The sequence below is a fragment of the Strix uralensis genome, chromosome 19, assembly GCF_047716275.1.
Source record: "Strix uralensis isolate ZFMK-TIS-50842 chromosome 19, bStrUra1, whole genome shotgun sequence".
NCBI lineage: Eukaryota > Metazoa > Chordata > Aves > Strigiformes > Strigidae > Strix > Strix uralensis.
Window position 1 is genome coordinate 15,930,746 of NC_133990.1, and position 67,561 is coordinate 15,998,306.

The 67,561-nt window shown below is 62.4% G+C and overlaps 2 protein-coding genes across 6 annotated transcripts in view; one reads left to right on the forward strand and one right to left on the reverse strand.

Annotated features, from left to right (window-relative positions):
* Positions 1-1,062: 1,062 nt before the first annotated feature.
* Positions 1,063-27,578, reverse strand: BAHCC1 (BAH domain and coiled-coil containing 1). 3 transcript variants are annotated; one of them, XM_074889033.1, is made up of 28 exons: positions 27,456-27,578; positions 25,450-25,772; positions 17,760-17,939; positions 16,587-16,709; positions 14,398-16,116; positions 14,203-14,308; positions 13,870-14,078; positions 13,623-13,781; positions 13,144-13,337; positions 12,377-12,734; positions 11,567-12,295; positions 10,522-10,706; positions 10,241-10,377; positions 9,910-10,011; positions 9,377-9,457; positions 8,968-9,082; positions 8,640-8,883; positions 7,982-8,146; positions 7,544-7,869; positions 6,860-6,967; positions 6,492-6,766; positions 6,287-6,362; positions 6,086-6,194; positions 5,867-5,989; positions 5,598-5,771; positions 3,963-5,107; positions 2,799-3,035; positions 1,063-2,225 (listed from the first exon to the last, which is right to left on the reverse strand). In XM_074889033.1, exons 2-28 carry the CDS (start codon positions 25,622-25,624, stop codon positions 2,019-2,021), a joined length of 7,761 nt encoding a protein of 2,586 aa, XP_074745134.1. In that variant the 5' UTR covers positions 25,625-25,772; positions 27,456-27,578; the 3' UTR covers positions 1,063-2,018. The 3 variants fall into 3 exon arrangements, with proteins under 3 accessions (XP_074745134.1, XP_074745135.1, XP_074745136.1); XM_074889034.1 differs by lacking the exon at positions 9,377-9,457; XM_074889035.1 differs by lacking the exons at positions 9,377-9,457; positions 9,910-10,011.
* An 11,120-nt stretch (positions 27,579-38,698) lies between these two features.
* SLC38A10 (solute carrier family 38 member 10) overlaps positions 38,699-67,561 on the forward strand; it is a 37,330-nt gene continuing 8,467 nt past the window's right edge. For 2 of the 3 annotated variants that reach the window (XM_074889665.1, XM_074889666.1), the window contains exons 1-11: positions 38,699-38,945; positions 40,149-40,266; positions 43,764-43,809; positions 45,610-45,703; positions 46,882-47,025; positions 48,751-48,875; positions 52,117-52,219; positions 53,028-53,210; positions 55,133-55,244; positions 55,441-55,547; positions 61,653-61,806. In XM_074889665.1, the coding sequence (XP_074745766.1) occupies positions 38,847-38,945; positions 40,149-40,266; positions 43,764-43,809; positions 45,610-45,703; positions 46,882-47,025; positions 48,751-48,875; positions 52,117-52,219; positions 53,028-53,210; positions 55,133-55,244; positions 55,441-55,547; positions 61,653-61,806 (1,285 nt within the window). In that variant the 5' untranslated portion in view covers positions 38,699-38,846. Of the gene's footprint in view, positions 38,946-40,148; positions 40,267-43,763; positions 43,810-45,609; positions 45,704-46,881; positions 47,026-48,750; positions 48,876-49,064; positions 49,460-52,116; positions 52,220-53,027; positions 53,211-55,132; positions 55,245-55,440; positions 55,548-61,652; positions 61,807-67,561 lie in introns of those variants that run through there. The other variant, XM_074889667.1, reaches the window with a different exon arrangement.

Genomic DNA, 67,561 nt, shown 5'->3' on the forward strand with positions numbered 1-67,561 from the left:
CTCCGGCCATCCCGCCATCCCCCCCCGCCCGTCCCGTCCGTCCATCGCCCCCCCCGGGGCCCGTCAGTCGCGCCCTGGCCCGGACCGGCCGCCAGGGGGCAGCAGGGCCCCGCCGCTCCGCCGCGACACGAGTGGGGGGGCTCAGGTCGGTGGGGGGGGGGGAGTGTGCGTGTGTGTGTGTGTGTGTGTGTGTGTGTGCGTGTGCGCGTGTGTGTGCGCGTGTGTGTGTGTGTGTGTGTGTGTGTGTGTGACCCCCCCCCCCCCCCGCACGCCGCAGCTGCCGCCGGCAGGGAAGGGGTTAACGGCACCCGGGGGCTGAGAACAAAAGGGCTCCCCGCCAGCCAATGGGCGCCGGCCTCTGCAACTCCGCACTCTCTGGTTGGCTGCGACCTGGCCAATGGCGTGCGAGCTCTGCCTGTCCGTCCGGCCCCACGTGGGGAGGGAACGCAATGGGCCCCCCACCAGCTGCTGGGGATCGGCCCGGAGAGCTGCCTGCACCCTGCCTGCAGCTCACCTGCCCGCACCCTGCCCGCACCCTCCTGCCTGCACCCTGCCTGCACCCTCCTGCCTGCACCCTGCCTGCACCCTGCCTGCACCTCACCTGCCCGCACCCTGCCCGCACCCTCCTGCCTGCACCCTGCCTGCAGCTCACCTGCCCGCACCCTGCCTGCACCCTCCTGCCTGCACCCTGCCCGCACCCTCCTGCCCGCACCCTCCTGCCTGCACCCGTTCTGCCTGCACCCTCCTGCCTGCACCCTCCTGCCTGCACCCTCCTCCTGCCTGCACCCTGCCTACCTCTTGCCTACATTCTTCCTGCCTGCATCCTCCTGCCTGATTCTGCCTGCCTGCATCCCTCCAGCCCTGCCTGCATCCTCCTGCTTGCATCCCTCTTGCCTGCATCCCCCCCCAGCCCTGCCTGCATCCCTGCCCACATCTCCCCAGCCCTGCCCACATCCCCCCAGCCCTGGCAGGGTGCCCATAACGGGGGTGCAGGGTCTGGCGGGGGGGGTGGGGGGTGTCACCGCGCCGGGAGGGGGGGACTGAGGCAGAGGCAGCGCCAGGAACGGTTCATATATTTATTCATAAGCCAAGTTATCAATAAAAAAGTTCCATACTAAAAGGCCTTTACATAGAGTTTGCTGTTCATAAAACCTTTGTGTTTTTAATCCTTTTTTTTTCCTTTTTTTCTTTTTTATTGTTTTTTTTGTTATGTTTTTTTGTGTGTGTGTGTGTGTCTCCTTTTGTGTTTTTTTTTTTTTTTTTTGTCCTTTTTTTTTTTTTTTTTTTTTTAGTGTTTACACTGGAAAAGCCCCCGCCGCCGCGCGGCCTGTACACATTTACAGCGCGGGGCAGCGGGCAGGGCTCGGCGGGACGGGCCAGCGTCCGCCGGCACCGCGGCCACCCCGCTATTGCACTGGGGCCGGGCGGCGGCAGCGGGACCCCCCAACACCCCCCCCCCGCCCCCCCGCCCCGCTCGCCGCTGCGCCGGGGGCCGAGCCCCCGCCCTGCCGCCGCGTCCCCCCTATATACAGAGCTCCCCCGCTGTCCTCGTCCCAGCCAGGCTGGGGGAAACAGTGCACTGAAACGGAAACGCGACCCCCCCACCCCGCTTCCCGCCCCATATTATTATTATTTTTTTTTTTTTGTGTGTGGTTTTTTTTTGTGTGTTTTTGTTGGTTTTTTTTTTTTTTTTTATCGGTTTGCCTGTTTTCCATAAAACTTCCCGGAAGAAATACAATATTTACACGCAAAATAAATAGAACAACACACCTGATTTCTGCTTTACCTGCTGGCAAACAGTCAGAGGTACTAGGGAAAGTATGGCTTGTAGGGGAGCCCCCTCCCCCTGCGCCCCCCGTGACGATGCTGCTGCAGCCCCCCCCAAACCCCCCCCACCCCCCCCCCACCTTCACACCGGCCACCCCAGGCTTTTGCATAATCGCCGGGAAGGACCCGGCGGTGGGGACGCGGGGTGCGGGGGTGCCTGTCCCCCTCGCCGGGGTGGGCCCGGGGGGGGGTCAGCAGAGGATGGGCACCCCGTCAGCGGTCACCAGCCGCCCCGTGGTGGGGTCGTAGGTACCCGCCAGGTAATAAAGGTCCTGTCGGTCCTGGTACTTCTTGCTGCGCGTCATCTGCTCGTAGTGTTCCCGTCCCACCACCTGGCACTTGTGGGAGATGGTTTGAACGTCGTTCTCGTCCTCGTGGCACGACTGGTACAGGGCGTTCTGTGGAGTGGGGGGGACACACATATAACGTGGTGTCACCGTCACCCCCCATTCCCCAATCCCACCCCTGGGTCTCACAGAATCATCTCGGCTGGAAAAGCCCTTGAAGCTCCTCCAGTCCCACCATGAACCTCACCCTGACCGTTCCCAACTCCACCAGATCCCTCAGCGCTGGCTCAACCCGACTCTTCAACCCCTCCAGGGATGGGGACTCCCCCCCTGCCCTGGGCAGCCCATTCCAACGCCCAACAGCCCCTTCTGCAAAGAAATCCTTCCTAAGAGCCAGTCTGACCCTGCCCTGGCGCAGCTTGAGGCCATTCCCTCTTGTCCTGGCGCTGGGTCCTTGGCTCAAGAGACTCATCCCCCCTCTCTGCACCCTCCTTTCAGGGAGTTGCAGAGGGCCAGGAGGTCTCCCCTCAGCCTCCTCTTCTCCAGACTAAACCCCCCCAGTTCCCTCAGCCGCTCCCCATCAGACCTGTGCTCCAGACCCTGCACCAGCTCCGTTGCCCTTCTCTGGCCACGCTCGAGTCATTCAATGGCCTTTTTGGAGTCTCACCCTGCCCACCCCCTCACCTTGCCGTCGCTCTGCCGCTTGCCCAGTTTGGTTTCCTCGGGGTGGTAGAACCACTTGACCTTGACCACCATGTTGCTGCCCCACGACTCCCACATGCTCTCGATGCGCCCGATGTAGGGCAGGTTGGGGCGCCCGGCCGAGAGGAAGACGGCGCAGTCCCCGATGCGCAGCGTCTCCTTGCCCCGCACGATGGCCTTGTAGAACAGCTTCCGCGCTTTGCCCTTCATGCCCCGACGCTGCCGGGGGAGGTTTTGGGGGGGGGGGACACACAGGGCGGGGGGGGCGGTCAGGGACGGTGCATGAACCCCCGACACCACCCGTGAGGCTCCAGGCACCCGGGGAAAGCAGCGCCAAGCCACGTTGCTCCCACAGCACCCACCCAGCCCTGGGCACTCCCGCGGGCACCCTGCCCCCCCCGCACCCAAGTGCTGCAGGAGCACCCTGCCCTGGGCACCCAGGCCCTGTGCTCCGGGCACTTGAGCACCCTGCCCGGCACCCACAGGTACCCACGCACCTGCACCCACGTAGCTGCACCTACACCCCCTGCACCCACACACCCCGCACTCTTGCACCCGTGTACCTGCACCCATGCACCCTGCTGCGCGCACACGGGCACCCCGCCATGCACCCACCACCCTGCTCGGTATCCCCAGGCACTCTGCTGTGCCCGTGCACCCTGCACAGCACACCTGCACCCATGCACCCTGCCCCGTGCACACAGGCACCCGTGCACCCCGCACCCATGCAGCTGCACCCATGCACCCTGCCCTGCGCACACGGGCACCCATACACCCCACCCCATGCACCCTGCACCCATGCACCGTGCCAGGCACCCACGCACCCCGCAGCCATGCCCCCATACCCATGCACCTTACCCCGTGCACACAGGCACCCTGCCCTGTGCCCCCACGCACCCCTGCACCCTGCCCCAAGCACCCTGCACCCACGCACCCTGCCAGGCACCCACACACCCCTGCACCCTACCCCAAGCACCCTGCACCCACGCACCCTGCCAGGCACCCATGCACCCTGCACCCACGCACCCTTCCCTGTGCCCCCAGGTGCCTTGCTGTGCCCCCAACGCCCCCCACACCTCTGCACCTCTACCCCAAGCACCCTGCACCCACACCCCTGCCCCACGCACCCCTCCACCCAGGCTGTACCTGCGTGGGGTTTCCCGACCACCTCCAGAGCTGGCGCGCGGGCAGGAAGGCGGAGATCTTTGGCCGGTTTTCCACCGAGGGCAGGCGCTGCCTCCGGGAGAACTCTTTGGCTTTGGAGAAGCTGAGGGCCTCCTTGCGCTTGAGCTTGGCCTTGGGGCCGGCGGCGGCGGCCTTGGTGAGGAAGCAGCGCTGCGGCGCGCCGCTCTTGGAGCGCAGGGCCTCCGGCTGCGCCAGCAGCGCCGGCACCGGGTGCGAGAGGCAGGTCTGGAGCAGCAGCGTGGAGTCCTCGTCCTCGGAGCTGTAGGAGGAATCCTCGTTGTCGGAGGAGCAGAGGCTGGAGGTGGAGATGGAGCCGGAGCTGGAGGAGGTGGAAGAGCCCGAGGAAGAGGAGGAAACCGAGAGGCGGGTCATAAAGCGCGAGGGCACGTCGGCGCCCAGCCCGCCCGCCTCCTCGTCCTCGTCCATGTCCGAGTAGGAGCTGTGGCAGTCGCTGTCGCAGTTCAGGGTGAACTCGGCCTGGCCCGAGTATTTCCGCAGCGCCAGCCCCACGGGCAGCTGGTGCACGGGCGCCCGCCCCTTCCTATCCTTGCCGGCCAGGGCCGCGTGGGCATAGCCGTGGCTGGCCAGCGGCCGCTCCAGCTTGGCCCCAAAGTCCTTCTCAGCCAGCAGCAGGGCCTTGCAGTTCTTGTTCTTGGGGGACGTCACCCCTTCGTGGTCCAGCTTGACCAGGTACTCACTGCCTGCCTTTCTCCGGCCGCTTTTGCCCATTTCTGCCTCCAGCCGCTCGGCCTTCTTGGAGCGCAGGAGTTTCTGGGCGGCCGGCAGCACCAGCCCAGCCCCGGCCCCGAAAGAGGCGTAGGAGCTGGCGATGCGGCTGAAGGAGTCGGCCCCGAAGCCGTTGCCGAAGACGGGGGCGGCGAGGTGGTGGTGGTGGTGCACGGGGAAGATGGTCTCCTTGGCCCGCAGCTTCTTGGCGCTGCCGTTGACTTGGAAGAGGTTCTGCAGCATGGCCGTGCCCTTCCCCGCCGCCTTCCGCTTCGTCTGCGCCACCGCCGACCAGCTCAGCAGCGGCCCCCCGCGCCGCCCCACGAAAGGGTCGCCCAGCACCGGTGCTTTGCTGCCCGACAGCACCTCCGCGGCTTTGCCTGGTGGGAGACGGGTGTCGGGAGGGGCCGGAGGCCGCGAGGGAGGACGGACGGACGGACAGACGGAGGCTCTGGGACTGTCCCCGGCCCTGCACGTCCTTCCCTGCGGCCCCGTCTCTGTTCCCCCGGCGCTGCAGCCACCCCCTTCCTGCATGGCCGGCCCCGCAGCCTTCCCTGTGTCCTGGTGTACCCCACCCCGTCTTTCCCTGCATCCCCTCTCCCTGCCTGCACCCCTGCCTGCATCCCTGCCTGCATTCCTGCCTATCCTCTATGCTTGTATCCCAGCACCCTTCCCACATCCCAGCACCTTTCTCACATCCCAGCACCCTTCCCCTCACCCCAGCACCCTTCCCTACATCCCAGCACCCTTCCCACATCCCAGCACCCTTCCCCTCACCCCAGCACCCCTCACACCGGCACTTGCTGGTGCCACCTCCCTTGGCCCCGCCACGGGCAGATGGTCTGGGGGTGGCAGCCCCCCTCCCCGTACCGCTTTTCTCCTTGCCAGCCGCCTTCTTGCCCGAGTTCTTGGGGGGCTCGGGGCCGTTGTGGCGATCCGGGCAGAGGCTGGGGGGCAGCTCCCCGGGGGGGGGCACGTCACCACACGACCGCTTCGTCCTCCGGCAGGAGCTGGAGACCAGCAGCGCGGGGGACGGCTCGGTGCCTGCGGGCAGAGCGTGGGGTCAGGGCTGGCCCGGCTGCCCCCCTGCCTGTCCCCTGCCTGTCCCCTGCCTGCAGCCCCCGCCCCGGCCCACTCACACTGGATCTTGAAGTCGGGGGGCAGCAGGCGGATGTTGGAGACAGCGATGTGCCCCGTGTCCCCGTCGTCAAACTCCACCATCACCGCCTCGGGGTCATCCTCCTCCTCGTCACTGGAGGAGCCTGCGGCACGGGGAGGGCTGTCGGGATGGGCCAGGGGTCCCCGACACCCCCCCTGCCCCTTGCCCCACCGGCTGCCCCCCCAACCCCTCTCCTCACCTCGCACCACGTTCCCTGGGTAGAGGCACCGGGATTTTTGGCTCCAGTACGCGCAGACGCGGGTGCCTGGGGGGAGGCTGCGTCGCGACTGGGGCCGGACGTCGAGGACCTGCGAGGAAATGACGTGCTGGGTTCTGTGGGGTGTGTTGGGCTCCGTGGGGTGCAGCCCCCCGTCCTGGCCCCCCCCCCCGCCCCACTCACCGCCTCCTGCAGCAGCTGCTCCTGCGAGTAAATGCGCTGCCGGTTCCCCCGCTCGCCCTCGATGATGATGCTGTAGCTGGGGAGGGGGCACGGAGAAGGTAGGGAGAGGGGGTGGGGGGAAAGCGGGGGGGGCTCAGCACCCACCCAGCTAACCCCGGCAGCCCCAGCGGCAGGGCAGGGACCCCCACCCCGGCCCCCCACTCACATGTCGGGGGGCTGGATGGTGCGGACGCTGCCGGCGTAGAGCAGGCTGTCCTCCTTGGGGATGAGGATGTGCAGCCCGTCCCGCAGATCCTCCTTCTGGATGGCGCAGGCGTGGGGTAGGGGAGAGTGGCGACCCCCCCGTGCCCCCCCGCCGGCCAGGCAGCCCCCCCCCGCCGCCTCCTCCTCCTCCTCGGAGAAGCTGCTGTTGTCATCAAAGTCAAAGTCGTCCTCCACGGTGAAGCTCTCCAGCAGTTTGCTGACCGCCCGGCCCTTGCACTGCGGGACAGGGAGCTCAGGGTTGTGGGGACACACACACGGGGGGCTTGGGGGGGTCCGTGTCAGGGCAGGGGGTCGGCTCCTGCCCCTCACCTGCTTGGTGGCCACTTTGCTCTTCACCTTGGCCAGCTTCTTGCCCTTGCTCAGGATGGTCTTGGCGCTTCGGGGGGAGAGGGCCAGCGAGAGCGCCCCGTTCTTCCGCTGCGGGAGAGGGGTCAGAGCCGGCCGACGGGCCCCCCCGTGGCGACCCCAGCTCTCTGGGGCCCAGCGCTGCCCCCCAACCACTCCAGCCCCTGCACCCCAGGGGCCTCTCGGTGCTCCCAACCATCTCAGCACCCCCAGACTGTGCAGTGGTGCCCCCCCTGCACCCGTCTGCACCCCCTGGTCTCATTGGAGCCCTCCCCCAAAGACCCCAGTACCCCCAGCCCTGCACCCATCCCTCTGCACCTCACGGTCTCATCAGTGCCCCCCCCAAACACCCCCAGCCCTGCACCCATCCCTCTGCACCTCACGGTCTCACTGGATCCCCCCTCAGCCCCACCAGCACATGCAAACCCCACACCCAGCCCCTGCACCCCACGGTCCCACTGGTGCCCACCGACCACCCCGGCAACCCCACGGTCTCATTAGAAGCCCCCCCTGACCTCCCCCAGCCTCTGGCACCCACCTCTCTGCACCCCACAGTCCCATCGGTGCCCCCCCAACAACCCCAGCACCCCCCAGCCCCTGCACCCCTCCCTCCCCACCGCACAGTCCATGGGTGCCCCCCACGCTCACCCTCAGGGCCGACTGCAGCACCTTGCTCTTGCGCGTGGCCTTTTTCAGCCTCTCACTCGCCAAACGAGCCCCCTCGTCCCGTGGCCCAAAGTGCCGGGGGTCGGTGCCGGCAAAGAGGCTGCCGGGGGGGGCCGGGGCGCTGGGGCCGCTGGGGGCCGGGGGCCGGAAGCTCTCCTTGGGCTTGGCCTTCAACTTTTTCTTGCCGCCCTCCTCGCAGCCGCCAGCTTTCCGCCGCGCCGGCACCTTCTCCAGCTTGCCAGCCCCCGGCTTCACCGGCCGCCGCTTGATCTTCACCTCGCCCTCGGGGCTACTGAGGCGGCAGGGCCCTGCAGTGGGGGGGGGGGGGACGCGGCTCAGGACACCCCATGGGTGCCCATCCAGCCCAGGAAAGGGGGTTCCTCGTCCCCCGCGTGCCCCCCCGTGGGGGGATGCCGTTACCTAGCAGCCCCTGCCTTTCCTTCTTCTTCTTCGCCTTCTCGTTGGCCTCCATCTTCACCACGGAGGACGGGGAGGGGCCGAGCACGGCCACGGGCACCGAGGGCGGCAGGGACAAGCCCGGCTCGTCGTCACCGTCCTCGCTGTCTGTGTCCCCGTCGGGCTCGTCTGCAAGAGGAGGGGGGGTGGTGATGAAGGACCCCCTGCACCCAGGGGTGGCCCCTGCACCCCCCCCACCACGCCCAGGGAGATGCTGGGGCCCTGACTGACCCCCTGGCACAAGCCACCCCCCCTCCACGCCTGTGGCTGGATGCACCCCCCTGTCCTGGCTCCCCAGCACCCGCTCAGCACCCCCAGCCCTGTAGCAGATCCCGCACCCCCATACCTTTGCCAGATCCTGCACCCCCAGCCCCGTGCCAGACCCCACACCCCCATCCCCATACCACACCCTGTACCCCCATTCCCATCCCAGATCCTGCACCCCCATACCCATGCCGGACCCTGCACCCCCATCCCTGTACCAGATCCTGCACCCCAATCCCCGTGCCAGACCCCGGACACTCACCCCCGTACCAGACCCCGTACCCCCAATCCCTGTGCCAAATCCTGCACCCCCATCCCCATCCCAGACCCTGCACCCCCATCCCCGCGCCGGCCTTGCCTTTGAAGCCCGCTGGCTGGCAGGGGTCGGGGTCCTGCGGCTGGTACTTGGTGGCCTTGGAGCTCTTGGGACGGGACAGTTTCTTCTGGATGCGGCCGCTGGGGTTGGGCTCTTTCCGGCGGAAGGGGCTGATGCCAGCGGGCAACCCTTTGCTCTTCACCTTCTGCTTCAGCTGCGACACCTTGTGAGCCACCTTGCAGGCCAGCTTGCCCTGCGAGCCGCTCTTCTTGCACCGCACCTTCTCCTGGGGGGCACAGGGGGGCTCGGGAGGGCGCCGGCACCCCCCCAGCCCCACGACGGTGTTTGCCAGCAGCGGGTCTGGACTCACCGGGGAGCCTTTGAGGCCACCGAACGCCGCCTCGGCCAGTTTGCTCCTCTTCTTCTTGGGCTCGGGGTCCCCCCGTAACTCGGCGCACAGCAGGGACAGGCTGGTCTTCACCGCCCTGGCAAGGGAGCGCGGCGTGGGCACGGCGCCCACCGGCCCCCCCGGATGGACCCTGCACCCCCCCGATACATCCTGCACCCCCCAGACGGACCCTACACCCCCCGATGGATCCTACACCCGCCAGCTCCCGCCGCTTCATCTTCCCCCCACCCCGTCACCTTCACTCACTCGCTAATGTTTTGTGACATAAAACCTAGAGATTAATTTTTTTTTCTCTTTTTTTTTTTTCCCTCTCTCCTTCCCCTCCGTCTTAATTGAAGGAACCATTTAGCGCAGATTTAACTGTTATTACCGAACGGGGGGGCCGGGGGCCGCGCGCGCACACACGCTCCAAGCGTGTTTGGACTCGCTCGGAGGATTTATGCAAATGGGCCTGTCGGGAGAGGCAATTTGTAGCGGAGAAGGACAATTATACAGGGCCCGGGAGTGGGGAAACGGCTGCGCCGGGCGGCTAATGGGTAATAATAAAGCGCCGGCAGCGATGAACGCCGCTGCAGCGTGACCAATGGCTTTATACGGCGCAGATAAAGAGGCTTTTATGCAACGCTGCTCCCGCCGCCGGCGGGGGGGGGAACACGGTGCTGCCGCCCAGCCGAGCCCCCCGCCCCGCCCGCCGCAAGCGGGTTGAGAGCGGGAACGCGGCCGGACCCCCCCTCCCCGAAACGCGGCGGCTGGCGATGGGGGGATGCGGCGGGGCGGCCCCTGAGCACTGTCACCCCCCGCGGCGGGATGGCCAGACCCCCCCCCGCAACTCCACGGCCCCAGCAGCAGGGCTGGTGGCTCGGCCCCCCGGGACAAGGAGGGCACGCGGCAACGGTCACTCACTTGACCTTGCGGCTCTCGGCCCGGCCCAGCGTGCTGGAGTGTTTGCGCTTCCTCGGCCGCCCCGGCCCGCGCCGCGCCGGGCTCCGGGAGCTCTCGTCACGCCTGCAGCCGCGGCAAGACCGGGGGCACCCTGAGCCGCGCGGCCGCCGCAGGCGGTGCCCCTCCGCCGAGCCAGGCTGAGGACGGGCCCAAACTCATCGCACCGGTGACCGCCACTGCCATCCCGCTCGGCGGAGGGCGCTCCCTCCCTGGCCTCCCTGCAGGCTGCCTCCCCACCTCGTGTCGTCCCCCCCACCCCCAACCTCGCGACCCAACCGGGACGGGGACGTACTCGTGGTCGTGTCGCCTCTGCAGCTTCACCAGCTCCCGCTGCTTCTCCTTGTAGCGGCGCTGGAGCTCGGCCAGACGCATCCGCACCTCCACCTCCTGCGTGTTGAGCTGCTCGATGGCTGCCTTCAGGGGACAAACCTGGGGGCCGGGAGACGCGGGGGAGTTGGGGGTGGTGGGGGGGCAGCTGGCAGCACCCGGCAGCCTCAGCTCTGTGGGCTGAGACCGGGCACAACTCATGGCACCTCCCGCCCCGCCCGCTAACAGGTGAACAGACACACTCACGGCCTTGGTTTTGGGCGTCCAGGTGTACTTGCGTCGGGGGATGCGGGCGCGGGGCGGCGGGGAGGCGGGCAGGGGGCTGAGCGCGGGGGGGCTGCCCTCCCGGCTGGCCGCCTCCACCAGCGACCAGGCGGCCGCCACCGTGGCCAAATTCTGCAGGTTGAAGGCCAGCAGGTCCTCGTCCTCCCCTGCCGGGACGGGAGGTCAGCGGGACCCTCACCGGGGCCGTGCAGGGTGAGAAAGGGCCGGGGGGGGGTGTCTGTGGGGCAGGGGGTGCCGGGGGGGTGTCTGGGGAGAACTTGGGGTCATGCAGAGGGACAACCCCGGGGGGGCCGCGCCGCAGCGGCCAGCGATGAACTCACGGGCGAGCGGAGGCTGGGAGGGACGCGGTGACGCGCCCCATCTGTGCCAGGGAGTGGGGGGGGCCCCACGGCCACCTCCCCCCAAACCCCCCACAGCGTCACGGCCACGGGCAGCACCGAGCACACGGGGCCCCGCCGCCACACGCCCGCGGCAGCGCTGGGGACGCGCCAGGCCGGCGGCCGGACCTTCCCTGTGGGGCCCCCGGGATTCCCTGGGGAAGCCGAGCCGGGAGGGAGGGGGGGGGAATCCCGGCGCCTGCCTGGAGCCAGCGCTTGGAGCCGAGCCCCGGAGGTGGCCCCGGGCTGCGAGCGGGGCCTGGCCATGGGGCACGGCACCACACGGCACCACCCGCAGCCACGCAGCCCCCGCGCTCCTCTGCTGCCAGTGTGTGCACCCCCCTGCACCCCAAATCCACATGCACCCCCCATCCAAACGCAGCCCCCCGCACCCCACACCCGCACGCACCCCGCTTCGCCACCGCCCCACGCACGCGCTGCCCAGCCCTGCTTGTGCCAACGCTCGTGCAAGAGCAGCCCCGCTCTCGCACGCCCTGCGCGGCTCCTCCGTCGCACCCGCGCTGCACGACACCCCCCCCCATCCCCACACGCACCCTCCGTGGGACAGGAGGCGACAGGGGCGCACTGGGAGGACTGGGAGCCGGGGGGGCACTGGGGGGGCCGCTCACCTTCCAGGGCCAGGTCGCAGCGGCGCCGGCGCAGCTCCAGGTCGGCGAGTTCGCTGAGCAGGGCGATGCCGGGGATCCCTGAGGCGTGGGGGGCGGGCGAGGGGGGGGCCGGGGGGGGCTCCCCGGGCGAACCCAGCGCCGGCAGCTCCCCCAGGTCGATGCCAGCGGCGATCAGCGCCTCCAGCCCGCCCGGGCAGCCCTGACGCCCGCTGGGACCGTCGCCATCCTCCTCGTCACAGCTGCCCCCCGGCTCTGTGCCATCGCTGTCGCCATCCTCTTCCTCCTCCTCCTCCTCCTCTTCCTCCACGGTGGGGGGCAGCGGGGAGGCCCCTACCACAGGCACCGGGCGCTGCTGCTCCGGTGGGCTCTGCTCCGGGGCACCCTGAGCCGCCTCCCGGCGCACCCCAAAAGCCACCGGCGCCCGTTCCTCGGTGACCCCCGCGGCCGGAGCCGGCCCCCGCTCCCCGCAGAGGGGTCCCGGGGCGAGGAGGAGGTGATGCCGGTGCAGCAGCACCCCGGGACCCTCAGCCATCACCCCCCCCGGGGGTGGTGGCTCCCGTGGGGGGCCCGGCTCCCGCAGCACCTCCCCGGCGGGGCTGAAGGTCCGCGACTGCTCGGGCTCGGCCGGCGGCGAGCCGGCGTGCATAGTGTCGGGGTCGGCCGGCTCGGCGGAGTGCGCCTCGGAGAAGCCCATGCCGGCGGCGGGGTAGCTGTAGCCGGGGGGCAAGTCTGCGGGAAAGCGGGTGACGCTCAGCGGGGACCCCCCCATAAAGCACCGTGGTACCCTCCTCCTCCTCAGCCCGGTCCTACCTGGCTCCAGGGACTTGGGGTAGTCGCGGGGCGGTTGCCCCTCGCTGCGCTTGTCCTCGCCGTCGCTGCCCTTGCTCTGGACGGGCAGGGGGCTGTCGGCCGGGGAGCGGGGGGCCACGGCGGAGCTGGCGGCGGGGCAGACGGGTAAAGTGCAGGGGGCCGCGGGAAGGGCCACGGGGCACTTGGCCGGGTGCCGCAGGGCCGGGGAGTGGCAGCAAGGGGAGAGTTTGGGGGGCCCGGGGGCCGCCGAGGACAGGCCCTTGGCCGGGGGGTTTAAGGCAACTGCTTTGTGGGAGGGTTTGAGGGGCTTCTCGGGACCCCCGTCCTCCAGCTCCAGGGGCGGCTCCTCCGGCTTCCGCTGTGGGGGACACCGAGGTCGGCACACGCCAGCCCCCCCCAGCCCAGTCTCTGCCCCCCGCCCCCCTGCCCGGCACCCTACAACCTGCCCCATACCCCAGCCCTGCAGCTCCCCCAGCCCAGCCCCATGGCTCAGCCCCTGTCTCACCGCCTGAGTCCAGCCCCCCTGCCCTGCCCCACATCTCGTGTGGCAGCACGTCACACCCCCAGCCCCACATCCAGCCCCACATCTCATACCCCAGCCCCACATCTCACACCCCCAACCCTGCACCTCACACCCCCAGCCCCACATCTCACACCCCCAGCACCATACCCCCACCCTCCACCCCAACCTCAAGCCAGCCCTACATCCCGTCCCACCCCCAGCCCCCCTCGTCATCCCCCCACGCCGCCCCCAGCCCCACAGGCACCTGGACATGCGCCTGGCGCTGGATCTCGAGGGCCTGGGCCGCCCGCTGCTGCTGCTGCAGGGCGTAGAGCTCCTGCTGCCGCAGGAACTGCGAGCGCGAGTACACGGGCAGCTGCCCCGTGTGCTGCAGGTGGGCGCCAGGGCCCCGGCCCGGGTACATGGGGGGCCACAGCGACGCCTGGTCCATCACGTCGGCTGCCAGAGGTGTGGGGGGGTGGTCAAACAGGGACCCGCCTCAGGGTCACCCCGCAGACCCCAGCAGTGCCCTCCCCAGGCCTGTACCCCCAGCAGCACCCGCAGGGACCCATCTCCCACCCCTGCACCCCCAAAAGCACCCAGAGACCCACCTCCCACCCTTGCACCCCCAGGGACCCCATCTCCCACCTTACATCCCCAGGGACCCCAGTTCCTCCCCAGCAGCACCCCCAGCCCCGAACAAACCCCCCAGCAGTGCCCCCCAGGGACCCCTCCCAGCCTCACCCAGCGTGTGGGGGGTGCCGTGGGCGGGGGGCTCGGTGGGCAGGATGACGAGCTGGGCAGGGGGGTCCTGGGAGAGGGGGAACACGGGCTGCATGGTGCTGGGCATGGAGGCGGGGAAGGCGGGCGGCAAGTTCTGGTGCAGCGCGGGGTGGCCGATGCCTGTGGGGCCGGGGGCTGTCAGTGCCGGGGTGGGAGTGGGGGGGTCAGCAACAGCCCCCCAACTTCCCCCTTTGCCGGCAGCACTGACCGTAGGAGTGTCCCCCCATCCAGATGGAGGGGCTGCGGGTGCGGGGCAGCCAGTGTGTGTGCGCCGGGTGGGCGTGCGCAGCGGGGTCCCCCCCGAGCTGCCCCGCCGGCAGCGAGGAGCCCCCCGCGATCATCAGGTGGGGGGTCAGCTCCCCGGGACACCCCCCCGACGGGTGCATCCGGGCAAACTCCACCAGGTCCTTGTTGTCCCTGCGGGAAGAGAAGTTGGGGGGGGACGACACACGGGGTGTGGGGCAACGTGTCAGCACCACGTGCCGCAGGGGACAGCCCCGGCAGGCAGGGACCCCCCCGACCCCCCCAACGTGGCACTTACTGGAGAAGGAGCTCTCGCCCCGGTAGCCCCAGGCGCTCCTCGCAGAGCCGGCCCCGCTCCTCCTCTGCCTCCAAGTCGATGAGGTGCATGGGCCGCGCGGTGCCAGCTGTGCCGGGGACAGGACAGTGGCATCAGTGTGGCACCGCCAGCCCCCCACCACCCCCCAGACCCCCCCACAAACACCCCGAGTCCTACCTTTGATGCCAGCAGCCGCTCGGCTTTGCCGCCCGGAGCTGCCGCCGCCGTAAGAGGGCTCGGGCCGTCCCAGCGTGTCCTTCTGCCGCGCCACGGCCACCGCGATGCCGACGGGCGGTTGCCGCACCTCGCCCTCGCCGGGGGCCAGCCCGTCGTGGTCCCGGCCGCGGGCACAGTCCGGCCGCTCTAACTCTGGTTGCCCCTTCCCAGGGGGGAACTTGGCGTCTTGGTGGGCGCAGCTGCCCTTGACGCCCCCCAACCCCACGAAGGGGGGGCCCTTCTGCCCCCCCAGCAGCGCCTGGTTGCTGTATTTCAGCAGGTTTTTCATGGCTGAAACCTCGTCCGGGGCAGCCGGCACCTCCTGGCCCAGCACCGGGCCCTGAGTCATCAACGCAGCCTGCTGCAGACTCGTGCCGAAGGGGTCCAGGTAGGGCCCCTTCCGCTCCTCCGCCACGGTCAGGGGGGGCCCCTGGCCCTGCACGCCCCAGGGGGGCAGGGGGGGGCCACCGTAGCCCAGGGCGCTCAGCTCCAGCGGCTTGCGCTTGCCCTCGGGGCCAGCACCGGCCGCCTCCGCCTCGGGGTGCTGCTGGTGCCGGATCCGTGCCACCTTCTGGGGAGCCGGCCCGGGGGGGGGGTCCTTGGGGGGGCCCTTCTCTAAAGTGCAGCAGGAGGGTCCGACCCGGACGCCCAGCGGGTCGGGGCGGGCGGCGCGGGAGCAGTCGGGTGCCGGCGGCACCTCGAAGTAACCCTTCTCCAGAGCACCCTTGGGTGCCGGAACCCGGCTGCTGAAAGGGGGTCCCTCAGCCGCCGCCCCCCCTAAGTACTCCAGCCCTTTCAGCCGGGTGCCGGGACCCCCCCACTCCAACCGCCGCTCCGCCGGACCCTCCGCCTTCAGCGGGTGGTGGAAGGGGCCACCGTAAGCGGCCGGGGGCTCGGCCCCCGCCTCGGCGTGCCGCTCCTTGGCCTCGGCGCGCTCCAGGCCGGCGGCTTCCGCCGTCACCTGGAAAGAGCGGCTTTTGTCCGTCAGGTGCCCCACCGAGGGCACCAGCGTGGCCCCGCTCAGCTTCAGCTCCCTCCCGGCCGGCTCCGGCAGCGGGCACAGCACCTCGGGCCCGGCGTGGAGCTGCAGGCAGGGGAACGAGCCGGCGGTGGGGCCGAGCGGAGCCGGCCCGGCGGGCACCGCGTAGGAAACGGCGTGGTGCAGCATCTGCCGCCGCTCCACGCATTCGCCGTAAGGTTGGGCCACCTCGGGGGCTACCGGCTCCCGTTCGCCCCGACACGGTTCCTTGGCACCGCAGCGGCCGGCGCGGGGCAAGGCGCTGCCGGCGCAACTGGGCAGCACGGCGCGGCCGGCGTCGCCCTCCAGCCCCTTGGCACCCAGCAGGCAGGAAGCGAGGTGCTTGGGGCGCCCGTCGCCGGCCCCCCGGGGGGGCAACCCCTCTTTGCAGTGTCCCTCCGGCGGCACCGGCAGCACCGCTTTGTGCCGCTCTTTGGGGTCCTCCTCGGGCGGCCGCTCCTTGGGGTCCCCCTTGCCCGCTTTCTCCTTGCCTGGCAGGAAGCGGTCGTAGTCCTTGGGGGTCTTGGGCAGGGGTCCGGCCTCCCGCTCCCGGCTGCAGGAGCCGGCGGGGGGGCCGGGGGCGGCGCGGGCGATGCCGGGGAAGCCGTGGCCGGTGGGGAGCAGGGCGGGCTGGGCGGGCAGGTTGCGCAGGTAGAAGTTATCTGGGAGGGGAAGGCGACGGGTGAACCCCCCACCCCGCCGTGGACCCCCCCTTTCCCGCGCCGAACAACAGCACATGGTCCGGGCACCCGCGGCCGTGCCAGCACCGGCTCCCCGCTAACGAGGGGAGGAGCGCGGGGGAAGGCACGGCCTAATTAGCTCCATTTCCCACCCAAACAATGTTCCCTATTAAGCGCCCGCCACAATATTGTGAAAAGTGAGAGCGGCGGCGGCGGCTGGGCCGGGTGCCCACCGCCCCGTGCCCGCCGGCCCCGCTCCTCCCAGGGGACACGGTGCCTCCTCCGCCACCGGCCCCCCACCCCGACGCCGGGCATGGGCGCCAGGGATGGGTGCTGAGCCCCCCACCCCTCCCTGGCTGGGGCCACGGGCCCCGACTGGGGACCCCAACCAGCCCCGGAGGCTGTGGGGTTGAGGTGGCACCGCGGAGCCATGCCGGGACCCCGGTACCTGCCTTTCTGGCTCTCGTAGAAGCGGTGCTGGCTGTAGAGGACGTTGCTGTTGCCGTGGTGGTCCAGGTGGCTCATGGGCAGGAAGGTGGAGGCCAGGCTCCCGGAGAAGCGGGGGTACCCCGGAGCTGGGGGCACAGCGGCGGTCAGGGGGGCCGGGGTGCGCTCGCAGGCACCCGGACCCCCCGCGGTGTCTCCATAGCCACGCAGCCGAGCACCGCTCCGGCTAGAAACGCTTTGCCGGAGCCCGGCATCATCTCTAGGGGCCGGCAACACCCCCCCATGGCGAGCTGCTGCTGCTGGGCTGAGACACTACAAACTCACAGCAGCGATGGCCCCATCCCGGCGGCTCGGCACGGCTCGTTAGCCGGCGCGCTCGGGCGGGCTGTCCCTCAGCGGTGGGCGCTGCGCTGCCGGAGCCGCGTGCGCTGCCCGAACAACACCCCCCCCGCCCCCTGCCGCCGCTTCCCGCGCGTCCCCGTCCCCCCCGCCGCCCCCCCGGCACGCCGCGCAGGCCCCGGCACGCCGGGAGCCAACTGGCAGCCGGTCAAACTACCAGCTGGGCCGGCTGCCAGGGCCCCGCGCCAATACCACCTCCCCGCTCCTTAACTCTGTCGGCCCTCGCTCCGGCCGCTCAGGTGGGGATGGGGACGCCGGGGGGCTGCGGGGACCCCCCGCTCCCCCCTCCTTGGCACGGGGTGTCTGTTTAACTGGGCTACACACGCTGCCCCCCTCTCGAGGGTCCCCACGCTGCAGCTTGCCCCCGCCGCCACAGGAGGGGAGCGCAGCCCTCGGTTCATCACCAGTGACACGAGCTGGCCTGGCCTCAGCCCGGCTCCTGCGGCCTGGCACGTGCCTCACCCCGACTGCGGGGGGCTGCGCCTGCTCCCCCCGTGGTTGCCCAGGAAATTGGGGGGGGGCTGGGGGGTCTGTGGGTCACACCGCCGGCTGCGCCCTCCCCGTTGCCACCCCGAAGCTCGCTGCGTGCCAACCGCGTGCCCGTGCCGGCCGGCTGCCACGGCCACCCCGTGTGCCAGCGCCTGGGAGGTCTGAACCCCACCCCGCGCGGGCAACGGCTGGACGGCACCCGGCAGAGCCCCGGCCGCATCCCGGACACCCCGTGGGGACACCCCCCCCACCCCACACCCCCCCTCAACCCCGCCTTGGCGCCCGCTCACCTTCGTGGGAGTGCGAGAACCAGATCTGGGAGGTGCCGGAGTGGGGCCCGCGGAAAGCCGGCTCCGGGGGGGAGGCGGTGGGGCCGGTGGGGTGGCTGGGGGCTCCCGAGCCCAGGCTGCTGCTCAGGAAGCCCCCCATGAAGGAGGAGGGGGGCGCGTTCCCCATCAGGCCGCTGCCGGCTGCGGGGGGAGAGGAGAGAGTCATGGGGGGGCTGCCCGTGGCCCCGCTCACGCGCCCGCGGCCCTCGTGCACCGCCGTGCCCTCGTGTGATCGCATCCCTCGTGCACACACCCCCCCCCCCACCCCCCCCCAGCCCCACGGGGTTTGCACACGCGCCGGGGCACGCGAGGGACAGTGGAACCGTGCGAGGGGCACCGCTGCCCCGAGCCGGGCACATGCATGTGGCAGCACATGACGAGGCTTCACACACACGCGTGTGACTCCCCACGCTGCCGCTCTCCCCCCCCTTCCCCGGCTCCAGCGGCACGTTCGGGACACCGGCTGCCCCCGGTGCTGCCACGGGCCCGATCCTGGGGACACCGGGATGGCTGCTCCCTGGGGCCGGGACACGGCGGAGGGGGACAGAGCCACGTGTGTGTGTGCACACACGTGTGCAGGGAGGGGCAGGCGTGCGGGGAAGCCACGGCAGCCCCCACCCTGACCCCGGCGGCCTCCCTCGGGGGGAGGCTCAGCCCAGCGCTCCCCATCCCGATCCCCACCCCGGCCGAGCCGTGAGATCACGGTGGAAACATCGGGAAAGGGGGGGGCGGGAGCATCGTCCGGCCCCTCGCCGCGTGGCCCCGCTCCCCGTGGCCATGTGTGCGCCGACGTGGGGCTGGCGGGGCCGCGGCCACCCGTTTCCCTCCCCGGCACGGCTCGGCACGGCCGCGGTGCGGAGGAGCCCGGGCTGGCCGGCCGCCCGGCCGGGGCAGGAAGCGATGCTTTGCTCTCTAAGCCGGCCCACGCTCCCCGGCTAATCCCTCCGGGATGCCTCTGGGATGAGTGTCGGGGATGTGGTTTCAGGCAGCCTCGCTCCTTCCTGCGCCGGCCGGCCGGGGGCCGACACCGGGCAGGGACCGCGTGGGCCCCGGGGTGGGGGGGGCACGGCCACACCCTGTGCCCTCGGGCCTGGGAACCGGCACCGCGCGCCCCCGGTGCCGGACGCGACCCCCTGACCGCACCGGCGCACACCGGGCACGGCCGCAGCGCGCCAACGCGGCCCGGAGGATTCTGTGCGTGATGTCCAACGCCCCCCCCCCGACCCCCCCCCAAGCCCCGGTTGTGCCGGGGGGACCCCGCTGCGGGGCGTGGAGCCGGCAGCGTGCCGGGCGGCTGCGCCGGGCAGGAAGCCGAGGTTTCCAGAACGAGCCTTTTCTGGAAGCTGTGAAACAGGCTGTAAAAAAATAAAACACACACACCCCCCCCAAAACTCCGATGGCGGCGAGGCCGGGTTGGCGTGGGGTGTCCCGATGGGGCCGCGGCTCCCCACACCCCCCCACCCGCTGACTCACACCCACTGGCACGGCCGGATCCCCCGGCACACACCGGCCACGCCGCTCCCACCCGCCTCGCACACCGCGGGCCCCTCGCACGCTCTGCCACGGCTCGTGGCACGGCACGGCGCACAGACAAGGGAGCAGCCCCCCCCTCGCCCGCCCGCCTCTCAGCTTCCCCCCCTCCAGCCGCGGTGCCGGCAAGGACAAGGAAAGATCGCTGAGACCGTGCACAACTCATCACACCCATGAGCAAGCAGCGCCAGAGCAGCCCCGCGCCGGGGCCCGGCTGCCAGCACGGGGCAGATGGGCAGCGGGGTGCCACCGCGGCTCCCCCCACCCCACCAGCCCCCCCCCCCCCCTCCACCGCCCCCGTCAGCCTGGGAACTCCCTGGCCGGGCTCCCCGTTGGTGCCGTGAGTCAGCCCCGCCGGCACCGCTCCCGGCTCTGGCACCAGTGAGAAAATCCCCCACGCCGGGTGCCAGCGGGGAGGGAAGGGTGGCCCCGGCCGTGGCCACCAGCCTCCGGCGGCTTTTTGGGGGCCGTGGGGGGCTTCACACCTCGCGCCCACACCGGGAACGCCGGCGGCTCCGGCACAGCCCACAACTGCCCCGGCACGGCCACGCCACATGCTGCCCCACACCGAGCCCGACGCTGCGGCCGGGCAGGGACGCTGAGGCGGGGAGGGGGGGGTCGTGCCGGTGGGTTTTGGGGCTGTCGGCTCCCAGGACCCCCCAAACGGGGCTGGGGGGAGGCGGCAATCGGAGGAAAGGGTTAAAAGGGAAGCGAAGGCACTTCCCCCTCATCCCTGCCAAACCGCAGCCGCGGGGGGGGGGGGGGGGGGGGGGGGGGGTGGGCGCTAAGGGGGGGCTTTTCACCTTGGCCCTGAATCCACAGAGGGTCACACATGTGACAAGCGTGCCAGGTCTCAGCATGACCGCACCAACAGCGCCGGGGAGGGGGGCTGCGGGGGTGGGATGGGTGGGACAGGGGGGGCACAGCAAAGGGCGCTCCCCCCCCCCCCCTTTCCCTGAGCCACTCTTCGCCCCCGCGCGCACAGATGGGAATGTGCCGGGAAGACGGAAAGTTTCCCCCGCCAGCAAGTGGGGCCAGGGCGGGCGTGGGGGGGCCACGGCCCCGGGGGGGGGGGGTCACTCCGGCCACGGCTGCTCTGGCCCCGCAGGTTTCTGGGTCGGGGGCCGGCGGCGGCGCTGCCAGGAAAGGGAGGGGGTCCCCAGCCCCCCTCTCCGGGAAGGTGGGGGCTGCACCCCCCCACCATGCCCGGTGCAGGCGCACGGCTGCCCCCCGCTATTCAGAGGCTCCGTTTTGAGGATGGGGGCAGAAGGGGCTGCAGCCTCCCGGGGCGAGGTGACGGTCCCCGGGGTGGCGGGGACGTGCGCGGGGCGCGGGGTTGGGTTACTCCCTCGGCTATTTCGGGGCTGGAACATTCCTCGCGGGGCCGGGGCCGCACGCGGAGCCGCTGGGAGCTGGCAGGGACCCTCCCGCACCGCCGGGCACCCCGGGGAGGTGCCACCCCCAGGTCCCCAGAGCCGGGCGTGGGGCAGGATGAGGCCCACGACCCCCTCCCCGCACTTTGCGAGCCACGCGGCCTCTTTAAATATTTGGCAAATAAGAAATAAGTGTAATATAATTTCCTCGGTGTTATAATTTAAGATTAATCCATATTGTTATGGCACTAAATAAATGCCGTAATATTGAAATGCAGTTCAAATTAGCTTGACAGAGTGCCAGAAGTACAATTAAAACGTTATCCGATGGGTAATCACGCGGCAGTCGCTCCGTGCTAAGTGCCACTCGCAAGCTGTCGGCGCTCGATGGAGGGAAGGGGAGGCTGGAGCCGCCGCGAGGCCGCACGCTGCCGCACGCTTGCACGCTCAGCCGGGGCCGCACGCTTGCACGCTCGCCGGGGCTGCGCGGGCACAGGCCACTCGGCACGCGTGGCTCACACGGGGCTCGCACGGATGGCACACGCTCCTCGCACGACTGGCACACGCCGCTCGGCGCACGCGGCCCGCAGGGTGGGCACACTCGCCTTGCACGCTCGCCTTGCACGACGCGCACACGCGGCTTTGCAAAGCCCAGAGGCCATTTTGGGTGCAGCCGTAGGTCTGGTCCACGGGCTGCGACCGCGGGGAAGCCAGGGAGGGCCTGGGGGGGTCCTGGTGTCCCACCCCACATGGCCCCATGGGGGCCTGGTGTCTCACAGAGGCCAAGCACGTGGATCCCCCAGGGAACCCCCCAAAACTTGGGGCTCACGGTGACCCCGTGCAACCTCCTGCAAAGCGTCGCACCCGCGGGGTCCCGGGCTGCCCGTGTACGGAGCGGGAGGGAGTGACCCCGAGGGGCTCCGAGGACTCATCCCCTCCCTCCCTCTCCCCAGGGGGACCCCAGCACCCAGCGGGGTTGGATCCTGCCCCGGGGTGGTGCTGGGGGGCGGGCAGGGCGGCAGGCAGGGCCGCGCTGTGCCCATCTGTTTCGCTTTATGGAGCGGATAAAGAAGAACTCCAAGAATGAGATTATTGGGTGAGTGTTTATTTACCACGGGGGGAGCTGGGGGGGGCAGGGGGGGCGCAGCCCGTGTGAATCTCTGCAGAGTCACTGAATCGCCAAATCCTGCTATTTTTATTTTCCACTATAATTCCCCGCTCGGCTGTCACCTATCGCTGCCATCAGCGCCGGGAGAGGAACCGGCTGCGGGGGGGGACGGGGACATTCTGAGCTGGGGGGGTCCCGAAGAGCCTGGGGTGCCCTGAGGGGCACCCAAATGCTCCGTGGAGCCTGGCCGCACCCCCAATCCCCCCTCGGGGATCAGCCCACCGTGCTCACGGCGCTCGGCCCACGGCACCCGGTGCTGGCGCTGCCCCCAGCCCCCCCAGCACAAGACACACACACACACACACCCCCCCCCCCAGACAGGCAGCCCCAGGGGTGCAGGAACAAGAGGCAATACTGAAACCCACCCCCCAACCTCCAGTCTGGGGCAATCACCCCCTTTACCGGCGGTGACCGGGGCTCGGTGCTGCGTGGCTGCTGGGGCTGCCCGTCCCCCCCCGGCCTCTCCGCGCGGATCCAGCTCATCCCTAACAACCAGATGAAACCACTCCGGGGTAATTCCATGGGATCTGGGGTTCTCCGCATCCCGCTCTTCCCGCCGGACACGCGCGTGTCGTGTCCCCCCCCCGCCGCCCCACCCCGGCCACCCCGGCGCGAGTGTGGCTAACGAGGAGCAGACGAGTTAATCTCAAAATCTGTTTTAACTTTGACACCTACTTTTTAAAATGCAGCGCATGCGGCGGCGCGGCCGGGCTGGCACGCGGTGACGAAAGGGGGGGAGCGGGGAGCCCCTGTGCCACGGCCGTGCCGGTGCCACGCCACAGCCTCCCAACCCCTCGTTAGACCCCGTCTTCGGTTCTTAATGAGGAAGCTGCGATGGGGAGCGGCTGCAGCGCTGGCACCCAGCCCCGTGTCGCCACCCCGGTTGGGGGCCACCGTCCCCACCTGCCCCCCTCCATCCCCCCGCGCCCCTCCAGCCACGCCGAGGAACCGCGTAAAGCCCGGCCTGAGCCCGGCCTGCAACTTAATCCAGGGAGGGGGACAGCTGCGAGAGCCCAGCCGGCCACCAGCGCCAGGCCGCCGGCTCGCCGCCCTGGCTACCCCCGCCGGCACGCAGACCCGCGCCGCCACGGCCGGGCTGTCCGTCCACACCGGGCCGCAAACCGGCAGCGCCGGGGTCAAGCTCATGCACCGACACCGCCACGGCAAAGCCCGTGCGAGCCCCCGCCCGGCGCCGTTAGACGCTGCGATGCGCCGAGGGCTCCGCCGCGGTGACAAATAGCCCGGCGCGATCTCAACTATGTATTAGTCCATAAAAACGTCACAAGGGCAAATATTAAGGCCCCGGTGTAAAGCACGAGCTCAGCCGAAGCCTCTGCTGAAGTTTCCCATCCCCTTGCCCGTGGCGGGGGTGTTGGGACCCCCGGCCCTGCTCGGCACAGACGTGCTGGGGCGGCGGGACCGCAGCCCCCAGCGCTGTGACTGGGGAGCGGGGGCTGCACCCCAGCTCGGGCTGGGGGTCCCCGTCCCCGCAGCACCAGGCAAGGCCGCGGCTCCCCGCGCTCCGGCCCCCAGCGCCGTCTCGTGCCATCATTTGCATGGTCCCGGTGCCAAAACCAGACGCAAACCGAAGCGCATTTGTTTGCAATAACTGCGCAGCCCTGAATTATGGCTTTAATAAAATCAAGCTAAACAGTTTTTATCTCCCCTTCCCAGGGCAGCCTCCAGCCCCCGGCGCTCGGCAAAGGCTCCTGGGAGGTGTAGTCCGGCCCGCTGCCGGGAGCCATTTGGGGGAGCGTGGCCGGAGCCCCCCCTCCCCGACCCGCACGGTACCCCGGGGCTGCCGCGTGCCGCGCCGGCCCCGCCACGGCCGCCCGGCAAACCGCGGGCTGGCTTTATTTGCTGGGTGGGGTAATTATCAATCATCGGCGTTAATTACCGCTCCGCGCGCTGCCACGACTCCCGGCCCCGTGGCACGGCCGCACCAGGGGGATGCCGGGGTGCCAGGCCTGGGGACCCCCCCTCCCGCCAGCCCCAGCACGACACCGGGCACTGAATTATCGTTTTTATTCGCTCAAGCGACGTTCCCGTACGCGCGGGAGCCTCCGAGCGCGGCTCGCCGGGATCGGCTCCGGCTGTGCCGGCCTTGCCAAAGCCAGGAATATTTTTAGCTCTTTCTGTTGTTGGGTTTGGCTTCTCTCTTTTTTTTTTTTTTTTTTTTTTTTTTAAGGCGAGTTTCTGCCGGGGTATTTTTAGCCTGATCCATGTTATTTTAACAACCTCCGTTGCATTCGGGCTCCCATGTGTCGCCCAGGCCCCGGCGGGCGCGAGGGTCCGGCCGCCGCCGCAGCGGGGACACCGCCACGCTGAGAAGCCAGAGGGAAGCCAGCGGCACCCCAGCGCCGGCATCCCCCGGGGATCCCCCCCCGGCCACCGCAAGCCAGAGAAGGGCTGAGCTCCCACCCACCATCCCCCACCTCGAGGATGGGCACCAAGCCCCCATCCAGGCCCCCCTTGCACCCCAAAGCTGGAGGGAGGCCGGGGTAGCCCCCCCCAGCCCCGTGGTGGTCCCGGGGGGGGGGGGGCCGGCTGCAGCGTGGGGGCCGCCGGCACAAAGCGAAACCGCCCCGGCCGTGGGCCCGATCCGGCGCCGCCTCCCTGGCACCCCCCCCAGTGCTCCCCACTTTTGCCTCCTTCCAGGAGCCACCAACACCCCCGCGCGCGGCCCGGCCATGCCCCCCGCCCTAATCCACGCACTAATTGTAATCCCATTAAAGCAGATATAATTTTATTAGTATTCACAGCTCATCAAGGCGGCGACAATAACCGGCGCTGCCGCTGTGCCGCGGCGAGAAAACCGCCTGCGCCGGCGGGAAGCGGGGGGCCCCCGGCAGCACCCTGCGCCGAGCCGGCACACTGCGCCCCGGATCCGGCCCCGCTCGCGCCTCGGCTCCATCCCAGAGCTCGGCGGCACCAGAGCGGCTCCCCGCTCCCTCAAACTGCGCCCCCTCCCTCACCGTGCCGCGCACCCCGCTTTCGGCAGCCTGCGCCCCGCTTTAACCCTGCGCGGCCGCAGCCGAGCGCCCGCCCCGCAGACAAAGCCGAGCGGGCAGCGGCCGTCGCGGATGCCGGCGTAGCGGCCGGAGCCGGGAGCCCCACGCCCGGTGCCGTTGGCCGTGCCGCGGCCGGCCGTGTGCCGCGCTTTGTCTGTCGGCCGCTGAGGCGAACGTACGCGCCGCGAACCCCTCCTCGCCCTGACGTTCCGGGGGTTTGTGCCGAGCCGGGGCTGGCTGGCCTTTCCCCGCCGCTGCCGCCGCACCACGGCCCCGCCGCGCCGGCCCCGCGCATAACGGCCTCCTTGTTCGCCCAGAAAACGCTTCCTTGTTCAGGCACCGGGGTCTCGCCGGGCCGGCCCGCGGGTCACACTCCTCCCGCGTCAGCAGAGCGGAGAAACGTGTGTGTGTGTGTCCCCCACCCCGCTCCGTGTGAACCCCTCGCACCCCCCAGAACCACCGGGCGCGGTGACAGCGCGATCGGCACAAAGGGGAGGCCGAATCACCGGTGCCGTGCCGGCCCCCCGCGTCCCTCCCCGGCCCCCCGCGGCCGCCCCGACCCCTCTGACCTGTGTGCGTGGCCATGGAGATGGGCGCAGGGAAGTACTTGGTGGGCTGGAAATGTCCGGGGGGTTGTACGGCCCCGTGAGCCGAACCCGCCACGCGCCCCGTGCCGTGTCGGTGGCCCAGGCTGCCCCGCTCCGACAGCAGCCGCGGCGGGGGCGCGAAGTCACGGCCGTCCATGCCGGGGACACCCACCCGCCCGCTCGTCGCCCACGACGGGGCACGGCGGGAGGCCGACGCGGCTCCTCGGCGCGGCCGGTGATCCTCAGCGCCGCGGCGGGCCGGCGTGCCGCGCTCCGGGCCGGGGCTCCCGGTTCATCCTCCGCTCCTGGCGCAAGGGAGAGAAAGGAGAGAAAGTGAGAGCGCGGCCAGGCCGGGGGCGGGGGTTACGGCCCCCCCCAGCTCCCCCAGTGCACAGGTCCCCAGTTCCCCCCGTTCCCAGCCCCCTTTTACGCCGGTATCCCCCGCGCACTGGCCCCCGATTTCCCCGGTACCGCTCGCGCACGGTCCCCGCCATCCCTGGCGCCCCCCCCCATCCTCTCCGTTTCCCCAGTCCCTCCCAGTTCGCGGTCCCCAATTTCCCCAGTTCCCCCCCACACGCACCCCGCGCACGAGCCCCAGTTTCCCCCAGTACCCGGCTCCCCTCCCCCGCCGTTCTCCCGGTGCTCCCGGAGCGCGGCCCCGGCCTCCCCGCCCGCCCCGCCCCGGGCACGGCCCCGCTCCCCCGGAGCTCGGGCCCGGCCGCCCCCCGCTCCAACGCTCGTTATTCCCGCGCCGCTCGGGCCCCGGTTCTCCCGGTTCTCGCCTCTTTTATTTCCCCCTTCCCCCCCCCACCCCCTCCCCGCGCCCCGGTGCACCGACCGTACCGCCCCGGTGCTCGCACCCCGGTTGCCCTCCCCGGTGACGGGCCCCGGTTCCCGGTGTCTCCCCGGTGCACGGCGCTTCCCCCTTCTCCCCCCCACCCTCTCCCCTCCCCGCCGCCTTGCCCGGCCCCGGTTTCCCCGGTGCACGGACCCTCCTCTCCCCGCTGCGCGGCCGCCGCTCCCCGGTATTTCCCCGGTGCTCGGTTCCCCCCCACACCCCCCCGCAACCCTTCCCCGCTCCCCGGTGCCGGCTCCCGCCCGCCGGAGCCCCCCCCGGAGCGGCGGGCAGCCCGCCCGGTGCACCGGGCCCGCCGGGGCATTGTTCTCGGCAGCGCCGGGGCCGGCGGGCCCGATCCGGCGGGGAGACCGAGGCTGCCGGGGCCGGGCCGGGCCGCGGCGAACAAAGGGGCGCGGAGCAGCGAAGGCGGCCGGGGGCCCCCCGGTGTCCCCCCCCACCCCCGGGGCCGGGGCTGTTCGTCCCGGGGGTCGCTGAGCGAGCGCGGCCGGATTGTCCTGGGGGGGCGGCGGAGGGCAGCGCCGGGGAAGAGAAATGCACGCGCGGGCAAAAAAACCAAAACACCAAACCAAAACAAAACAAAAAAATATGGGTAGGTTTTTAATCAAAATTGATAAAAAGCAGCGTTAAAAAAAGGTAATTTTTAAGGTAAAAGAGAAATAAATAAACGCGATGGAAAACACAATTTAAATGGGAAATAATTTAAGGCAAAAACACTGAAGGCAAAAACACCGAATGCAAAAAATTGGAATGCAAAAAAAAAAAAAAAAGATTCAACGCGAAAATGTTTTAACGCACGAAATTTTAAAAGGCCGAGATTTTGAATGCGAAGATCTTGCACGCCGAAAATATTTTAACGTAAAAAAAAATATGAAGGCCAAAAAAAAAAAAATAATTTTAATGCGAAAAAAAAAAAAACAGTGCGAAAAAATTATTGAACGCCCCAAAAAAAAAAAAAAAAGAAAAGCGAAAAAAATAATCTGAACGCCCAAAAATATTCGACCGCGTAAAAAATAAAACGTTAAGGCGGCAAAAAAAAAATAATCATAGCAAAGCGCCCCAAATTAAAATAAACCCCAAAACACCCCCCCCCACCCCCCCAGCGATCACCCCGACCAGCGCAGTTACTTACCGGAGGGGCGTTCCGCGCGTGGGGCGAGCGCGGTCCCGCCGGCGCGGGGCGGCCCTGGCGGGGTGCGCAGCGTGCTCCTGCCGGTGCCCGTGCACTGCCCATGCACCGGCTGCTCCTGCAGCAAAGGGAACCGGCGGGGGGGGGGTGTGGGGGGGGGGGGGGGGTGCGGAGGGGGGGGGTGTGTGTATGTGTAAGGGGGGGGGGGGCGGGTGTGTGTGTGTGGGAAAAGGGGGGGGAAAGGGAGGAGGAAGGAGGTGGGGAGGGGGGGGGTGGACGGGGGGGGGGACCCCGCCGCGCCTCCCCGCTCACGCCGCGCACTCCGCCGGGCGAACGCGCCCCGCATGCTAATAAGGGCGCGCGCGCGGGTGCGCGCGCGCGCGCGCGCTCTTCCCCCTTTTATTTTATTTTATTTTTTTTTAATTTTTTTTTTTTTTTTTCTCTGATTGGCCGCCGCGCGGCGCTCGCGCCCCGCCGGCTAATCCCCTCCCCTCCTTTATTTTTTTTTTTTATTTTTTATTATTTATTATTTTTTTAATTTTTTTTTTTTTTCATTATTTTTTCTCTCGCTTCCCCTCGCGCGCTCCGTGCGTCAAAGCGCCTCTCACCCAATAGGCTGGCGCCCCGCCAGCCGCCTGCCAATCAGAAAGCGGCGAGGGGCGGGACTCCGCGCGCCGGCGCCTAATTCAAGCCGGGCGGATGAATGGGAGGGGAGGGAGCAGCGCGCATGCGCACTACGACGGGGGGTTGCGTTGCAGCGGGGGTTGCATTGCACCTCGGTGCAATGCAACCCCCGCTGCAGCGCAACCCCCCCCGCTGTCCCTTTTTCCTCCGCGCTGATTGGCTGGCCGCTCGCCAGCCCGCTGTCAATCACGCAGTGTAAACAAGCCGCCGATTGGCTGGCCCCTGCCAACAGCCATGACGGGCCCCGCGCGCGGTTTCAAGGCGGCCCCCGAGGGGGGGGACACCGGGGGCGGTTTCGAGGCTCCCCACACCGCGCCCCCCCCCATTCCCCGGAGCCCCCCCCCTCGCTTTTCTCCGCCGCACCCCCCCCCCCCCCCTACGGGCGGACCCCGAGGGCCGGGAGCGGGAGATCAAAGGCGGCAGCGAGAGGGAAACGGACCAGCTCCGGCGGCAGGTTGGGGCGAGGGGGGGGTTATAGGGGAGAAAAGGGGGGGCTGTGAAATTGGGGGGGGGCTGTGCAATGGGGGGGGGGGTGTTGCACTGCCGGGGGGGTGCAATGCTGGGGGGTCACGCGGTGCAATTGGGGGGGCGTGAAATGTGGGGGGGGGGGTGTGTAATACTGGGGGGCTTTGAGGTGCGATTTGGGGGGGGGGGGGTGCAGTGCTGGGGGGGCATGCAGTGCAATAATGGGGGGGCGGTGTCCAATGCTGGGGGGGGCCACGCGGTGCAATTTGGGGGGGGTGAAATGTGGGGGCGGGTGTGTAATACTGGGGGGCCTTGAGGTGCGATGTGTGGGGGGGTGCAGTGCTGGGGGGGCCACGCGGTGCAATTTGGGGGGACTGTGCAACGTGGGGGGGGGGGGTGCAATGCTTGGGGGGGGCACGCGGTGTAATGGGGGGGTGCTGTGCGATTTGAGGGGGCTGCGCGGGGTTCGGGGAGCCGGGGGCCATGTAACGGGAGGGGAGGATGCGGAGGAGGCAGCGGGGGGAGACCGGTACCGGCAGCGGGGGTCCCCGTCAGGGCACTGCTGGGTTTGGGGCTTTTTTTTTTTGTTGTTGTTTTTTTTAAATAAATGGGCGTAATTGATTGAAAATGCTGAAATAAATCCCAATAACTTGTAAAAACTATTAGATTACAGCGGAGCTATTCATTACGCCGGGACAACAATCGAGTTAGGAGGGCCAGCGGCCCGGGGGGGGCCTCAGCACAGCCCTGGGGACCCCCCGGCACCGCCCGGACAGACGGACCTGGGCAGGCCGGGACGGACGGACGGACGGACACAGGACGCTCCCGCAGCCCCGGGGACGGACGGACGGACGGACAGCCGGGGGGGGGTCAGCTGGCGGGGCACGGCCCTGGCACAGGCGCCACCGGTTCACGGGGGTTGAGCGGCCGCCGCAGGGAGCGACGCCCGCGGACGGACGGACGGACGGATGGACACCCCGAGGGACGTGGCATGGCACCGGGAGCACGGAGGCAGCACGCGCGAAGGCCGCGCTGTCGGGGTGGGCACCGCGGGATTTCTCCTCCGCCGCGGTGAGGAGCGAGGGGGGACACGCTGGGACCCCCCGGGGCCAGACCCTGGCTGTCCTGCCCCCCCGGCCCCCCCTCCCTCCGTGCTGCACCCCAAAAAGCTCTTTTTTTTCCCCTTAATTATTTTTCCCCCTGGTGTTTCAAAGCAGCGGCCGGAGCCGAGCGCTGTGGCCGGGTCCAGGGGTCCCCCTCTCCTCCAGGGAGTGGGGCTGGCTGCGTCCTGACCCCCCGGGGAGCATCTTCCGGGGGGGGGGGGTGTGCGGCAGCGCCAGGAAACAAACTCAAATATCCCGCTGGGATCCCTCTGGGAAAGGGCTCCCCAGCCCCAAAAATCGCATCACGGATGAACCCGGCGTGGGGCGAGCCCCGGGGTTGGGGTACCGGGGGGTGGGGTGCTGCCGGCGCGTGGTTTGGCCACCGGTGGTCGGGCAGCGCTCGGAAACGGTTTCTTGACGATAAAAAAAATACCTAAAAAAGTGGCTGCGAGGATCTTCCTTCCGCCAGTGAGCGCTGGGTGGGGGGAAGAGGGAGTGGGAAAGGGCTGGGAAACCCCCCCCCTGCCCGGTGCTGGGCCGAGCTGGGGGCTTGGGGAGTGTGAGATGTGTGAGCCCGGAGGTTGTAGCCCTGGGCACAGGGACATCCCCTGTGGGCAACCCACACCACGCCCCCCCCCCCCACCATGGGGAGACTTTCCCCGTGGGCAAACCCCCCCCCCCTTTGTGGGCAGACCCCCCCCCTCCATGGGCAGATTTCCAGTGGGTAGCCATCCCCCGTGGGCAAACCCCCCCCCCACCGTGGGTATACATCCCCCGTGGGCAGCCCCCCCCCTCCGTGGGCTCCCCCAGCGCGGTTGATCGATGAAGCGAGCCCAGATGAGCGCAATTAAAGCCCGTTTAATGACTCTCCCCTCCCTGGCCCTGTAGCCACCTTTGTCCGTGCCCAGGGTGGCCCCACCAGGACCAGAGACAAAGGGCCCCCCCCAGAGCCGCTGCTGTGTGCGGGGACACCCTTGGGTGGGCAAGAGAGGACTCTGGGGAAGGGACGCGGTGGCAGAGGTGGGGGGGGTCTTCCTCTGCCTTGGGCACGTCGGGGGGTGCAGCGAGGAGGCTGTGACCTGCGCGTTGGCCCCGGCGCGGCCCCCGGCTCCTGCCACCGGCGTTTCGGTGCTTCATCACCCCCAGAGCTGCCAAACCCCCTCGGAAAGGAGGGGGGGTCCCCCGCCACTCCTAGGGCTGAGGCCTGCGGCTCTCCCCAGACCCCCCCAGCTAGGGGGACCCCCCCACGGCCCGTCGCAGGGCTCTGTGGCGCGGCAGGGTCGGTTTGTCGGCGCGGAGGGACGAGGCAGCTCAGCGTCCCCGTCACCTCCGCTCCCAGCCCGGGGACCTTGTCCCCCCGCCCCGGGGAGGTTCTGTGGGTGGGGGGCGGCGGGGGGGCACAGGGCCACAGCCGCTGGGGGGTCCCAGAGAAAAAGGCAGGAACTTAACTCCCATTAACTGTCCCATTGTATCGGCCGCGGTAATAATCAGGTTTGCTAATGCAATTGCTGCTGCGACGCGAAAATCCGACTGGAAAATGTATTAGAGCAATTATCCGTCTCACTCCACAGCCGGGTGTAGCATTAATATTCAATTTTGATGTGGAAGTCCTATTATGTTAATGACTTCGGTGACAAAAGTCGTTAATGTAAGACGTTTCCTTTATGGCGCGGCATTAGCCGGGGTGAACGCCGCGGCGACAGCGGCGCATGGCGGGGTTCAGCGGGGCGCGCCGCCGGGGCAGTGGGCTGGGGAGACGGGGAAGGGGGAAACCGGGCCGGGCCCCCTCCCCGGGCTCCGCACGGACCCGCACGTCTGAGCTGAGCGGCCTCGGTCCCCGGCGCGCGGCGGAGGGGACAGCCGGTGCGGGGCCGGCGGCGGCGGGGTGTGCCGGGGCCCCGAGGAGGGCGCGGGGCGGATTAGCCGCGCTGCAGCGCATCCGGCAGCGGCGCTCCCTCCGCCGCAGATGCCCTCCTTTGTTCTCTCCCCGAGCCAGGGGAGATGCAACCGGCGCTTCCCCGCCTGCCGGAGAGCGTGGCGGTGCTGGCCCGGGGCTCGCTGCCATCCCGGCCTCTGCCGGTGGCACCGGGGCTGCTCCTCTTCCTGGTCGCGGCCACGCTGCTGCCCGCGGGTTGGGCCCGGATGGATGGACAGACGGACACAGGCAGCCGGCCGGGAGCTGGGGGATCGTGGCGGGGGGACACGAAGCGCAGCTGGAGCCCGGTGAACGGGCCATGGCTCCTGGCCGGGGGCGGCAGTGCCGTGGCTGGCACGAGGCTGAGCCCCCGCCACGACAGAGAGTCCCGGAGCGTGGGAAGGGGTTGGGATGGGAACCGTGAGCTGGTGGTAAAAACACCCGTGACCTTCACCTTCTGGCAAAGGGCTCATCTCACACAGCCACACTGGCCACCGCCGGCCTGGGAGCGACTTCATGTGACGGTTTGGCCACCAGCATGGCCCGATAGCAGCGGCACGTGGCCAGCCGGGTGCTGGGGCCGGTTGGGAAGCCTCTCACGACTGAGGAGGAACCGGCAGCTCCCGGACACAACCAGGGATTTCTGGGTGGCCCTTTCCGGGCTCCCTGGGAGGCTCCGTCCTGGCGCAGCCGCTGCCGCAGCTCCCCGCTCCCCACCATGCCATGGGTGCTCGGCAGCGCCGCGTCCCAACACACGGCGGCGGGTCCCAGCCCCGAGGGGCCGTGTCGGGGGGGCTGCAGCAGCCGGGCTTTGCTGCCGGGACCCCCCCGCCCCGTCCCTGATGTGATGGCGCCCACCTGGCCCCCTGAGCACAGCGGAGCCCCCGCAGCACCCCTGGATGGAGCTGGAGGGATGCAGGAGGGGCCGGGGCACCCCCACGGGGGACACGGCCCGGTGTGGGGGGGTGCCCGGAGCCCCGTGTCCCTGGGGGTGCCCGTGGGGTGCGGCGGGGTGGGGGCGCCCCAGCCCGGCCGCGGGGTTCAGGGCCCGGGGGTGCCGCGGGAGGGGGCGTCACGGCCACGGCCCCCACCCGCGGGGAAGCGGCTCCGGGTGGGCGGGGCCGTTTTTTCCGGCAGAGGGAGGATGCGAGGGGGGCGGCGGGGCCGGGGCTCGGCACGTCCCGGTCGCGGTCGCCGGGCCCCGGCGGTGGCGGCTCCGCGCGCACGTGGCCGGGCCGGGCCATACGCGGCCGCCCCGCCCCGCCCCTCCCCCCGCGCGCCCATTGGCCGGCCCTTCCCCCTTCCCGCGCTCCCATTGGCCCCCGGCGCCCTCCACAAACAAAGGCCGGCGCCCGCGGGGGGCCCGGCGCGCCGCTCTGATTGGCGAGACCGCGGCGGGGGGGCGGGACGAAGAGGGGGTGGGACGGCCCCTCGCATGCCCCGCCCCCCGAGCCGCGCCAGTTGCCTTATAAGGAGCGGGGCGGGGCCACCCATTCATGCGCGCGGGCGAGGGGCGGGTCTATCGCGTGGCTCCGCCCCCACCCGCGGCGCGCTCCGGGGGGGCGGGAGGACCACGCGTGTCTTCTGCTGGGGGGGGGGCACCGGGGACACCCACCCCTCGACCTGCCCCACGCCGAGCCCCGGCTGCGGGGCCCCACGGGGGGTGACGCCCCCCCGCAACCTCCCCGCCCCATCCCCGTCACCACGACGGTTTCCGCTTCCCTCGTGGGTAAATCCCCCGACCCCGCGGGTCCCGTCGCGGGTCCCTTCGCCTCCATTTTCCTAACAGGGACCATAAATTTCTTGGCGCTTCCCGCTCCTGCCAGGTCCCCGCGTGACACGCGGCAGCTTCCAGCCCGTGATGTGGATTGAACTTTAGTCTCCGAGCAATTAAGGTGCCTGAAACTGCACTTCATTAATGGTTGTTATGCAATAAAACCGATAAAACTGCCCTTATTTGCAATATAAAAACGCAATTTGTTTTAATTTATGTTTTTAAATACTTGCCGGGTTGTTCCTGGGCTCTGCCAAGGCATCTGTCAGCGGGGCCGGCTGGGGAGCGGGGTGGCCATGGGCTGCTCGCAGGGGGTGGGTGCTGACCCCCCGCCGTGGGGAAGGGGGATGTGGGGTGCTCTTGGGGGCAGGGGGGTGGGCGCAGACCCTTGGGTGCACCTGCCGTGGGGCTGCAGCCTGGGGAGGGGGTTCCCCTTCCTCCAGGCCCCTGCGCTGTGACACCGCCACCCTTCCGTCCCCACATCCCAGGGAAGGGAGGACAGGGATGCCCCTGGGGTGGGGCTCGTGCCCTGCGCCGTGGGTGGTTTGTGGGAGCCCCACACACACTGTGACACCCCCCCCTCGACCCGGAGCTGCCACGGAGGTGAAATCTTTGCAGAAAAAACATCCATGAGCAGAGAAAGGCCGGGGGGGTGGAGGGGGGAGCGCCCGGCTCTTGTCCTGGGACACCGTCACCCATGAGCGGTGCAGATGTGCCGCTGCGTGGTTCTGCACACGCGTGTGCACACACGTGGAGGCATGTGCGTCTGCGCCGAGCAGCATCATATGAAGCAGCGGCCCCTGCCCGGCTGCTGCCAGACCTCCCCGGGGGGTTTTTTTTGCATTATCATAAAGCTGCGTGGGGTCCCCAGCCAGCCCTAAGCCACCTTTTCTAAGGACAGTAACCATGGCCCCGCCAGCCTTCCGTGGCTCCGAATCCAGGCGGGAGCGATCTGGCAGGACTGGGAAGAGCTGGGAGCCGCGGTGGGGATGCTGCCGCTGGCTCCGCTCCCCAAACTGGCCTCGCTTCGCCCTTTTCCCACTCCAGGAGCTGCGGTGCCCCGCGCTGCGGGGCTGGGGGTCCCCAGGGCAGCTCCGCTGGCCCAGTCCCTGTCCCCGTCCCCAGCTGGCATCTCCTGGTGCCGGCAGCTGGCCGTGCTCCGGGGGTGCAGGGAGCTTCAGGGCCTCCTGAGGAGTTTGGCGTTTGCTCTCGATTTGTGGTGGGGAAATGGCCCCGGTGGTGCTGGCGAGGGTTTGGCCATGGGCTGGGCATGGACAGACGCCTGGACAGCGGCAGGATTTGGCCCTGGGCTGTTAGTAGTGGGCGAGCAGCTGGAGAAAACCCTGGTCCCTCAGGATGGGCACAGACAAGCCCCAGGAGCAGTGGCGCAGGAGGAGGGGACGCTGCTGGGGGGAAAAAAATAAATAAAATAACCCTGAGGAGGCGGCAGCAGAAAGCACGTGGCCGCTGCTGCAATATCGGGCAGTTATTGAGAGCAATAAATATATTTGCTGGCTCGCAGGGAGCCCTTTGGGCTGGCGGTAACTGCCTGTCGCAGCAGCTCCCACCGGCGGCTGTGGGGTGCCCCCAAACCCCCCCCCGGTGCCACGGCCGGCCCTGCCGTCCTTCATTTTAGTCCTTATTTGTCTAATTATTTCATCCCTTTCACAGCCCGTCCCCTCTCCCGTTTGCTGAGCAGCGTCGCGTCGAGCACCTGTAGATTTGGGGGGGAAGGAGGTGGGTTGGCTGGGGTGGGGGCCCTTGTCGTCCCCGTCCCCCCCCCAAGTTCATGAGGATGCTGGGGAAGGGGAGCGATGGGGGCTGGTACCATGGGGGGCATCGGGGCTCCCCTGAGCAGCACCCAACTTGGGGTGCAGCCCTGGCACAGCCTGGGTGTCCCGGTCCTGTCCCCCCGTGCGTGGTGCCGATGGTGCCGGCGTGGAGAGCGTGGCTGCCCCACGCCGTGGCGAGGTGTCACCGGCAGCCGGGCACTGGCCCACCGGCTACTACAGGCACCCATGGGAGGATGGGGCTATTTTTGGAGAGGACATACGTGCCAATGGTGTTCCCGGGATGGGGGTGGGATGGAGACCACCCCAACGCCTGCAGGCAATGCCAGCCCCAGGTTTGCCCGGGGAAGCGGTGCCGTGGCAAGCGGTGGCCGTGCCGTGGGGAGTGGTGGCCGTGCCGCAGCGTGGGGCCGCGTGCGATCCATTTATTCGGTAGCGGGAGCTGATGGGTTGCAGGCGAGCGGCCGCAGGTGGTTTGGATTGCGGCAGGGCTGGCGACACGGCGATTGGAAACACATTGTCCCGGCAGCACCGGCAGAGCCGGGCTGTGCCCAAGCTGGCCCCGGCCTGGCCCAGCGACCCCTGGCCGCATCGTGTCCCCCCTGTGCTCACCCCCCCAGTCCTGGTGACAAGGTCGGGGGTCACAGGGGTGGCAGAGCGGAAGCTGCTCCCCCTGGCACTCCCATCCCACGGCGCGGGGGCTCACAGCCGGCCGGCTCTCGGCGCTTGCCGGGCTCCCGGTGGCTGCTCGCACGCGGAGAAGCCACCTGAGCCCTTTTTTTTCTGCCAGCGCAGAGTTAGGGGCCGTGTATCACTAATTGGATAAACATGATTTCCCCTCTAACTCGCTGCAGATGTCTCCTCCGCGCGGGAGCAAGGTGCTCGCCCTTCCCAGCGGCGGCTCTGCCCTCCCCGACGGGTGCTGGGGCACCCATGGGTGGGACATGCCCAGTCCCAGCCCCACACCAGCACCCCCAGCCCCTGGCACCAGGGCTGCAGGGTGCTCCTGGCCCCCTCCGTAGCGTGCTCACATGCGTGCACACTTGTCTGTGGGTTTGCAGGGGTGGCCGCACACATGGGCGTGCATGTGCGTTTGCACACGTGTGTGGGGTGAGCGTGTGTTTGCACCCTGCTGTGTGCTGGCCCCGGGGATGCCCCGGTGTGGGGTCCGGGGCTGTGGCAGCTTTCGGGGGGCAGGGGGGGTGTCACACGGGCCTTGCTGCATGTTCCTGGGGGCACAGGGGAGCCCCCACAGCACACAGGGTTCCCCTCCCCTGCAGCCCCCCCCATCTGACGTCCATCCCACGTCAGGCGACCGCGTCCCACGTCGGGGTGCCACGTCCCACACGCGGGTGCTGCAGGCCACGACTGGGGCTCCCCCAGACCAGGGCAGGGACCCCCCCACCCCACTCCAGGGACACACAAGGGACACGGCCCCGGCACAGGAGGCAGAGAAACGCAGCCGGTGCTGGGGCCCGTGAGCCCGCGCAGCACCTGGAGGGAATTAGGCAGCCGCGTTCACCTCCCTGCAAACCTTTTGTAGAGCAAATTCCTGCGGTTACCCATTGCAATTGCTGCAAATTATACAAGCGCCGTGTGTTTTGTTCCAACGGGAGCGTGCCGTTGGCGTGTGCCGCTCTGACCTGCCACGGTGCATGGCCCCGGGGGAGCCATCCAGAGCCCCCCCCATGTCTTTCCTTTGATTTTCTTTCTATTTTTTTGCTTTCTCCTGCTCAGGGGATGGAGGACAAGCAGGCAGGCGGGCAGGGAGCCCCCGGGTGCTGGGCGAGTGGCCGCAGTGGCCATGTGGGTGCCTGATGGAGTTTATGGGGCTCAGGGTGCAGCACCCACAGCGAGTTGTCTGCACAGCGGGAGGTCCCTGGGGAGAGAAATCTTGGGGTGCTCAGACCCGCTGAGAGCGGGCTGCTGGGGTGACCCCATTGCGGACAGACAGAGCCCCAGGACCACTCCGGCCAGGATGGGGAGCAGACCGGCTGCGTGCGTTGCATGTGCACAGCTGGATGTGTGCCCAGATGTGCCCCCACGGGGCTGAGCACCCGGCTGCCCATCACCTGGGGTGCTCCCACCCGGGTGTCCCCGCTGCTGCAGGTGCTACAGCCCGGAGAGGTTTGGTGGGTTCTGACGGGGGTTTGGCCCAGTGAACAGCGATGCAGGGCACGGCGTGGGCAAGGGGCCTCGGCCCTCTGTGGAGCCTGGGATGCTGGGGTGCATGGCTCTGAACCCCCCACTGCGGGAAGCTGCTGTGCCTGGGGGATGCGTGTGCACGTGTGTGTGTGTGCATGTATGTGTACATGTGCCATGTGGGTTATGTGTGTACATACGCATATATGTGCATGTGTGTACGTGCATGTGCATGCCTTTACGTGCACACGTGTGCCTCTGCATGTGAGCATGTGTGTGCACACATGTGTGTGTGTGCACGTGTGTACAGGCCTTTGCATACACGCATACAGAATCCCAGAATCATCTGGGTTGGAAAAGACCTTGAAGCTCCTCCAGTCCAACCATTCACCTCACCCTGACCGTTCCCAACTCCACCAGATCCCTCAGCGCTGGGTCAACCCGACTCTTCAACCCCTCCAGGGATGGGGACTCCCCCCCTGCCCTGGGCAGCCCATTCCAACGCCCAACAACCCCTTCTGCAAAGAAATCCTTCCTAAGAGCCAGTCTGACCCTGCCCTGGCGCAGCTTGAGGCCATTGCCTCTTGTCCTGGCGCTGGGTCCTTGGCTCAAGAGACTCATCCCCCCTCTCTGCACCCTCCTTTCAGGGAGTTGCAGAGGGCCAGGAGGTCTCCCCTCAGCCTCCTCTTCTCCAGACTAAACCCCCCCAGGTCCCTCAGCCGCTCCCCATCAGACCTGTGCTCCAGACCCTGCACCAGCTCCGTTGCCCTTCTCTGGACACGCTCGAGTCATTCAATGGCCTTTTTGGAGTGAGGGGCCCAAAACTGAACCCACTCATCGAGGGGCGGCCTCACCAGTGCTGAGCCCAGGGGTGAGATCCCTTCCCTGTCCCTGCTGGCCACGCTGGTGCTGATACAAGCCAGGATGCCACTGGCCTCCTTGGCCACCTGGGCACACAGCTGGCTCATTACCAACCCCCCCCCCCAGGTCCCTCTCTGACTGGCAGCTCTCCAGCCACTCCTCCCCAGGCCTGTAGCCCTGCTGGGGGTTGTGGTGGCCCAAGGGCAGAACCGGGCATTGGGCCTTGTTGAAACTCCCCCAGTTGGCCTCAGCCCGAAGCCCATGTGTGTGTGCATTTGTGCACGTGTGTGCACGCCCCGGGGTGTGTCCGGCTCTCGGGGGTGCCCCCAAGCAGCGGGGGGCGGGCATAAGACTCCCCGGCTTCGCTCCCGCCCCAGCTCCCCCAGGAGCAGCGAGCACGGTCCGCCAAGGCGGCAGGAGCAGCCATGCTGGGCGCCGCTCTACCCCGCGCGTCTCGTTGCCCGCCCCCCGCCACTTCCCGGAAGCGCCAGCGGAGCAGCGGAACCCGGAAGTGCCGCTGTGGCCGGTGCCGGGGCCGGGTCGGGGCGGGGCGGGTCCGGTCCGGCCATGGCGGGGACGGGCGGTTGAGGAGTCAGCGGGGGGCGCGGGTGGCGGCGAGCCAGGCCCGGCGCCGCGGGGACGGCCCCCCCCCCCCCCACCATGGCGGCCGCGTCGGGCTCCAACTGGGGCCTGATCATGAACGTGGTGAACAGCATCGTGGGGGTCAGCGTGCTCACCGTGCCCTTCTGCTTCCGGCAGGTGAGCGCTCCGCCGCCCCCGCCGCCGGTCCCCGTACCCCCTCCGTGCTGGGGACGCTTCCCCGGGGCGGCCGGTTGCCCCCTCGTTGCCGTCTCCGGTCGGGTCTGGCGGGGTCGGGCACCGGCGGGTCTCCCCGAACCGAGCGGGGCGGGCGGGGGGGTCCTGCCCGTGTCCCCGGGGCCGGTGAGAGGCGGCGGGGCCCGCCGGTGGTTCCCCGTGGTGGGGAGTTGGGGGATGTCGGTCTCTGCTCTTGTCAGCTTCGGGTCCCTGCGAGCTCCTCGGCGCCGCGTCTGCCCCGAGGCCGGGCTCCGGGCGGGAGGCGGGGGGGGGCGGGCGGAGGCCCCAGCGGCACGTTTGTCCCTGGTCCAAATTCGGGGGCGGGTGGGTCGGTGTTTTGTGGTGGCGAGGGAAGCGCTAAAGGTGGAGATTGGCTGCCTCTTATACCAAACCATGTGGTTTTCTTTGTTGTGAGGTCTTCAGGTAATCATTTCTGACTTTCTTGTGAGTAGAAGGGAAAAAAAATTGATCCATATGATAAATGCGGGTTAGCTCGGAGGTGTCTGCAAACCAGCTGTCGAGCTGTGCCCCCACTCCCCCTCTCCAGGAGCCACCACCATCCCTACGGCTGCACCAGATTTAAATACAGCAGAAAAAGGGGCAGCTGTGATTAGGATCTGGCACCACTAGTGCCTGTTTTAAGCCACCTGCTTAAAAACTGTCCAGCGTTTAACATCCCCCGCTGCAAACACGCGAAGGCAGCACGGCGCTGGGAGTGAGCTTGGTAGTTAGTTTATGTTATCAAACAGTTGTTATTTAATAAGTTCACAAGAGAGTTTGCACCTTGGGATTAGGACTGGTCTTTGCTCTGCGTGAACCCGCTGAGAGCTGCGGAGAGCACGGGGGGAGCTGTGGAAGTTCTGCTCCACAAACAGCTCCCAGTTCGCTCTTCGGTGCTTAAACTGGTGCAGCTGGAAGCTGTGGGAAACAGGTGGCTGCTCCGCCTTGTCCTTGGGCTGTGGAGAGAGTAAAACCGAGCTCTGCGTCATGTTTCTCCGGGCTGCGCTGAAGCGGAGGGAACTTCCCCTTAAGAGGCAAAAGTGGGGCTGGGGATACGCGAAGGAGCCTGAAGGCGAGCAGGGGCTGGGCGCCACGACTGACTTTCCATCTCGCGCTCGTCTTTTCCCCGCTTTTCTCCCGTTTCAGTGTGGCATTGTCCTGGGAGCTCTGCTGCTGATTTTCTGTTCTTGGATGACTCATCAATCCTGCATGTTCCTGGTGAAATCGGCCAATCTCAGCAAGCGCAGGACCTACCCCGGCCTCGGTGAGAATTTTCAGCTCTAGGGCTTGTTTTTTCTTTTTTAACAGCAGTTTTACTTTGACCTCTTTAATTTACAACTTTCATACTGATATTGTTGGAGTCGCAAATGGTTTCTCAATGTAGTTTTCAATTTGTGTTGTTTTCCTCTGTCAGTCTTTCCCCCCCCCCCCGCCCCCGCCCCATGTCCCCAGGGGAACGTGAGGGTTTAATTCTGCTCTTGACAGTGAAGTTAATAGGCGCAGAATTGTTTTGACTCTGCAGGGCAGGGGAGGAGATGCAGCACTGACTGATCAAAACCCAAGTTTTCGGGAGCTGGCGTAGCGGGTGTCTGGTGTAAATTATTGGTCTCGGCACGAAAGCCGCGAGCTTCCCCACCCAGTGTGCTGCCGAGGACATCGGGTTCTGCCAGCGGAGAGCCTGGCATGGAGCTCGGGCTGCCTGGATCCGAGCTGTGTGTGCGTTTATGGCAGAGCAGAGAGGAAACAGCGCGCGAGGTTTCCAAGTGGTCAAGAAAATAAAAACATCTGCAAGATTCATGTGTGGGTTTTTGGCAGAGCCTGCCAGCCCTCTTCCTCGGAGATCGTCGCCTCTGCGCTGGCGCCAGGGTTGGCCTCTGCTTGTGACCTCTCTTCTGATTCTGACCGACTTGGGGGGTAGGAGGAGGTGGTCGGGTTCCAGTCCTCTCCATCGGCATGTAAAATGACGGGAAAAGTTGCCTTTTACACGGTTTCCCTTATTTCTCAGGGGGAGGAGGGAGTTGGCTGGCATTGCCCTTGGTAAAAGAGCTGAAGAAACGCACGGCTCGCTCGCCGACCGTGCTGTTGACAGATGGGTTTCCTCCATCCTCGGAGTGCCCGGGGTGCTGCTGCTGGGCCGCACGTCTTGGCTTCTGCCAAGTTATATCTGCTAGAACCTGAAAAGATCAAGAAGTTCCGTGGTCTCGGAGGTTGCGCCTGTGATGCTGGAGGGAACGGGGAGCCCCCAGGTAGCGTCTGACTTGTCCCCGCCGCTCCCAGCCCAGCTGCCCGCGTTGCCTCTCCCTGCCCCCTCACAACACGCCTTTGTGTGCCGCTTCCCCGAAGTACAGAGAGTCCCCTCCACCTTGGAGCGTCTCCCGGGAAGAAGGGATCCTCTGCGCTCTCTGAAGCCAAGGGCCTCGAATACACAGAGGGCCAGTAATGCTTCTAAACTTCCTGGCACGCAAACGCTGGCGCTGAAAGAAATGCCTCTGCTCCCTCCGTCTGCCCTGGGAGAGGTGCCACCGGGGAGGGACGGCCCTGGGAGGAAAGGCAGCGCTCCTATAGTGCATCCTAATGCATTAAGGTTGAGCAGCTCCACACAGACAGCCTTTGTCACCGTGGGCTTGTGCCCTGGTACATCTGCGAGAGATCCTGGCAGCCCCTTGCAGCTGATTCTGTGGGAGGCTTTGGCAGGGCTGAGAGATGTAAGAAAGTTTTGCAAATTAACTTCAGTCAGCCAGTCCCTTCCGGAGGAACATTGAGAGCGATCGTTACAGCTACAAAAGAGCCAGGGTTGTAACAGGCTGATATCTAGCCCAGACGCCTTCGCTCGGCAGCGCTCTGTGCCTCAAGGGGTTGGGTTATTAAAACTATTTTGCTCTTCACCGCTGTTCTCCCGCACTGCGTGGAAGGGAAGGGCCTCGGATGGAAGCGGGGTGCAGTTCCCGGGCAGCCTTTAACCGGGAGATGAGTTAATGCCTCCCCTCAGAGCTGCTGAGAGGGGCCTGGGCTGTTGCAGACTGCCTGTGCCGGGTGCCCACCCCATCAGCAGCACGCTGCACCCCTGGGAGCAGCTCGGCTCCGCTCCCTGCAGAGAAAAGTGCTCAAATATGGGTTGCCCGTTCTAGTAACCACTTGGTTCAAAAGGGCTTCTCTAATTACCGAGCAGATTCAGCCCTGCCCAGCTTGTTAGCCAGCTAGAGATCCCATTCCGAAGATGCTCGACTGGACAATTTATTTTAGAGTCATCATCTCCTTCCTCCTTGAGAAGATAAAGGATCTAATTTTTTCCAGTGTCCCAGATGGGGACATCTGGTGTAACGTTTGAAGGCTTGTTCTCGTTAGAACATCACTTACGGCCCAGGAGACCGGTTGTTTCTCAGCGTTTCTCCGCGTCTCCGGCCCCAGCTGTAGCTGTTACCGGGAGGCACCTACCTCTGTGCGCGGAGTGAAGAGGGAGCTGGCGGGAGCAGCGCAGCCCGGCTGGAGGCTGGCTCCTTAGTGACCCACTCTCCAGGAGGGATGTTTTCCTCTTGCTGGTTCCTCTCTCTCTCATCCCTGGCCCTTTGGCTGTGTGACCGAACCCCCCGAGGGCTGTTGCCTTTTCCCCTCATCCTCACGAGTTCCCAAACGAGGTGAGAGCTGGAGGCCGAAGCGGCGCGGCCGCTCTCCGCGCTCGGGCAACGTGCCTGGTGGCGGCTGTTCCACCCGGTCTGTCACCGAGCCATCGGCTATTTTCGGTGCTACCCCACATAACAGCTCCGGTTTATTTTTTTGCTGTGGGTCTCCTGCCATACTTTTTTCTCATTCTGTGGGAGAACATCTTGTTTCCTTAATTTTTAGCTCAAGCAGAGTCCAAAGAAATCAGAGTTTGTAAGTTCATATTTAAAATAGCAGGAGATGCTTCCAGAAGCGAATAAAGTTTGTTTTCTGGCAGCCTCCAGGAATGTGTGCTGTACCTTGAGAGAAGACAAAGGGGCGTCCAGGGTGGTGGTTTGCATGTTGGGCCTCTGCAGTTAAAGACCGACAGCATCGGGCGATGTGGTCGGTGCTTGGAACAGGAGGTCTCAATTCCCATTCTACCCAGTAAGATCTAAAAATACAAGCGGAGTTTTCTTGGCATTTTCTTTTTAAGAAAAAACACAATGATTTAAAGAGTACTGATCATTTTCTGCTACAAGTATGGGAGGGAGGAAAAAAAAAAAAAAAGTCTCTTGGCAGCAGCCCTTTGGTGTGGGTTGTGAGTACTGGGTATTCTGGGTATGGGATTGAACGTTCTGGGCACCATCTCAGATCTCCCATCCAGCAACGTCAGGCGGTTCAGTTATAGTGGGAAGATAAAAATAAAAATGAGAGTTTGATTGAAATTTTGCACTGCAGTAACTTTTTGCCACACAGCATCTTATACATGCATATTTTCTCTTCCGCGCTGACTTTCTTTTAATGGTTGCCATGTGTGACTGCTACTTCACACCACTTTTTTTTTTTTTTTAAATAGAGGAAGAAAAAAAAAAAAGAACCTGCTTTCTATCTTTTCCTCATCTTTGTTCCTGTCTTATGTGGTTTTCAGTTTTCAGAGGGCATGTCTGAAAAGGAAAGTGGGAGGGCGGGCAAGGGAAACAGCCCCAAAACACCACACCGGTGGGTTCCTGCTGCACTGCCCTTTGTCACTATTATTGTTTAATTTCACACTGACGCGTGTGCCACGTCCTGGACCTTTCTTTGACTAACGACAACTTTTTTTTTTTCCTCTTATGCCAGCGTTTCATGCCTATGGAAAAGCAGGGAAAATGTTGGTGGAAACAAGGTAATCTGCTACTTATTTAAAGCTTGACTAGTTTGGTTTTCTTTAATGAAAATTACTGCTCTGTAGCATTTTGTGGCCTTGCTGCGCTCTCGTTTCTTACCCTCCTGCCTCCTCTGGTCTCGGAAGCCTTCCTTGCCACCTCCAACTTGAACAGGAGCGTAAGTGAGATCCCCTGAGCGCAGCTCGCAGGTGTTGCCTTCAGCATATCCCCCCCCTGTTCCTGCGTGGAGACAGGAGCGCCTTCCAGACAGTGGGAGCACAGAAGTCGGGCGATGAACTCATCTCCCGCTCTGCTGCGTGTGCTGTGAAATCATGGGCATGTCACTTGTGGCCGTTTTCCAGGGGTGAAATCCCTGCCAAGAGTGCCGTGAGTGAGTGGGAGGGAGAGCGTTCAGTACCTCGGATCCACCCTTTAGCTGCTCCGGTCCTGCCCGCCGCTCGCAGCGGGCGCTGCCTTCCTCCGCGAGACGCCGGGCGGGAGGAGATGCCTTGCGGGGGAAATCCTGTCTCTGTTTCAGGACAGAGCCCGGTTCCTTGCGTGACCCCGATGCAAGTAGACCCCACTCCGTGGGTCTCGTGGTGGGTGCTGGGACGTCATTACAGCACTGCTTTTTCCAGCAGAGATTCTTTGGTGGAGGCGTCTTGAGCCCCGGCCAGTCAGTGGTGCTGGCTCCTTCCCTCTTCCCAGCTGCAAACTGCTGCACAACACTAAAAATACACAGAATATTTCTCAGATGTTACTTCTCCGTGCAAGCAGTTGCTGTAATTGCCACAGGGATGTTATATAATTGGAACTGGGAGGGAAAGTGGTCCGTGCAATCATGAATGGGAGGAGAAGCAGCTCATAAGACAATCTTTTCATTAAAGTGTGGTCCTTTTTGTGGAAAGAAGTTTGAGAGCTGATTTGGTATCGAGGCTTTCATGGTAGGCCCCTGCTGCGGGGCGTGGGGCCGAGAGAACCTCTTGCCGATTCTTTTAAATGTTTTTGCCAAGAAATAAAGGAGTTCTTGCCATCTCCAAGGTTTGGTTTTTTTTTTTCTGTGGCTCCAAACAGCCGTTCAACCCATAAATGGGTTGTTACCAGAACAGTATTTCTAGCCAAGATGTTTGGTGTGGATGGAGGTTCTCTGCTATTTATTTTGCTAGGGTTGAATGCAGAACTGGTGGCCCTTCACGAGCCTGAGGATAAAAGTGTGGTCCTCCCCTTCCACACCAGTAGCGATGGGCAGCCTGCTCGTACAGCTCTGAGCGCGAGCTCTATCCCTGTAGACAGAAAACCTACTTTACTGCTGGTTGCCAAACGCATTTTCAGTGTAGCTGCAGCAAAATCTGGGGCTTGTCTCCACTGTGACTTGCCAGAAGGTTGTGTCAGAGGGTGGATGTACGCTGAAGCGAGGCACGCTGAGGCTGCTCTACCTCTGAACATGAGCGAGCGACTGCACGAGGGTTTAAGTCACTTTAAACGTACCTTTTAGCTGTTTAACTCTTCTGTGTGTTCCTTAGTAAACGGGGGGTGCAGCAGGGCCCTGACTAATCGTCGGCTGCTGCGGTTGTGCGTAGGGCGGTGCCCTTGAGACCTTGCTACTAAACTTTTTGTCTTAATCCTTCACCGTCAGCTGCAGTGGATGTGGGATGTCTCTTGCTCCCAGAGCAAGGTAGCCTCAGCCTTAAGCCTCGTCCTCTCGTGAGGGCTGTGCAGAGGTCAGATCCGCTGGGAACGCGCGTGCCCGGGAGCAGGACCCGCGTGCCAGGGTTGCTGCTCCAGCTTCCTAATCTGGGTGCGTTTTGTTGGTTTTGCAGCATGATTGGGCTGATGCTGGGAACTTGCATTGCTTTCTATGTCGTCATTGGTGATTTGGGGTCCAACTTCTTTGCCCGGCTGCTTGGATTTCAGGTAAATAAATCCGCGGTGGCAGTTCCTGCCGTAGATACGTCAGAGAGCATCCTGCCTTAGCAGCGTGCTCAGCACCCCGCGAGGCGCCCGGGGGTCACCTCGTGGTGAGCTTTAATGGCACGCCTCGTGCACAGAGCGTTGAGCTCTGTGAAGTCCTGGAAGCCCAGACATATGGCAAACAATCCGATGTGTAAAACCTCCAATAAGGCACTTCCAACAAAGAAATTCTTTTTAACTTGGTCTCTATTAATTCTGGAGCAGATTCCTGGAGGAGATGATATTTCCTGTCTTAATTCCTTCCCCAACGAGCAGTGACAGACTGTTCCTCTGTCTGAGCTCTCGCCTCCTTGCAGCCCTCTAGTTCAAGAGGGGTTTTTGTCCCATCCCTTGCTGTTTTGGTGGCCAAAGTTACCATGTGCCTGCCTCCTCTTTAAAATAAAATAATCTGTGCGCCGAGCCCGGTGCTGGCTCGAGGCGCGCGGTGGCAGGGGGTGCTCCTCGTGGGCAGGAGGCTCTCGCTGCTCTTCCTGGAGAGCTGTGAGCACCAGCACTCGGAGCCGGCGCGAGGGCTGTGCTAGGAAGCAAAATGGACATGTGGAAAGGTTTTTGGCGGGGCTGTTATCTGCTCCTCCTGATGCTGCTAAGCTCCGATTAAGGGACTGTGAAGTTAAAAAGGCGCGTTGTGGCTGCAGCCAAATTAGGTATTAAATATTTCCAAGCATTTCAGAGTGTTCTGCTATAATAAATACCAATGTGAGGTTTTGATTAATTTTCTGGATCAGAATTTTCAAGCCTTCAATCTCTTGTCTCCCAAGTAAGTTTAGTTTTTATTTAATTGCATGAACATACCTAAATAGCTTGTGCTGGATTAGCGTTTAAACACCCCCCCTCCCCAATACTTCCCCTTCAGCACGGACCTGTCACGCACTGTGTAGAGCAACAGTGGCACCCAGTGACTGCATAAGCTAATCACAGACCTAGCCAAAGGAATGGCAAGCTTTCAGCATCAAATCTTTAAATACCGATAAAAGCAGAATTTCACACTAGAACTCTGTCCTGGCTTTGCGTTGTTTCTCACTCTGGAAAAGTTAAGCATGTCGGGGAGTTACTTTACTGATTTGGGGGGCTGTTTTGAGTATCCTCCGCGCTCCAGTTCTTTATGCAGGTCCCTTTTCCAGGTGTCGGGCAGTTTCCGGATAGTCCTGCTCTTCGCCGTCTCCCTGTGCATTGTACTTCCCCTGAGCCTCCAGAGGAACATGATGGCCTCCATACAGTCCTTCAGTGCCATGGCTCTCATCTTTTACACCGTCTTCATGTTCGTGGTGGGTATCGACGCTGGGAATGCTGTTTTCCTATTGTTTCCACACAGATGTTCCCACTGGGACAGCCTGCAGGTGCAAGCCTCAAGTTTAAAACGTCCTTCCTGATAATTAGTGCTGCTGATGTCGGGCATAACGAGTGGTGTGGGTGCCCGTGCTCTTGAGCTGGCGAGGTACAGACGGTACAAACTGGCCGGTGGGTCTGTAAGCTATTACACATGCTAGGGACTGTGGTGGCACAAATAATAATAAACCACAATTCGAGTTGTGGTTTATTCTGCTTGTTGGTGTCTTATAATTTAGGGCTCTGAACTTGGAATCAAAGGAGGGAAGATGTGGGGCAGAGTGCCTGGAAGCAGAAGGACTTTCATCATGCGTTAGTGTTTTGCCTTGAAAACCTCAGTGCTTCTAATCTGTAGGGGGAAGGCAGCTCTCGTTAAGAACTCAAGCATATATTTTGCAAGCTTTTTTGCAGCTGATGCTTAATGTCTTTCAGGCTGCAAGTAATTTTATTTGTTAGACACCAATGCTTCTGTTTTTCCAGCGTTGAAAGCTTCGTGAAGTCCTAAGTCTGGTATTTGGGCCTGTACTTGTTCTTAGATATTGCTAGAAAAGTTTTTCTCCACTGAGATGAATGGATTCTTGACCGTTCCGATTAAGCAGAGTAAGCTGAGAGTTACCTAAAGCTGGCCCTGTTTGGCTTGGCCAAGCCCCATTGTATGGCACCATTTACTGAGGGGCGGAGACTTTCACTTGCTCTTTAATGACTTCAAGTTTCACCTCATGGATGTGGAGCCCCAGCCCCATCTCTCCCAAATTTCAGGACTGGAAGAGCTGAAACAAAAGGAAGAGAAGGGAGGTGGGGAAATTCTTTCTGCTTAACTTTTTTGAGTAGGTTGTGCTGGGTCACACTTCTGAGCTTGCCTCTGCAAGGAGGCTGGAGACTGTAAATGAGTGTTTTACAAAACTGCCGTGTTCCAGGAGCTGTGCCTTTAAGAAAACCACAACATTTCATGAGAGTTGGCTGCACTAAAACATAATCTCTGGGGATTAGAAAACCCCCATTCAGGCGATATTATAAACAGGCATTCAGACATATTTACCTTCTGTTTCCTGTGCAACCCAATGCCTGCCAGTTTCCCTGTCAGTGGCAAAAGAGCTCCCTGGCCTCCTCTGGGTGCCTCACTCCCCCTGTTTTCATGAAGTTTGTCCTTGTCTTTGCTGAGCTGGTGGTGTTGAATGGCTCTGGAGTAGCAGCGTGCAGGTGGGGTCCTGTTTTAGAAACCTTTGTCTCCACTGAAAAAGGATTCTCCGAGGCAAATGTCGCTTCCCGTTTGGATTTAAAAACGTGTTTAAAAGAGTGCAAAAGAAATTGCTGGGAACAATAATTCTCCCAGTTAAATGTGTCAGCGGAAATTGTTCCACCCTGGTGCGCGCTATGATGTCTGATGGCATCAAACAAGGGGAGAATGTCATAGATCTTTTAAAATAAACCCCAGGATCCTTGGTGGCAAGGGGCCCTTGGAGGCTGCTGGGAGCTTTCAAAAAGTGTGTGGGAGGGGTGGGGAGCTGGGGAATTTGACTAACAGAGATCGGGCTGTGGTAGGCAGCCTAAGCTGTTCCTCGCAGAGCTGCCACATGCCTCCTTTCATCCCAGCGCTGGCGTTACTGCTGCCGTGAAGTTGTTTGGGGTTGGATCTTAACCCCTTTTCTTTCTCTTGGCTACAGATTGTGCTGTCGTCCTTCAAGCACGGCCTCTTCGGCGGGCAGTGGCTGCAGCGAGTTAGTTACACTCGTTGGGAGGGCATTTTCCGCTGCATCCCCATCTTTGGCATGTCTTTTGCCTGTCAGTCGTAAGTACCTGCTGTTCCCACTTCTGGCAGTTGTGGTGCGCGATGAGTTTTTGTGAGGGCAGAGGGTCATGAGGATCTGCAAGGGATAGATACCATCTGTTTTCCTATTTTATTTTAATCAAAATATTTTACAGCCCACTGAAGTACAGCATCTCATTCAGTTGTGACCCTTTTGTTACCTAGGTGGAGGAGGGAGTTATATTTCACTGGGGAGTTATTGTACTCGAGCAACACAAGATCACTTGGGCCAAACAGATCCTCGGTGTAATGCACGTTGCTTCTGGTACAGCTGCATAAGCGATGAATTTCCCCCGTTTTGAAGGGAATGATTTAGTACCAGGGAGGGCAGCGGGGTTGTGTTGCCCCCCCCACAGGGTAGCGGACACTCGTGGCTGCTCTCTGCTTCCCCAAATTTCTTTGAGGGTACTGAGAAGATCGCACGGTCGTTGACTTTGGAGAGTTGTTCGCGCGTTTCCAGTTACCTGCTTTTAATGAGGGTTTCCGTTGGCACGGGGAAGGACGTGACGGCAGACCAGGCTATTTGCACGTTCCGAGCAGCGTTACCTTCGGCACCAAAACGGCAAGTGAGCAATACGTGCCTGGCCAGAATAGTAACAGACTTTAAATAGAAGTCTAAATCCAAATGTGGACACGGAAAAGACCATCCTCATTTGGAAGGCTGGCAGAGTCGGGCTTTCCCCCCTGTAGTTCTAGCAAATGGGTAGCATGCCAACAGTAAATGAATGTGACAGATAAAATTTGTTCAGACTGCTGTGTTTACACCCACACGCAAGATCCAAATCATCATTTTCCACTTATCGGCTCTCTTGGCAGCTCGGTTCCTACCCGAACACGCTCCAGTCTTGCTGTTTAATGTCTCCATTACAACTGGCGAAGGGAGTTGTATTCTTTTACAGCTTTACCTTGTTAACATTTTAGAGTTTTTAAATTCCCTTTTTTTTTTTTTTTTTTTTTCCTTACGGTAGCCACACAGCACCCAGCACAATTTTGCTGGGAGTTGGACATGCAGGGAAATCATTTGGTCTGGACCAGTGTGTGTGTACCTAAATATAGGCTCCATTACAGCACTTACGTGGCAAGCTGAACCTAAAACTATGCATTTTTTCCAAGCATCAGGGCATTACGCTGTCCCCAGCCCCAGCAATCTTTATAAGCGTGTTATTCTCAGCTAGTTAGGTTTAATTTTGCTAACCCTGGAATCACCTTTTTAAAAAACAAATTAACAGAAAGCAGAAATCCTTTTCCTTCAGCACGTAAATGCAGCATACAGTAAGGATAAATAAATGCACTATTATTCTAGCTTGAAAAACTTGACCCTGCTTTACTTGTGAGTTCAATACCCTCTGCTCTTTAAAAGCTACCCTGTTGTTGCTGAAGTTGCAAAGTAGGTCGCTCCTCTACAGTTATGTAGTGTGGAAGTTTGCTGGGGAGCTGGAGCGCGAGGACTCCAGGGTTCCCTCTGCTGCAGCCTCCTTGCGTGACCTTGGTCAAGTCACTGAACCCTCTAATTAAAGAGGAGTCAGTAGAGCTTTCCAGGAGAAAACTTCTGATTTCTGGAGGTGGCTATTCTGGTGCAGAGGGATGCAAAAATGCTGAAATCACAGGGATAATGGAAGTCAGGGGGCTGTTTGTTGCCTCTGTGAGCGTCAGGTGCCTGCCGGCCGCGTCAGGGCTGTGCTGGGAGAGCCGCTGCGAGGTGGTTCCTGCAGCGAAGGGGAAGAACAGCCGCTCCGAGGTAGCTCTGGCCATCTCTGGAGCAAGGCTGCTTTCTCCGAGGCTGCTTGTGCTGACTTGTCAGCACAGGAGGAACCATCTGCTTGTGCCTTCTTTGAGGCGCACAGATAACACGGGGAAGGCTCCCTGATCCTTCGCTGGCCTTCAGTGTGGTCATTCTGCTTAAAAATAAACCCCGGGCCTGTCAGGACACGCTGCCTCTTGCGTGTTTCTTGTCCTCTTGCTCTGCCTTGAGAGGTGGTGACGGTCAGGAGGGCCCGGCAGCGTGTCGTGGGGGCTTGAGGGACATCATGCTGGTCCTCCAAACCCATGTTGAGCAAACGGCTGTCGATAGGCCGTGGCGGGAGGTGCAGCTGGACGTCGGGTGGCACTTCCTGCCGCGTCACTGCCGTTGCTCCTGCACTAACACGAACCTGGCCTGGCTGTGCCGCCCCACACACTGCACAGCCTCTTCGCTTCCCTCCTCCTCCTTCCTGGGCCTGGCTGTTTGGCTGGTCCCCTTCCCCTCGTGGGGCTGAGGTCCGGGACGTGGTTAATCTATCGGAGGTCGCTGCGTTGAGGGAGGGATCCGAAATGGAGAGGTTCCTGGAGAAGCTGGTCTGCTCGCTCCCTGCAGTGGGGCTCCTGCGAGCCGATGTGCTCGGCTTCCTTTGTGTGGAACCGTGTGACGTTAAGGGATTAAGGGTTAAGGATTTTTCTGCTTGGCCTCAGCTTGACACACTTTCTGTTAATGGCTTTGTGCCCGCTGGAGCTGGGGATACCCCCTTCCCATCTAACTGGGTGCTCCCCCGCTTCTCGCTCGCGAGAGTTACTTCAGTAACATGAAGCCAGGATGTAGCTGCTTGAATTAAAGTAACAAGAGGTTAATGAGTTGCTAAAATATGCACCTGATGTCAAAAAGTACATTCCCCACGCTTTCAAAGTCTGTAAATACCCCAAATCCCGTCTAATTGGTGCTTTCGATGAACTGAGCTCCAGCAGCAGCGCTGAAATATGACAGGCGCTGCATTTCGTTTTGTTTGTTTAACTTTTCTTTTAGACAGTGTGATGCTCTAACCTTCTTCCTGCTTTTACTCTGTAAACACTGCGTTGCTTTAATTATCAGCGCAGAGAGCTCCAAGAACAATAATCTCCAATGGCCTGGCCCGGTGCCACTGGTGTTTCACTGGAACAAACGGTCATTCATTTTGCAACACTTTTGAACCAAAATGTTTACATCACACGTTGAGCTCCACGTGGTGGGGTGGGGAGAACAGGAATATTTTTGCAACACTTAAAGTTATGAGTGCTCTGAAATCTCTTGGCATTAGCAATATAAATTGTGGAATAGCAGCGAGTGTTTATGCTCCATAGGGGGAAGGTGTCAGGGATTCTTTGCTGCTGGGCTGAGGCAGCAAACGTGCTGGAGTTGGGGTTTTTCTCTCTCTCTGCAGAAGGTTTCCTTAAATAATTTACTCTTTTTTTTTTTTTTTTTTTTTTTTTACAGTCAGGTCTTGCCTACCTATGATAGCTTGGATGAGCCGTCTGTTAAAATCATGAGCTCCATATTTGCTTCCTCCCTACACGTGGTCACCACCTTTTACATTACGGTAAGAAACTTCCCCTTCTCTTTCCTTGCCAGAAGTCACGCTCTGGAGGGGCAACAGGGATGATGATTAATCTTCAGTTGGAGCTGCTTTCTGCTTATCTGTATTTATTCTGAAAGATAAGTCATTTTGCTGAAAGCAAAATTAGATGGGAGATGATGAACCGAACAGTGCAGGAGGCGTTTGGAGAGTCCAGATTTTCCACGTGGCACGTTTCCTTGGGGGGAGGCAGAGTGGAGACCCAGCTCCTCCATGCACGTCAGCCTGCTGTCTGCCTTCCAGGGCCCAGCCTGGAGCTGGAGGTGCTCCCTGCAGTTTAGGAGAGCTTCTTTCAGCCTGTTGCAGTTGGAAAGATGTGAAGGAAGCTGTGCCTCGTAAAGCACCAGTTAATGAAAACGAGTTCATAGTTCCTGAGAAGAGCCTTGCCCTGTGAGCTAGGCTGCTGTGGGGAGTTGTGACAGCTCCTCCTCCGTTGGGCCTGGCAGCCAGCAGAGCGTCGCTGCTCTGTGTCACGGGCAGTGGCAGCGTTCCCTCGCTGTGACATCCTCTGTGAAAGCCTCCTGTATTTGCTGAGAAACTTGCCTCTGCTTTTAGGAAGGTCCTGCTATTCGTTAAATGCCTGTCTCAACTTTTGGGGGTGCTGCAGCTGGGGCTGCTGGCCGGTTGCCTGTGGAGGTGGCCCCACGCTGGCTCCTTGGCTGGCTGGTCCAACCTCATGGCGGGTCCCTGTCCTCAACCCTTTTGTAAAGAGCAGCTGTGAACGTGCCTTGGAGCCAAACGCCACCCCTTCACCTCCCCTCTTGCCGGACAGGTCGGCTTCTTTGGCTACGTGAGTTACACTGAAGCCATTGCCGGGAACGTCCTCATGAATTTCCCTTCCAACCTGGTGACGGAGATGATTCGAGTGGGGTTCATGATGTCGGTAGCTGTGGGGTTTCCCATGATGATCCTTCCGTGCAGGCAGGCGCTGAACACCCTTCTCTTTGAGCAGCAGGTAAGATCCTCTTGTGTGGCCTCTTGCTGGCTGCCTTGGTGTGCACCTTTGAAACTGGCTTTTTGAAGGGCTGCTGTCACTCTTTGGCTTCTGCTGCTGACCCGGGTGACAAACGTGGGTCTGTGAGACTCCGTTGACAACTGCGTGTTTCCGACTCGTGGTAGGTACTCGCTATCCAGAGGGACGAACCCTCAACTCACAGTGAAACCAGAAGCGCCTGCTGTGTGGTAACGGTGCAGCAGGAGGCCTGGGGCAAATCCTGCTCTGCAGAACGGTTAATCTCTGGTACTTTGAGGTTCTTGTCCTCTCTGCCGAGGAATTTCGTGGGCAGAAGTGCTGGAGCTGTGAGCCTGAGGCCTGCTACTGCTCTGCTGTGCCCCGAGCCCCGTGGCTGTGACTTCCCTGCTCCGCTGGGGATTTCGGCTCTTGCGCAGAAGTGTTACACAGTTCAGAGCCGAGGTGGTTCTCCCCCTCAGAAAGAGGGAGAAATGTGCTTTTGGAAACAGAGGAGCCTCCTTATTTCCTGCTGCTCCAGCTGGCATCCTTTTGCTGGCCAACTCGATCTTGCTTTGCATTTAGCTCAGGCTTCTGTTCCTGGCCTCAGAGCCCAGCCCAGCCTCGTTTCTTCTTCCTTCTCTGTGTGCCTGCTCATTTCTGCTCTTTTATTATTATTCTCGTCCTTGCACCTTTGTCAGTAGCCCCCTGAGCCGCCTTGTCCCCTCGGGGTTCAGATGTCCCCTTCCTCCGGTGCCTCCCCTGGCTGTTTGGTGCCGCTCTGGGGCAGAAGCACGCGGTGGAATACAGCCCTCTCCCACACGTTCACCTTTCCCAGGGTCAGATCTTCAGACAGCCTTTGTGACTATAGTTGGTCTGTCTGATTTAGACTGTAAGTCCCTTGTGGCAGTAGCGTGTTCTCCTCTGTGTATTGTACGGCACTAAGCATGCCGATGGTATTCAGTAAATAACAGTAAGAGATTGTGGGAATGTTCTGAGGCCTTTGTGTATCTGCATAAATAGAAACCTCTTAGGGCAGGAAATAAAACTTGAGCAATTTATAGCTCTAAATCCTGCCACTTCTGCCTGTGAGAAGCCCCCAGCTCTTTTCTCACGTCGGGAGGGCCTGAGGATGGGGGAAGACGATCAGTGAAAGCCAGTGGGTGTAGAGGAGTAAGCGCTGGAGACACTTGGGAAGACTTTGGTTCCTGCCTGGGCTCAGTTTGTTGCTCTTTGGGCTCTGAACCTGCCATTTTGCTTTTCTCTCCCATCTGTGCAGCCCGGAGAGCAGGGATCCACAGGTTCTCCAGGGAATGTGGGTTCGCTGGGTCCTCTGCCTTCCGCATCTCCCGCTCGGAGGGCATGGACGGGAAGCGGAGGGCAACTGGAAACCCTCCAGGATCGGCAGCTCCCATCCCCGTCTCTGCCGTTTAGCTGGGGTGTCTTCCGACAGGTTGGAGGAGCTGGTACATGTGTTGTAACGTGGCGGGAGCAGCCTCGCTCCCGGAGGTGTCGGGGGACACCTCGCCATAGCAAAACCAGAGCTCTTCCCCCTGTGACCGTTCTCCCTCCTGCCTTCCTTTCTCATGCCCTTGGCCTTGGGGCTGCTCGCCGAGGCTGGGCGGCTGCGGCGCTGGCACGGGGACTGGGACACAGCTGTGTGGTTCACATCTGGGGCAGGATGGAACTGGCAGCTTTGGCTCTGTGCCCCCTGTCACTCTTGTTTCAAAGGTTCAAATGCAGTTGCGTATTAAAACTGCTCAACCGTGTCTAACTGCCCCCCCCACCCCCACAGCATTCACCTCCGCGGAGACCATAGCGTGGAGGTGACGAAGCTGCTGGAGCCTGCTGGGGTAATTGCTTAGGGGCTGCGGGGTCGTGATGCAGGAGCTAAACTCATTCTCCCCCTCCTGCCCTTTCTCTTCCAGCAAAAAGATGGCACCTTCGCCGCTGGGGGTTACATGCCCCCGCTTCGGTTCAAAGCCCTGACGTTGGCTGTTGTGTTTGGAACCATGGTAGGAGGCATCATGATCCCGAACGGTGAGCGAGGGGTTGGGACCGAGGGCTGGTTGCTTGGTGGTTTTTCTCTGGTCTCTTTTATTTGCTTTTCTGGGTGGGATGGCCAGGCTCACTGGGCTCGTGCCCCAGCCTGCCCGCGGGCTCAGCCAGCTGCCATGTGCTGCTGCTCTGGCAGTCCTGGAAGGGGCCTTTGCTGACTTCTCTTCTTCTTTGCCAGTGGAAACAGTCCTGGGCCTGACAGGTGCTACGATGGGAAGCCTCATTTGTTTTATCTGCCCGGCTCTTATTTACAAGAAGATCCACAAGAATGCACTTTGTTCACAGGTCAGTGCTGATGCTGCTTGACATCCCCCCTAAGCCCTCTGCAGAGCCTGGGAATGTAGTTAATTTGACTGCAGCGTAGAAACCGCTCAGCACCTCCTCCAGCCTCCCCCTCCAGTCTGCCCAGTACAAGTGGGAGCTGTTCTGGTCGGCTGCTCTGAGCAGTGGGCACGCAGACAGCAGCGGAGGAGGTGCTGGCCCGGTGCATGGCCTGCCCCGTGCTGGAACGCCAGCTCTTTTTGTCCTTCCAGCAGCAAGTGAAACATTCATTTGGTGCAAAAAATGCTGCTTCCACCCCGCCTTCTGGTGGGCGTCGGGTTCTCTATCTGCAGAATGGGAAATCCAGGCAGCCTATAAAACCTTAACGGGCCTTACATCCCAACCTGCCCGGGCTGGGTAAAATAAACACGGTTTCTCAGCGATGCGGTTCTTGCTGCTGACCCTCAGCTTTCTGGTTTCAACCAAAATAATAATAAAAAGGAACACACACATAGAGGTGTTGCTTCAGGAATTGATCTTTAAAAAATTGGGGTCGTTCAGAGGCTGTAAGAAGTTTAGCTTTTCCTTTTGCTCCAGTTTGAATTGGCCTCCTCGGGGACTGAAACAAAGTGGCTCTTTGCTGGGCTTGATCTCTCTGCTCCTGCAAAGACTCTGCTTTTGTGGGGCTAAAATTAACAGGTTTTGTTTTTCTCTAACAATAACTTAATCCACTGCCTTTTAGCAGGCCTCTGCCCCCGTGTTACCAGGCACGACAGTGCTGGGCTGGGAATAAGGTTTTGGGCAAACTGCAGAGTCAGCAGGGGGAGAGCACGACATTTTTGTGGGTCCTACAGAACTAATGGCTTTTTCTGTGTTTAATGACTTGTGGGTTTGCAAACGTACATGAAGTTTTTAAGCAGGGTGTATTTTTTTTCTTTCCCCGTGCTTTCTCTGACACAAGGAAATAGTCCAACTTTCCAGCTTTCGCTCTGAATTCTGACACTTTGGTCCTAACTTCTTTGACTGAAACCCCAAGCAGGAGTCTGAATGCCAGCCTGGATTTTTCAGGGAAACAAAGAGCACTTTCAAGAATTGCTTTCTATTCCGGCTGAGCCAGAACGTTTCTCTGCAGTGCCTTCAAACTGCACTTAGGATGTGCTGAGCTCTTAGACTGCCTGCCCAGAGGCGACTGTCAGCTGCCCGGGGTTGAACACTGAGGCTCTCACAATGCTTGACCCGAAACGCTGGTCACAAGGCTGGTGAAGATGTTTGTCCTGCAGAAATCCCCACAAAGGAATAAAGGCTTATCTAAAGCATCAGCCCCCAGGTTACCCTGGCATTTCAAGGGGCTGGTAGCAAGCTGTCCAGCCTTCTCTTGAATGATCCATCGCCTGTCAAGTTTACATACTTGCTTTGACCGATGCTCTGAAGCGCTGCAGCGAGGGCACACCTGCCTTCAGGACGGCCTGGCTGCAGAGCACCTCCCCGCTTCCCCTCTGGAGCTGAATCCTGGGCCCACCCTCTCGTCGTTCCTCCAGGTCTTCTGCAAAGACTCATTTATTCTTTCCCTGAAGCTCCGTCTTTGGTCTCCTCCTTCATTCCTGCTTTTCTTTGATCAGGCGCTCCACTCCATCAAAATACGCTCCTGTGAAAAGTGGCAGTCAAGGGGGAGAAGGAGCCAGCCCTGGGCATAGCTGTCCCTCCCCGCTTTTCCCTGTCTAAACAATGTACGCCTGTGTTCTCCCTCCCTCCCTCATCTTTAGTTTTCTTCCAGAGCAGCAGACCTCAACGCCAGCTCTTACAGTTGCCTGAATTATCTCAAATCTTGCGGTGCTGCTGCTGAAAACCAGCTGCTTTTACCGGGCCACCTCTGGCATCCAGCAAAGTCCCGTGTCGGGCAGCTTACGGGGCCGGCAAGATAGGAAGTTCAGATCTACCGAGCTGGGAAGATGGTGCAAGCTGAGGGGAAGCTGCACTAAAAGTAATAAAGAGGGTTCCAGGGGGAGGGATATGGGCAGTCCCAGATGTTTGCTGGCCAGCGAAGAGCACTGGCAGCTTCTGCCAGCGAGTTGTTAATTATCGCAGCCGCTGGCCAACGGGCCGGGGGCTGGAGGCTCGGGCTAGGCTGGGGGGTGGCTCGGTTGAAAAACTCGCTGCTGGGTTGGAAAGACAGTCAGGTAACAGAGCAGTTAAAAAGCTTGAAGTCAGGCGTGCAGCGCCGTGAACGAACTGGGGAGAGCATTCCCTTTCTTGTGGTTAAGCGTCGGGCGTGTTCCTGTAAAGGTGCGGGTCCGTGTGTCCCGCTGCCCTCCCCTTGAGAGGGGGCACGGGGTGAGGTTTGGCAGGGCGCTGCCGAAGGTCGCGTTGAGGTCTGTAAACAGAGTGTTTAACTTCTAACAGGAAGGTGTTGGCTTCCCAGTGTTGACACAAGCCTGTCCGAGAGGCCCCTCCTAGGGAGGCCGGAGTTGCTGTTGTCCCAGTTGGGGAAGAGGAGCTGCTCGAGGTCAGGAAATGACCCCTGGGTCTCGCTCCTGTGCGGATGGAAAAGAGATTCCCCTCTGCCCTCCCGTGGCAGCGTGGCCAGCGCACCTTCACCGCAGGCGCTTTCGGTCAGTACGGCCCTTCAAACACGGCAGCTCTGTCGCAGCGCCGTGGAGAAACCCGGCGGTGACCGGGGCTCTGCATTCCTTCGCCATGACTCTGTCCCTCCAAACGCTCCGTGTCCAAGACAGCGCAGTTTGGAGGATGTCGTCACTCCACACAAATGCAGTTTCCCCGCTGTTGGCTCGGGCGTGGTTAGAGGAGATGGTCTGAGCTAATGACACTTCTGTACAAAGTTCGAGTTATCTTCTGGGAGGAAGGACGGCCGAGGGAGAGCGAGCAGCAGAGGAAACGGCCGCGTAAACTTCCTCTCCTGAATTCCCGTCCGTGCTCAGAGCGCTCCTCTCGGGAGACAGGCCCTTGCCTTGCTGACCTGCCACGAGAGGAGGCTGCAGCCAGAGGGGTTTGCGCGTCCTCTTGCCGTGTCCTCGCTGAGAGGTGCTTCTGGAGAAGGGTCTCTGCTCTCTCTCTTTGCTTTTCAGAGGTGTGGGGGGGATCCTTCCTCTGGGACCAGGCACTGGCTTATAACTGCTCTGCAGTGTTGTCCCTCTCCTTGCTCCAGGTTCTCAGCTCTTGGACGCTTTGGGGGTAGGTGGCTCCTCTGCCTGTGTCTGGTTCCTCGAGCCACCGGGTCCTTGCACCCCACGTTCCTCTTCCTTCGATTGCCGGATTACCCTTGGCGGTCCCTTGAGTACAAACCGCCCGGTTTTCTGTGTCATAAGTGGAATTAAGCCAAATTGTGGAGCTCTTTATTCTGGTCTCCAGTTGCTGACGGGGTCGGTGAGGAGGAGGAGGAGGTGTGCTGACAGCGGGGGCTGAGGGACGGCTGCTGGGTCACGGACAGCCCAGCCTGTGGGCTGCTCATGGGCTGCCACGTGTGCCCGTACCCGCTGCTCTGGGAAGCTCACTCCGAATGTTAAACAATCAAAAGGGTTTGAATCTGAGGCATTCAAGCCCATGGTTCCCCACTAAGATAAGAAACAACAAAAATCCTTTTAAAACATTAATGTTTTCAGCCATTTCCTACAGTTCCCTTCTCTCCCACGTTGCTCCTAGTTCCTGTGGCACCAGAATAGATCCTCTTTATGGAAATGTTCTTCCTCTCCACTGTTGTTTCTGGAAGACGCCAGAACAGCTTTCCAGTTGCAAAATGCATTTCTGCCGGGGCCGTAGATTGTGTGAGGGGAGGAAGTGGCCGAGCTCCAAGCCCAGGGCAGCAGTGGCAGGGACCTGCTGACTCTGCTTTTGGCCCGAGCGGGGTGGCAGGATATCTGCTCTTTGTGCACCCACACGGCAAGGCAAGGAGGAGATTTTACTTCTGTTTCCTTTGCAACGTCTCTAAGGGCTGGCCTCTGCTCCCTGGCCACGCTGCTCGCCCCTTGTCCAGAGCCGCTTCACGTCCCGCCAACCTTTTCCTTCTGATGGCGTCTGTCTGTCTGCGGGGCTGTGCCGAGAGCGGGGTCTCCTGGGCCCGAGGCTGTGACCGCGCTGGCCTGCGTTTCTGGGCGATCTCCCTCAGCACGAGGAAGGAGAGGAAAACGGGGAAGGAGAGGCAAATGTTAATGTCCCCTCCTCCCCTGGAGGTGCCAACGCTTTAACTTCTCCTTTCAATTTTACTTTTTTTTTTTTTTTTTTCCCCCTCTGGCAGCTTCCAGTTGTAGCAACGCTCTCCTGCGGCCGTGCCTGGTTTTCCTCACACTGAGTAGCATCCGTTTGTCGTGCTTTTTGTGAATCATGATGTATAATGTTGCGGGGTAGGGATTTTTGGGGGAAGAGGATGAGTCCTGCGGGATGTGGTCCTCCGTGAGCTGGTATCACAGCCGGAGCCAGAATCACCAGTACTCGGGGTGTTGCAGAGGGGCCGGGCAGCTTGTGTGGTTCCTACTGGGCAGCAACCAGCTCGTGTTGCAAAGCAGCAGTTTCCCTTGGCAGATCGAGGCTTTTACCCGACTGCCTCGTGAAGCAGAGCGAGTTGTTCTCGTTAGGCACGTGGTGGAAAAGGCGGTGTCCTCTCTGCAGCCCTCCTGCAGTGGGGTCGGGGGTGGGAAGTGGCAAACAGCGGAGGAGCAGCGCTGTGCTGCCTGCCAGCTCGGAGCGTCGCGCAGGGCGGCCGCGGGGTGCGAAGAAAAGGGGCAGTTTGCGGCGTTGTCTTGGGTCCTTTGCTGCTGGATGCAGAGCTGCAGAAATTAGGCAGGTCCCTGGCGTTCCAGAGAGCACCATGTACTTAAATAAAATAAAAATAAAAGAGGGGAGGGAGGAATTGCTGCTGCGTCATAAATACCAATTTGCTGCAAACTTTCAGCTTCCCAGCGTTGCAGAGGCGTTTTCTGGTTTGTGTGTGATGGTTCCTGTTGCTTCCACAGTCCGTTGTGAAAAGGAGCTTGTGGGGAGACACAAGTTTTTAGCAGAGGGTGCCGCTTCTTCGCCCGTTTCCTTCAGCTCAAACTCTGGCTTTCTCCTACCAGTCGTTCACAGCGCCGTTGTTGCATCGACATGCGAACCAGGTTCCACGAGAAGCCCTTACTGTGACATCTGCAATGATGAAGTGGGTAAAAATAATCCATTAGAGTTTAATTAAACGTCCCCAGTCAGTGTTGTTGGCCAGCAATCCACCCGCTCGGCTCTCTGAGCTGGGACCGTGCTCGCCGGGAGGAGCAGGCAGGGGTTGGGCAGCGCCGGCACCCACGGCAGACTTCCCTTTGCCCCTGTTGCACGTCACCTTGCTTGTCCTCCTCGAGTTACCCTGTGAATTGCTACTGCTCCCAGAGACTTTTTTTTGTGTGTGCAGATAGGGTTTTTTAGTCTTTCTTACAGCTCATGTTGAACTAGACCCTTTTAGATCGATTTATTGTAGAAATGCTCTTTTTGGTGGTGGTCGCTTTCTCCTTTTTGAGCTAGAGAAATTCGTAGAGCCCTTCCCTCCACGGGATCCAGATTCTGTCTTTCTATTTTTATTCTATTTGGTTCCAGCTTTCTGGAAATCGGTGAGTTACTTCTTATCAGCTTCTTGAACGCTGGCCAACAGGACTTGTGTGTGGACATCTTATTCTTGCTTTCAAAAATAAGAATTTTTAAACAGCTCTCTGGAAACCTTTCTAGGCTGTAAAACAGGTCGGGCACCTCTGTTCTCAGCCCGACCTGATTTCATGGTGTTCGACCGTAGTTGCTGGAAATACCAGGGAATGAGTCTTTGCAGCTGGACTCGTGTCTGCCACATGCGTTTTTCTCTCCTTACATCCTGTCCGCTCGCTTTCGAGCCCTTCTGATACAGGAGTCGCCTTTTCAACAGCTTCCAGCTTCGGAAACTTTCATTTGTATATCTCTACATCCAAATACAAACCCGCAGCCAGAAACTACTGGTTTTTCTTTGTTGCCTCTTAAATTTCTCTCCTCTTTTCTCCCTCTTATTGACATGTGTAATTGCACTGAGCTTTGAATTGTTCGGAGACACTGTTTGCATGAAGAATGCTCTACAGAGCAGTCCTGGTTGTTTTGCTGTGCTAACTGAAGCTCTGGCACGTTGTGCAGATGATACTGTGGATTGGCCTGGGAATACTGGTTATCAGTACGTATACCACCCTGTCTGCCACGGAGGACGCCCCTGTGAAGCCAGAAGCTGTGGGCTTGGAGCACCTGGATGGAGAGGAGAACAGAATTGACCAGGATTCAGTTAAAATCCCAGGTATGTGTCTGCTTGAGTTGTGCTTCCCATCCCAGCCCTGCTCCCCGCTTCACCTCTTTAAAAATATATTTATTTTTTAAAAAGCGTGGGGGAAGCAAAGTCTTTTCCAGGCAGCTCTGTGCATCTTCACAGCGTCCTGGGGGCTTTTTTGCCTTCGGGAAAAGCCTGGTGTGAGCTCTGCTGGTACCTTGTGGGAGCTGTTCTTTCAGGAAGGGAAAGGTGGGGTGCGTGGGCCTGGGGTCCCCGGTAAGGCCAGCGCACGGGGTGATAAATGCAGCTCTGTGAGCACAGCCCAGCGATGGCTCCGCGCTGGCCACCTGTACGAGGGGTGTGAGTGGCCAAACAGGGCTGCTTTCACCATTTCTGCCAGCGTATTGTCCACGGTTCCAATAACAAGCCATTCATTGCACTCAAAGGTATGTAAATTTATGGGCACCGACTTTTTTTGGTGGCGAGGATATAAATTTGGATTCGGTTTTAGCTCTGACAAAGCCTGTGATTATGCCTCAGCTTTGTTTACTGGTTCACGTTATTTATTATTTGTTTACTGTGGCCGTTGATAGAATTACGGCCGATCCCTCCCTTCCCCAGCTGCAGGCTCGCCTTGCAAGGCCATCGCTAGCAGGTGTCGCGTGACCCCGCGCTGCCCCTCATCTGTGCCTGTGTCCTGTTTCTTTATTTTATTTTTGTTTGGTTCTGCTCGTGCTTTTTTTTTTTTTTTTTTTGTTCTTCGGGGGCCTTGAAATATCCTCGCAGAGATTGAGAACGGAAGGGAGAGAAGGGCTGTCTCTTCTGGAGATTATCCTCCCTCCTGGTTGTTGGCTGTTTTCCTGCCGAGCAGCTTTGAGTGTCTCCGAGACACCGGTGCTGCCGCCGATAACATTCACTCCTGGGTTGCTCCGTCCTTGGCAGCGGTGGGGTTTTATGCGTTCGTGCTCATGGTTTACCCAAGGCGTGCACGCCTTCTCAGGCACTAGGATGCCCGTGAACTCTGAGCAAAAGATGCTCTCAATCCCTTAATCGAGCACACTCAGCAGGGCTGGGAGGAGGGATGCAATTGAATTCTTCCGTCTTGGTTAATTTTGGAGCAGTAATGGCCAAAGAACAGCTGCTCGTTTCAGGAGGAGTCGCTAATGACACGTGTTCTTGTGACTGGGAAAATAAAAAAAGTCCCATAAAAGATGGTGTCCGCTGGAGTTTGCTAAATCTCTTCTCCACTTCTCCGCGTGAACCGGGGCGGCGGAGCAGGACGCCTGCGTCTAATCATCGCGCAGCGCAGCGACTCGTCGCCCGCCCTGCCGTACCCGCCGCGTGTGCCCGGAGCTCGTCAGCATTAGCCCTTATTGCCTGGTACTTGCTGCTGGAGTAAATAATCCTACCTGGGAGGAAGGCGCTTTTAATGCTCTTGGTTCATAAACTTCCCAGGGAGGAGCTGTGCAGCTCCTAACGCGTCTGCCTGGGGAAAGCTCCAGCTCCCCTCCAACTCCAGCGCCGTCCCTTTCGTAGTGGGGAGGGGGCTGCTGGCTCTGCCCCAGGTGCTCCATCCCCCGGGAGGGGGAAGCTGGAGGAGATGGAGCCGGGCAGAGGAAGGGGGGGGACAAGGACCTCGCAGGGCGAGTGGACTGGGGCTGCCCCGGGAGAGCCGCTGCTGCCAACCGCCCCGCGCCTTGGATCCGTGCCTCCCCGTGCCTCCGCAGGATGTTGGCTTGACTAGCAATGAGAGGCGTTAAATGGTGCCCTTCTTCCCCACCGTGGCTCCCCCCCTCATCCTCACCCGGCTTGTTTTGCAGAGGCAGGAGCCTGCAGCCTGGAAAACACTGCAGCAGCTGCATCCTGTCGCTGGAGGGGCGTGCAGGATGCCGGCTGCCCCGCGTCACCGGGGTGCCCTCGGCAGCGACACGCGTCTGGTCCGGATCCCTCGCGCGAGGCCGTAGCAGAAGCACACGTCTTCTCCCCGGGCACCGGCGGTGGGTGCTCGGCCCCTTCCCCGGGCTGGGGGAGCCTCCGTGCCCCTTCCCCGCACCCCCCCCCGGCCGGGAGCTGCCTGGCCGAGGCAAAGCTGGGGGCTGCACGGGGCCTTTTCCCAGTCCTGCCTTCACCGTCTGACTTTTGCCTGTCAGCATGTGAGAGGAGTTTTATTGGCCTCTTTGATGTTGCAGAGACCAGAACTGTACAGACTTTCATTAAAACCCTGCCCTGTGGGCCCTGGGATTATGAATATTAGAACATTGCCCTTTTATGTGAACACGTATTGACCAGCAAACTCTGAATAGTGTTTTTACTAACGACACCCAAGTGCCCATTACAGCCCCTGCCTGTATTGCTTGAGGTTTACTGTCAGCAGCTCTTCGGGAAAGGTATAAAACCCCTTTCAGAAACGTTCCGCCGCTCCATGCAGCGTGTGCGCGCGTGTTAAAAGGTTGCTAAGCTGTCTGTGAAAGCTCATGAAGGCAATTATCCATTTGAAAAAAAAAAAAAAGCTAATTAGGCAATTTCTCTCTGTATTTGAAAGCACCCTAGAGGGTCTCATGGGGTGGATTAAGATTTTGTAATATTTTTCAGCTCCTTACTTGATCATTGCTGCTTCGGTTTCTTTCTCTGGCGTTGTGCAATATCGGGTAACAAAGACCCGATTCACGCTCCTTATGCAAGAGCGCCCTTTCCCCCGCGCTCCGGGAGCGGGGGACCCTTCTCCAGCCACCCCCCGTGTCCTCCCGGGTGCAGGGATCTGTGTCATAAGGACTTGGGCGAAACCCGGGGCTGCGTTCGGCTTCTCCGCGGGTGCCGGTGTGCAGCGGGGCGTGATGCCGAGGGCTCCTCCGTCCCCGCGCCGCAGCCGCGCGTTTGCTCCCGAAAAAGGGACCTGCCTGGCTGCGGGCTGCGTCCCCGCCGGTGTTATTAGCCAGAGCAGCCCCGAACATGTGTGAAACGTGGATTATGCACAGCTCCTAATAGCTGCAGGAACAGCTTGACTCTGCTGCAGCTCTCCCTGGTGCTTTGTGCGAGCGAGCTTTTAATAGTGCCTGTGACACAGAAAAGGAACTATCAGCCTCTTGTAATTTGGGTTCGTTTTTACTGCTGGTGCGTCAGGAGACAACTGTGAACTAATTTCAGTGATGCCATTCGATAACCTTGTGAAATCTGTAACCGTTTCAAGGGGGAGGGGAGGGGGGGGCTCCTGGAGGCACAGCTGGGGCCGAGGGGGGGCTTGTCCCTGCCCTGCTCGGGGGCGCAGGGCTGCTCGCACACGGGAGGGCAGCGGTTTGCCCCCACCCTTCCGTTCTTCGTTTCCCTTAGCACGAGCTCCCGGCTCTTGCTCCACTTCACCGCGCTGAAGCGATTTAAGCGAATCTGGAGCTGGATCGGCACAAGCAGATCCTGAACCTCCATGTCCCTCGGCCGACGCTCCGGGCGTCGCTCAGCGGCACGGAGAGGGTGGCGTGTCCCCCCCGCCCCGAGCTCCCCGTGCTGTCCCTGGGGCTCCCCCACTCCCTTTGCTGGGTCCCCCTCGGCTCGGGGCGGGGGGAGCGCAGAGCACAGCGGGGCCCGTCGCGCTGCCTCTGCCGAGAGGACGCAGCTTTTGGCTACAGTCGCTGCTGCGGTGGACGAGAGCGATAGGAAAACCATGTGAGGAGGGATTTAATGCCTTTCTGGGACCATTGCTACTACCCAAACCAGGAGCGGGGCGGGGGGCGGGGGGGGTGGGGGGGGGGAAGGGAAGCTTTTAGGTTGCTAATCATGAAATTTTATTGCAGCCTAGAGAGGCTGTTGGCAAACCACAACACATACGCGCACGCACACACACACAAATCAGTTGCAGAAAGCTCTGGCTTCCCCCGGCTGCCCCGTGCGTGTGAGCGGAGCCGCTGAAGAGCAGCGTGAGCTGGGGCGGCTCGGCAGGACCCGCCGGCTGCGCCGAGGCCGAGCAAACCCTCCCGGTGCTGCCGAACGCCCAGGCCCCGGTGCTGTAAGCCAAAAAGCTTTTACAGCCTTCTCAGCCCTCGCCTGTAAAGTCCAACGCCGCTCATAAAACATTAAGAGGCGCAGAATTACTGTAACGCTCTCCAAAGGGACCTGGAGGGCGACTAGACAGTTAGAGCGATTATTACACATCCTGAACAAAATTGTTCTCTGCAAACCACATATAGCCCCGTATAGATTTCCATGCAGCGTGCGAGGTCGTTAATTCACGCCCTGATGATGAACTTAATTTTGTTTCCTGCTGAGCAAATGACGGCTTAGAGGCAACTTTGTCTTATTATGGCATGGAGGCTTTTATTTTTGTTTGTGTTTTGGTCTTTTCTTGCATTGTTTGCAGAACGGGGACCAGGCATCTGCCTCTTGATTTACGATTGACGCTTCTCCCCGCAGCGGGGCCTCCCCCAGCCCCTCAGTCGTGTCCTGGACCCGTGGGGGGTTTCACCTGCTGCAGGGTCCTCTGGCCAAACCACGCCATGCAACGCGAGGCTAGTTCTGGTTTTAACTCCTCCATTTCCCGCTTGCATGGAAAGCTTCCCCCCCTCTTCCCGTTTTATTTCCCCTCTTGAACGTCATCTCGCTCTGCCGCGGGTCGTCATCCCCTTCTGCCGTGGGAACGGCTCTGCCCGTGCTACGGTTCTGGGGATCCTCTGGTTTCAGATGTGCCGCAGCCTTCTCCAAACGCAGCCATCTCCCGGCCTCATGAACTAATTAACGAAAAACTTCTCTCCAATAGAGTAAATAATTTTTTGCTGCGAGGCCAGAATTTAGCTGGGAACATCCGCAGCCGTGCCGAGCGCTCCCCTCCCCGGCCTCAGCCTCCTGCTTCCCAGGGCCCCCGTCCAGGGCTGGGCACTGGTTCCTACAGTCCATTTTTTCCTGAAAGGAGGAGTGTCCTGCCCTGACTTGCTGAACCCTGGGAAGTCCCTCAATGGAGAGAGGGACCCTTGGGTACTAGACTCGAATTTCTCAGAAAATCCAAGTCCTTTTCCCCTCCCACTGTCATTCCCAAAGCAAAGAAACGTTGACAGCCAGCCAGCCCCAGCGCACGTCCCTTCAACTGGGTGCGGAGCTCTGGGCCAGAGAGTCCAGGTTTCTGGAAAGGCGTTGGATCCTTCTGGCACGGATCCCTCTGGACCAGGATTTTGTACTTATTTTGTTGTTTTTTGGTTTTTTTTTCTCCCCCAACTTGGGTAAGGCCCACGCAGCTGAAGTTGTGGCAATCTCTTCTTTCCCATGAGTTCATCTTGTAATAAATCGCACCAGCCCTGCGGAGGGGGAGGAGAAAATTGAAAGATGTTTATAGAATTAATTCCCCAAAGGAAATCGCATGGGGGAGGGCAAATGGGGGGAAGAGTTAGGAATTTTTTTTTTTGTTACAGAAGATAGATTTTTTTTTTTTTTTCAGTGTTTGTTGGATGGAAAAAAATCTGCAGAACAACTTCAGTGCTGGGAAACAATTAGATTTCCTCCTCTGCTGCTCTTCTAGGGAAGAGTTCACTCCCTGTTTGCGCTGTGTGGGTTGTCTTCTGCCACCCTGGGGTCGGAAGGGACCGTTCCCATCCCGTGGGACATGCCACGAATTCCACGTGGTTACTCCAGCGCTGAACCTAGTAACTGGTTTACACTGGGATGTGTCTTCCAGAAACATCCCATCTCTTTGAGGGAGAGATGGGGAGAGTCCCCCGTCTCCCCCGGGAGTTTCCCCTCATGCCTGTTTAATCGCGCTCCTCAAATCTTGGTGCCTGTTGCGGGGTCGGGCAGGTCTCCTCCCTCC

Coding starts and splice junctions, on each gene's coding strand:
- BAHCC1 (XM_074889033.1), bottom strand. CDS start 25,624: ATGGACGGCCGTGACTTCGCGCCCCCGCCGCGGCTGCTGTCGGAGCGG. Junction 8,147..8,639: donor CCAGCCAGCGGGCTTCAAAG/GCAAGGCCGGCG, acceptor CTCCTCTTGCAG/ACGAGCCCGACGGGGACACA. Junction 5,108..5,597: donor GGCTGGCAAGGAGAAAAGCG/GTACGGGGAGGG, acceptor GTCTCCCACCAG/GCAAAGCCGCGGAGGTGCTG.